Below are 70,227 nucleotides of genomic sequence, written 5' to 3' on the forward strand. Positions count from 1 at the left end.
GAGGACATCCAATGACAAAGTCCGGCATTTCAATATTTAGACGTTGTGGAGTGGCAACAAAACAAAACAAAAATACCCCCAAATGCTGAGACATCAGGGCCAGAAAGATTGGGGGATGGAGTGGGTGGGGGCTCTTGGCTTCATCATTTTTCTTCATTCCCAGCCATCCTTGTGGGCAGCCCCTCCCTGGCCTGTATCTGCATTGTCCCAGATCACTTACTGGGCCTTGACCTCCTTCCCCTCCAAACTCCCCACTCCACCTGGACTGACCACCTCATGCCACACCTACCCGAGGACTGACCGGGGCTCCAGAAGCTCAGCATTCTGGTCTCAGGGCCAGAGAGAGAGAACTGGAGTGAGAAAGGACTTGATCTTGGTTTGCCTTTCCTACTTGGCCAGTAGGGAAGCCGAGGCCCTGAGAGACTCTCTTGTCTAAGGTCCCCGTGTTGGTAGGTGACCAGGGCCCCCAAGACATAGTTGAGTGCTCTTGATACTACTCCATGCTGCCCTTTGGACCACTTATCAGCAAGCACCAGATGTTTACCGAGTCCCTGGTTTTACCTGCTCCGTGCAGGATACCAGTGCAGGACTCTGAAGGCCCCAGTAGAAATAGCTGATGCAGTTCGTGCCCTCAAGAAGCTTGAACTCAGGACCCCTGAATGATTTTCCCATTCTTTGCCCCTCTCTTCACTTTCCTTCCTTACGACCCTCTGATGTGGACTCTCTCCTTCCCCACTTTTATGCCCTAGGTCTTTCCTTCCCTCCGAACCTGCTCCAACACTTTCTTCCAGAAGCGTCCCCAGGTCACACTGGATTCCCCTACCCCCAGGGAGCTCAGGCCTCACACCTAAGGGTCAGTCATCATCAACTCTTTCCCTCATGCCTCCTACTCAGTCTGTATGCAAGTTCTGTTGGGATTATCACCAAAGGGATGCCAAATCTGACCACATCTCCCAACCTCCACTTGAACGGTCCTAGCTGGATACTCTGTCCCAACTGCATTGCTGACCGCCACAGCCCCCTGACAGGCCTCTCCTGCACGACCCGCTGCACATTCTCCACATGGCTGTCTCTTTTACCGGAAGCCCCCGCAGTCCTGAGTCTGCATACTGCTTATTAGTCCCGTGTCCTTGGAACCTATACCCCTGCCTGGTGTGACCTGTCTTCTCCCCTCTCAGCTTCTGGGGTGGAGGCTGCTCGAGGGGCTAGAGCTGTCCTCCATCTGTGACAGCCCGGAGGACCACTGATGCCTGAGGCCATCTGCCTGCTGTGGGAATGAGGGATCTTGTACTGTCCTGGGGCGGGGGGGCACTACACGTGGGAGGTCAAGAGCATTGAGTGTGTCTCTGAAGTGGCCGGGAGCCTTCAGGGAGTTTGTCTTAGACCCACTTTTCCTCATTTCCATCTTTTCTGTTTCTTCCTCTTCAGCATTCTCCCTTGTTCCCATAGCTCTTTCCCTTCTGCCTCACCGGTTGACTCTTTCTTTGGATTGGGGGATGAGAAGGCTCCTTCACCGACCTCAGGCTTTTGAGAGAGTCTCCTGTTGAATGTACCCTTGTTCTTGACCTAAGCCTCCCTCCCACTATCTAGGGAGCTGGGCTGGAATAACCAGATGAGGAGCACTGATCTCATCCTCTCTAGCCTGGGCGCCTGGGTCTGAAGCACTCCCCGTTTTATCCCCAAGGCCTCACACAGCACTTTGTACCCAGTGGGTGCTTATTAAATATTTATCGAAAGGATAAAGGAATGAATGAATGAATGTCTTAAGCATTTAGTTTCCCTCTTGGGCCCCTGGCCTGGCCTTTCTGGTGTTTTAAACTAGGGCTTTCAAACTTTAATGTGTGCATGAACCATCTGGAGATGTTAACCTGGAGAATTGGATAGACCAGATCCCAGCTGGGGCCTGAAAGTTTGCATTTCTAGCACGTTTCCAGGAATGCTGATGCTGCTGGTTCCCCAGATCACATTTCGAGGAACAAGCCTCCGAGGGGAGGTGACTGTGAGACGGAAGGAACACCCCATCGAAAATTGGAAAAGAGAATGATGAAGATGGAGAAAGACTGGGAGAGAGTGAAAGAGGAGCCAAAGGACGAAAGGAAGCCCACCACCGGCTTAATGGCCCTCAAAGCCTCTCAGAAGCCCGCATCCCGATGGTCTCAGGAAGCCGTCTCCTCCAAGCAGCCTCTGTCTCCGGGAGGCCCCGGCCCTCACTCTAGAGGAAGCAGACTCTGGTGACACCTGCCACCCCCATGTCAGGGGGGGTCTCAGTGGGGTTCTCCCACTTTTGAGAGCCTTGTGAGTCACAGAAAAGAAAGCTGGGCAGAGAGCAGGTTTGGAATTTGTGTTCCACCAACATTACCCAGACTCCTTCACTGCACCAGACACACAGGTGCACAAGAGCTAGGAAACCCAGCTAGTGTGTGTGTGTGTGTGGGGGGGGAACAAGTTGCATGAGTAAAAGCAGCTAGATTGACTTTGACCTTAGAGGGAGGCAGGGAGAACTTTGATGAGCATCTGGGAGCCCCAGGGTCTGGTGGGCCAGAAGTAGGACGGTTCGGGGCACGTTCCTTGAGGAGAAGTTGTAGGCGCTCTTCTGGGTCTGCACTAAGGAGGGCTCTAAATGCCAGTTCGAGGCATCAGTACTTGGATGTGAATGCAGGTTTATTCTCTATGCATTAGGCATTCATGGAAGGGAGGTCCAAGAGGTGTGTGTATTGAAAGAGATGCTTCCAGGAAAGGCTTTGCCTTCTGTTGGTTTGGCCTGCCAGGGAGGGACCCTTCTCTGTGAGTCACCTTGTTAGTCTGTCTGCCTCACTGGAGACTTGGTCAGGCTTTGAAGCTGAGAGCGTGGTTCCCTACTTCCCCAGAAGAGCTAATTTTGTTATGTGGGAAGTTTTATGAACTTATGCCTTGACTCCAGGTTCTATTTATTTTAGAGAGAAAGTGAGAGAGAGTGAGCAAGAGAGCATGAGTAGGGGAGGGGCAGAAAGAGAGAGGGAGACACAGAATCTGAAGCAGGCTCCAGGCTCCAAGCTGTCAGCACAGAGCCTGATGCGGGGCTCGAATTCACCAACCATGACCTGAGCTCAGCTCAGTCGACTGAGCCACCCAGGCGCCCCCAGATACTTTTAAGCAGGAGCCTTTGATGAGGACACACTCTGCTTCAGGAAAGGGAGAGGGAGGGAAAGATACGGTCAGTTTCTCATGGTGGCAGCTGAGCAGATAACAGCAAGGCTGGTCCATGCTGGTGAGCACTTGGACCTGCCCACTCGCCCAGGAGTGTGCTGTAGTCTCTTGTGTCACCAACCACTCAGACCCCCCTCCGAATGTTTCAAGGCCTTGGAGTGGGTGCCCCTGGGCATGTCACCAGTGCCACATGCTTGATGGCTTTCCTAAGAAACAACTTTTTTCTTTTTTTAAATTTTTTAAATGTTTTTTATTTATTTTTGAGAGACAGAGACAGTGCAAGCAGGGGAGGGTCAGAGAGAGAGGGAGATACAGAATCTGAAGCAGGCTCTAGGCTCTGAGCTAGCTGTCAACACAGAGCCTGATGTGGGGCTCGAACCCATGAACTGTGAGATCATAACCTGAGCCGAAGCCGGACGCTCAACCAACTGAGCCACCTAGGTGCCCCAGAACCAACTTTTAAGTTTAACATGTCTGTATGTCACACAGAGACATAGATGGGTATTTCCCAGCCCCCCGCCCCCCCCCCTTTTTTTTTGCTGGCTGCTGGAGAAGGGGCAGCATTTTCATGCTTGTGGGAGGGAGCCCCAACCCTGCCAATCTGGCATTTTCCCTAACATCCTCTCCATATGTCCCTGTCCTCTGTCACTCTCTTCTTACTTGGGCTCATTCCTCCATCAGCTAGAAATTATACCAGCAGGGAGGGCAGATTTTGCTTCCCTGGGAGAGCACGGGACATTATTTTCATCTGCTGACCCCCATGCTGATGTGCTAATGAGCAGAAGCAGCCAGGAGCAACCATTTCCAGCATTGCATGGAAGGTGGGTAGACAGACGGGCAGGCAGGGACTTCGTCTCAAATAGGCCACTTAGGGGTGGGCTGTGGGGGGGGATGTCCAAGGACTGGGGGAGGGGGTAGGAAACCCGTTTGAGATCTGTCACAGACACACCTCAGCTGGTTCTCAGCTCCAGGACAACTTTGTGTGGGCCTTGCCTCTCCCTGGGTCCCCTGGCCTCTGACCTTTCTGTTCCTCTCTGCCCTCTGGCTCTTTCAGCGGAGTCCTGCTGGTTCTACAGCAGATGGGTCTAGAAAGGTCTGTGTCCTCGGTATGGATCACGTTGTTGACGTGTGGCACAATACATGATCAGTGAACACGTGAAGGGGCTTCTGGAGTAGGGGAGGAGGGTTCGAGGCCACTGTCTGGCTTCGTTTATTTTCAGCATTAGAACGCTGATGGCTAAGTTTTACATTCCTCCGTGGTAACTATCCATCCTTAGGTTTCCCTCCCGGGGAACATTGTCTCACCCCTATTTTGTTTCTCCCTTCTGACCATTCCCTGGGTGCTTTGATGGTTCCATTATAGCCGTGTCTTACATGGTAGATCATCTCAGATCTTTTGGGAAAGGAACGTGGGGGGGAAAACAGCATCTCTGAAGATATTGTCATATTTCTCTTCAGCCACCATGTGATTTCTTTTCGGTTGCTACGGTGGGTCCCCAAATGAAAGGGCTGCCCATCATATGCAGTCACACCAAGTCTCCTGTGAATCACGGGGCAGGGTGGAGGAGGGATGCCTAGAGAGTGTGCAAAAATCCAATTTAAACTTTGGTGAGGGAGCAGGATGGGAAGAGGGGAGGCCAGGAGGTCAAGGGGAGATGAGAAAACTAGTAAAAGAATCAAGCAAAACCAGGAGAGATCAGAGATGAGACAAAGGTGGAGGGGCATAGGATCTAGCCCTCAGCTTGTCATCTGTAGAATGGGGTTCACAGGGCTGTTGTCAGAAATAAGAGAGTTAACACAGGGGAAGTGCTTAGCGCGGGCAGTAAGCATTATATAATGGCTTGATGCTAACAATAGTAACAAATGAGGCAATACTGCCCACATCACAGCGGTTGTTGTGAGACTCAGGGCTTGTAAAACACTTGTAAGCTGTAAAAGTGCGATCGCTTTAGCTGCTATTATTATTATTCCACTCTCAAATTCTTTCCACCACTGATGAGGGTGAGCCACCAGGAGGAGGCGTGGACCCCTGGGTTCTGTTCTGCTTTGGGGACTGTTTCCCTCCTCACTCTCTCACCTCCTGGTGAGCAGAGTCCAAGCCCCTCACCCTCCCTGCTGCCTCATCTGCCCTGGGGCACAGTGCCGAGAAGGTAGAGGCTGGCAGGAGGGGTCCAGGAGGGGGAGGCAGGGGGAAGCCAAGCTGAAAATGAAAGCAGGGAAGGGGCAGCAGGGCCGCGTGGGATCATGTGGGCGTGACGGGCTGCACCAGCTCTGGCTCGCTGCTTTTCCACCCAGAGCTCCTTCTCCTTTGTCTCTCAGCCTGTGCCCTGGTCTCCTTCCTGCTCTCTCTTCTCCAAGTCACTGCTCCCTGTTTCCCTTGGCCCTCAGTTCTCCCTACAGCCCCTTGACCCCTGCCTCTTCCCAGGCTCCTGCTCCGAGGAGGCTCCATTTCTTGTCCCTCCTGATCTGATCCTGCACCCCACTATCTGCCATCCACTCCTCACCCTGTAGGGATCCCCGCCCCCCACCCCCTCACCCAGCTCACTCTTTCCTCTCATTCAGCCTCTAGGTCTCCAGGGCTTACCTGCCTACTTCTTTCTTCCTCTTCCGTATTCTGGCTCCCTTTCTCCTTAGTGACCCCTCTGCCCCCACCTCCAGCCTTCACCCCGTGCCCTCCCCCCTTTCCCTGTCAGCTTTACTGCTTGGACTTAGGGTTCACTCTGTGGCCCTCATTCACTTGCTGAAATGATAGTAACGGCAAGACTAAAATGGACTGGGCACTTACTATGAACAAGGTGATTTATGTATGAATTTTTGTTTCATATAATCCTCATAGTAACCCTGTGAGGTATTACAATCACCTCCATTTTAGAGATGAGGATAGTTAGGCCTAGAGAAGCTAAAGCACTTACTGAAATTCTTGCAGGTAATAAGTGGGGGAACTTGAATGCAAACCTGACTGACTAGGGAGCCTGTACTCTTTTTTATTTTAATTTTTAACATTTATTTATTTATTTATTTAAAAATTTTTAAATGTCTTTTTAAATTTATTTTTGAGAGACAGAGAGAGACAGCATGAACAGGGGAGGGTCAGAGAGAGAGAGAGAGAGAGATACAGAATCTGAAGCAGGCTTCAGGTTCTGAGCTAGCTGTCAGCACAGAGCCCGACGCAGGGCTCAAACCCACAAACTGAGATCATGACCTGAGCCTAAGCCGGACGCTTAACTGACTGAGCCACCCAGGTGCCCCATCATTTATTTATTTTTGAGAGACAGAGTGAAACAGAGCTCAAGCTAAGGAGGAGCAGAGAGAGAAGGAGACATAGACTCTAAAGCAGGCTCCAGACTCTGAGCAAACATTCAGCACAGAGCCTGATATGGGGCTCGAACCCACGAACCCCATGAGCTGTGAGATTATGGCCTGAGCTGAAGTCAGACCCCCAACTGACTGGGCCACCCAGGCGCCCTTAGGGAGCCTGTACTCTTACCTGCAGGAGTCCTGGTCCTGGGAAATACTGCTTTCACTTTCTCTCCAGTGAGTTTAAGAGACCCCTCTTTCTTGGGGCTCCTGGGTGACTTGGTTAAGTGTCTGACTTCAGTTTAGTTCATGATCTCATGGTTTGTGGGTTCTAGCCCTGCATCAGGCTCTGCCCTGACAGTGCAGAGTCTGCTTGGGATTCTCTCTCTTCCTCTCTCTCTCTCTGCCTTTCCTCCATGCACACATGCATGCGCTCTCACTCCCTCTCAAATTAAATACATAAACATAAAAAAAAAGAGAGAGCGAGAGTCCTCTTTCTCGAAGCATCATCTCGGCACCCCAGATTCCTCCAAAGGTCGTCTGGCCCCTTCTCCTCTCTCTGCACAAGACCAGATCTAACCTGGCCTTAAGAGCTTTTGCTGTGAGACAGTACTGTGAACAGTCCATGTCACCTCCCCATGTCACCTCACGTAGTCGCCATAACTGCAAGGTAGCTGCTCTCCCTATCCGCGTTTCACACTCAAGGAAACTGAGGCACAGGGATATATGTGACTTGCCCACAGTCACACGGTTAGTAAGTAGCGGAGCCAGGATTTGAGCTCAGGCATTCAGCTCCTGAGATCCTCCTGAGTCTCGACCCTGCTCCAACCAGCTCTGGAGAAGGCAGGCTTTGGTCTCCAGCCACTGCTGCTGGCCCAGCCATTTTGAGAGGCTCTCAAGTCCCTCCCATCCCGAGAGCCGCAGCCTGGCTCTGTGGGCACTGCCCAGGGTGGTGTGCTCTCTGCCAGCAGCACTGACAGCCCTCCAGATTTGGTCGGGGCCTCGCCAGCCCTAATCGGTGCCTAAGGGGATTTATTGGCTGCTGCCCCCGGGGAACGGGGACAAGTGTTTTCCTCTCCAGCCCTGCTGTGCCGCCTCCCAGCCTGACAGCTCCCTCGTTCCGGCCCATCGCGGCAGCTGATTTACCTCGGTGGCTGGGGGATTTAGCTGCTGTCCTGGCTCCTACTATAAATCCCCAGGCAAAAACCGAGCTCTGCATCAAAGCGGCCGACAGGGGAGCGAATGGGAGCAGATGGCCGTTTTGGCCGTGGGGTGTGGAGGGCAGGGCCAGGCCTGGAAGTCTCCAAGGCTCTCTGGTCCACCCCTGGCCACGAGGCCGGGTGGCACCTTGCTCAGGCCCAAGGGCCTCCCTCTCAACTGTCCAAGGATGTAACTGCCCTATGCCGGCATCTACCCACCCTCAGCACCAGTAGGTTCTGGTTACTGTTGAGTCTTAGGCCTGTTGCCCAATCTGAGGTCCATTTGCCTGACATCAATGGAAGCCGGTGAGGACGGACTCCCATCCCCAGGGCTGATGAGGCTTCAAAGAGTTGCACACTGTTCGGAGTTCTGGGGCCCCGTTTGGCACAGATTGGACGTAGGTTCTGTCCTCCTGAGAGAGAGAGGCTCAAACTGAAACAGGCAGTGGTAAGAACTTCCCAGAGGGAAGGGGGTAAAGGCCCCAGATTGTCGGTGACATGAGTGGCACTGAAAGAGGCCTCCAGAAAATAGGCTGAAGTAGATTTGGGTGAACCCCAAAGCGTAGGGGTGCTTTGTAAAAGTGAAGGAGGGAGGGTTGTGGTAGCCATGGGCAGGACCCCCAAACCTTCCACACTGTGGCCTGGACTCAAAAGCACAATATGGCTGCTCAGGGGTCCACACTGGAACTGGGGGTGGGTGGGACTGGGTAGGGTCGTCCCTCTATCAGTGTCCCCTTTTTCTCCTGGTTTCCTTCTGATTCCTCTTTCTCTGATTCTTCCAACATCATCTCCCTGCCACTCTGCTGGCTCCCCTCTGCTCCTTCCCATTTGCCTTATCTTTCCCATGGCATCGTCTCTGTACCCAGAACGTACTTCTTTCACTCGACTGACCAGCCAGCGCTGGAGGGGTTGGGCTGAACCCTGGAGCTCTGGTTCCACTCTCCAGAATCTGTCTCAGCCTGGAGCCTGTCCCCAGTGTCCATGCCATTTTGTTCTTCTACTCCTCATCCATCTTCGCCATCCCCTCCCTGCCCCCCTGCCACGGCCGCCTCCGCCTGGGAGATTACAGACACTGAATCAGCAGCCAGCTCCAGCGTTCTGCTGACAGGGGACTTTCTGCCTCAGAGGGCTCCTTGGTGGGACCAGGGCCCCTCCTGGAGCCTGGGGACTTGGGGTGAAGGGAGGAAGGGCTGGGGAGAACAGTGGGAGGGAAGGAAGAGGGGAAGGGAAAGGAAAGAGGAAGGAGAATGGAGAGATGGAGGGAAAGGTGGACAGTGGAGCAATTTGGAAGGAAAAAAATACAGGAAAGATGAAAACCCAGTAAGGGAAGTAGAAAGAGGAGCAGAGGGCGGCGAGGGGGGCAAGAGGGTGAAAGGGGGAGGGCTGAAGGGTTTGGCGGCTCAGTGGGGGTGAGCCCTGTTCACCAGCCTACAAGCCCAGGTCCAGCTCTGCTCTCTCCCCCTTTCTCCCCCACCCAGGCAGGGCCCATGGAGGCCCAAGTTCACTGGGACTGGGCTGCAAGGTGCAGGCTGGAGCCCACTGGCCCTGGGTCTGGGGCTCTGCCTTGCACCTCCCTCTCTCCCTCTCACGTGGTGGTTTGTACTTCATCTTGTTTGTGGGGCGGCTGGGCCTGCTCTCGGGGTTTAATGATCTGTGCCATTATTTATAGCTTTGCGCGTCGAGAAACACACTGAATTTATCGCTTGCTTCTATAAATAACCCTGGCAAACGGGTGCCCAGGGAGGAGGGCGGGAAAGGGAGGGAGAAGCAAAGCAAGGAGAGGTGGGGGGGGGTAGGGCAGGAGAGGTCTCTGTGGACTGTGTCCCCAAAATGGGGTGACGTGTGTGCTCAAGGACAGCAGAGCCTTGCAGGACTGTTTTAAGTGTGGGTGTGTGTCTAAGGGCAAGTTAATATAAACAGGACAGTGTGTGTCCCAGAGATGAGGAGAGCGATTGTTTGGATGTTTCTGAGGGTGTGTGTGAATGGACTGAGTGTGTGTTTGTGTTTGTTTCTGTGCCATGCTGGTGGCAATGAGGTTGAAAAAGCACAAGGCAGCCCCAAGGAATGGGTGCTCCATGAAAGGATATCCAATGGGCTGAGAGGCAGCAGCAACTAGAATCAGGCTCCTTTCTCTGTGGTTGAGGTGACAGAAAAAGACCACAATGAGACTGTTTTCCCCAGAGAGGTTGCAGAAGGGAGAATGTAGGGGCCAGGGTCACCTGCTCCAAGATTCAGAGGTCGCCAGGCTCTTGGGCTTGTGGGTGGAGGGGGGAGTTGGGGGGGCATACATCTCTCCCCAGCATTCCTCAAAGGACTGATGAGGCCTGATCCAAGGTAGGGGTGCGGGGATGCCATGCAGGCCTGCCTGCCCAGATGAAACCAAGTGCCAGAGCCTTGGTCTGCTGATTCTGCAGTGCCTGCCCATGGCCTTCACTCGTACCATGGGCTCACCCCGCCTCCCCACCCCACCTCTGCCCCTGCCCAGGACAACCCAGGACCAGCCTTGGGGAAGGAGGGCCCTGGCACTGCTCAGCCAGAGGGCAGCGGTCCTGCTCCCACCCCCTCCCCCAGCCCGCAGTCTCCTTCTGCTCGGCACTGCCAGCAGACAAGGCTGCCGCAGCTATTAGCTCCGGGAAGCGCTCTGCATCTCTGATGAGGGCATTTGCATATATAATGAAGAACCTTCACAGGTGTTGGAGAAGCTGCCCTTCCTCTTTTCCTTCTCTTCTCTCTGCCAGCTGCCACCCTGACCTGTGGTTCCAGGGGTGGGGGTGGGGGAGTTCCGGCCACTCAGCTGGGAGCTGGGCTGAGGGGGGTCTCAGGTTCAGGCTGGTTGCGGGGGTTCCCCTCTTGGGGTGGGAAACCGGCAAGGTGAAAGCCCATGGTGTCAGCGTGCTTGGTACCAACTACATGCGCACCCATGTGAACATGAGCCTCTGCACACACAGAAAGAAGGTCAAGGTCAACATGCCCATTTCTGCCCAAGTGTACTGCAGCATGTGGTAGTCTACCCAGGTCAAGTGCAAATATGCAAAACACGTCCCAGGCTGCACCCCCGCAGATGCGCCGTGCATGGGGCTGCCAGCACAGGCTCCTTCCCATTCAAACCCTGGCACCGAGGCAGGCGATTAGAGAACAACGCACCTGCCCCATGCTTCTTCCATCCAAACACAGCCCTCCCCCTCTCCGTTTCTCTCTCCTCACCCTAACCTTCCGCGGTGTTTCTCATGGACTCACCAGCCCTTATTCAGGCCAGCAATCTACTCCCTACCCCCAAATGCTTATTCGGCCTTATTAAGCACACTGGAGGCCATTTTCCTTTAAAAAAAAAATGAGTAAGAGGGGCCCTTGCACCCTAGAGAAGGGACATTGAAGGGAGAGAGAAAACGGCAAGGTGAGGGGCTACTGGTGGGCTGTGAGTTAGGAACTGCGGGAAGGTGGAAGGGTGTCTAGGGAGGAGCAAAGACTGGGGGCTAAAGTCCCCACAAGGTCATTCTTGGGTTATCCCCTACAGCCCTCCACTCCCGGCCGCAGACCAGCCAATCCCCAGCTCCACCGCCTCCCCCAGCCCTGCAGTTGGTCCTGCCTAGCCACGTGACCGTCCCCTCTTTGGCAGCTGCCCAGATGATGAATGCAGGTGCTCAGCTGTACCTGTTGGGGGACAGGGACCGAACAGCTCCTAATTACCTCCTTCTCTAGCCTGGGCTGGGGGCTGGGCTGTACTACAGCTCCCCCTTTGCTCCACTGGGGTCAGGACTGACAGCCTGAGCTGAGTCTGGCCTGGAGGCAGGCATTCCTGAACTGCTCTGGGGTAATGGGGGTGCTGGGGCCCTAGCCTGGGGTTTGGAGTCAGAGGAGTGCTTCTGGAAGGCTGATTGGAGGAAACGCAAGCACACTCTAGCTACATCAGCGACCCAGGAAACTGAGATAGGACTTTGAATAAATGACCTTTCTCCAAGTCCTTCTCACTGAAGGTGAGATTCAGGTTAAATATGGAGAACTTTCGGACAGTTTGGGACAAGATACACTTGAGCAAAAGTCAGAAACATGGAAGTAGAGGTCTGGAAGACTTCTTAGAAGGCAGGGAAATCAGAGCATCCTTTTCCTGTCAAGTGGGAGGCTTGCAGCAAATACCCGCTGAAGAAGTAGGCTGGAATTTGAATACCAGGGTTTGAGGGAGAACTTGGAATTGTTTCTTGGAGGGGTGTGGATGGGTGACCCTGAACCAGATGTTCGAGGAAGTTGTCACAGGTTAGCGTGGGAGGCTGGCTTGGGGAACGATGGAGAAGACCTTGGGATTGAAAAGATGGTAGAGCTCCTCCAGCCTTCCCCACAGGGGCACCCGAGGTCTTAAGGAGCAGATATGCATCTTCAACAATTTGCCAGGGCAGTGGGTGACTGGTGGGTTTGGGTGCCCAGGCTGGAGATGGGTAAACAGATGATTACAAATGGGTGGCACCTCTACAAGATTTGTTCTGCCTCTGGGATCCTAGAAATCCCCAAATTAGGATTCTCCATTTAAGAAAGGGCACCAAGGGGGCCCAGCCAATAGAGTATGCACCTCTTGATATTGAGGTTGGGAGTTTGAGCCTCACATTGGGTATAGCAATTACATAAAAACAAACAAATAAAGATGGCAGCAATGCCTTTAAGGAAAATTAAAAAAATAAAAAATAAAAGGAAGGGAAACGAGGGATGGTGAGCAGGGAGCTGGTGAAAACACCAGGAATCCTGGCTGCCAGGCCCCTCTGCTGGAGGTGGTGGGTATGATGGTGTGCCTGTTGTCATTGCTAATCACTGTTCTGTGGGTCACAGTAATGACAGCACCACCAGGAGTCATTAGTCAGAGTCCCTCTCCATCTTTGAGAGTCTTTTGGCTGAGGGAAGGGAGGTGGCCCAAACCCCTTTACACCCTGAGTCCCAAAGGAGGACAAAATAAAACAGCTATCTCAGTAATGCAGGTCTCTTCCTTATTTGAGAAAAGGTTAGTGAGCAGGAAGTAAGGGGCACATGGGCTCCTAATGTCCCCCCCGGACCCCTCTTCTGAATGGTTCCCCCATCTCTACTCTGTCTCTCCAGGGCATTCTCCCCTCCTCTCTGAGTTTACATGGGTCTTGGTTGGTTGAACTGTCCCAGCAGCAGCCCCCCACCTGACTCTCCCTGCCCTCTGACCTCACAGGCTGCTGGATGGTCAGCCCTGGGTATCCTTTCCTACCAGCATGAGATTTGGGGGAGACGTCAGGTGAGGAGATGCTCACTCTGTCCCGGGCGTGTGTCTCTGCTTCTAGGAGGGTTGTTTTCATGTGTGTGCGGGGCGGGGGTACAGCGCTCTTGCCAACTCAGGGTGGTTAAGAGAGCGAGACAGAAGGGGCGGGGAGCTGGTGATCCATCATCTCCCCCCTCAAGCAGACCAGGGTGGTTTGTGAAACCAGACTTTCCTGATCTTAGCATTGTGCTTATGTGCATACGTGCATGTAAGCCAGCCCACACATACAACACACACACACACACACACCACCCACAATAAACACATACCTAGAGACAGCACACCAGTATTCACACCCTTTCAGGCAGTCTGCCCTGGAAGCTGCTTCTAGGGTAAACTTCCAAATTAACCTCTTTGCCTGGGTTCCCCTCTTACCCTGGATGAAAGCTTTTCATGATTCCCTGGTCCCCATGGGATGAGGCTCAGCCTCTCTAGCCTAGCATTCGAGGGTTTCTCTGATCTGGTCCCAACCTGATCTCCCAGCCTGGTCTCCCATCATCCTTCACTAGGTTATAGACACTTACATATCTCTTCCTGCCTGGACTCCTGGGGGATGTGCCTTCTTCCCATTCACATCTCTGCTGGGTTAGGCTCTCCTCCTCCAGGAGGCCTTTACAACTGCCTCCACTGATAGCAGCTTCTTCCTTAGCTTGGTTTTTGACCTTTGGAGGAGAAGCCTTTCTATAGGTTGGGATGAGAGGGCCCTATGTCCCCACTTCTGAGCCTCTCAAGTCAAGGACTGTATTTATTCATCTTTATTTTCCCTGGGCCAACTTGGCCCCTAGTCTCTGTATATGTAAATAGCTGAGAACCAGTCTCCAGGGAAGAGGATTGTCTGAGTTGGATCAAGTCTCTACTCTGGCTCTTTCTGGCTCTTTGAGCCCAGGCAAGCAGCTTACCTTCTCTGGTCACCACTTTCCCAGTTGTACCACGAGGAACTTAGACCTCTGTACTCTAAGATTTCGTGGTGGCGAGGATGGGGACGATCATCCTCAGATAGATGCACAGATAGACAGCCCCCTTCAGTACGGAGGGTAAGGAGGCTGGGGGTGGTAACGAGCTCAATGACAATTACACTCAAGGGTCTGGGAGTTTCTCACTCTCCGGGAGAAAGCAGATTGGTGTCAGGTCTAGACAGGTGCGTGTGATCTTAGACCACTTCCTTTACCTCTTGTACCCACAGTTTATGTACGTGGAAAATAGACTTGATATTGTAGGCTGCTTTGGGGCATTAAAGAGCATGAAGTAGGTGGGAACTGAATTCCTGTACGGCACAGATAGGGACACAGTTATTTGTGGATCGGGGTCCCCTTCCCTTCTCATTTCTCCCGATGTGGGCTCAGGTCTGTTTCTTTTCTCCTTGATTATTGCCCGAGATAACCCATACTCACCTCTCCTCCGATCAGCCTGAGTGGCTTGGGATCAGGCCTTAGTGGTGTCCCTGGTCCACAGCCTGCCGGCAGGGTCTGGGATACAAAACACCCCAGTGAGCTTCCAGTTAACAGATCTGTGGCATCTCCGGTGCATACGCTGCTATGAGGGGATCACGGGACTTCTCATCACCCCAGATTCCCATAGTCCCAATTCCCTGCCTCCAGGACATCCTGCCTCCTGTCTCACCCTGACCTCTGGGATCTCTCCCAGCCTGGGACATGTCCTTTTGCCTCCTCACTCTTCCCTGGGAATACCGAGGCTGGGATTGTCCACAGAGACCAGAAAAATTCCTTAGAATGTGAGGAAGAGGGAGGGGTTTTCAGTGAGGGGAGACCCTTGTCCTGTACTTTGGCCTCTGTCTCCTCTTAGTTCCCCATATCATGTTGGGGGGGAGGGTAGAATAAAGCCCCAGTATGCACCCCCAAACCCCTATGCCCCAACTGCCAAAGAATCTTAAAGGTAAGAAACCTTTTTTTTTAGACAGCTGAAGGGTACCCCTGGAGTATATTTAGGGTCTGCCTTCCCAGGCCCTCCCCACTCTGATCTCTAAGGACCTTGATCACCTCCAGACTTGGGAGCAGCTACCTGTTTAGGGTGTGAGGGGTTTATTCCTACAGATGACTCTCAGCCCAAGGCTCTTGAGGGGAGAGAGGATGGGCTGTGTGAAAACAGAAGAACCAAGCCCAGCTTTGGAAAGAGGTGAGTTGGTGACTTTTCCCCTCCTTCCAACAGTTGGCAGGATCTAGTAAGACCTGGCACTTTCTCCTAGGAAAGAAGGACCCTAGCAAACTAGCAGGGGGATCAGAGGGGAAACTGAGGGGAGATGGGTCAGTCTTTAGGGGGGGTGGCTAGAGTTACAAGAAGTGCAAAGATGAGAGGCAGTAATGGAAAATGTCAGTCAGCGGGCACCTGGCTGGTTCGGTCAGAAGAGTATGAGACTCTTGATTTTGGGGCTGCAAGTTTGAGCCTCACATCGAGTGTAGAGATAACTAATAAATAAATAAATAAACTTAAAAAAAGAAGAAAATGCCAGTGAGGACTCAGCCAGACTTGATTGTGAATGCAAGTGTCCAAGTATTGGGGTCATTGTGAATAAAGGGTGTGAGGGCCCTTGAGGCTGGGCTGAGTCACAGTGTTTCATTTTTCTGCCTGGGCAGGCCCCTGCTGTGGGAGGTGGGAGTCTGCGGGAGGAGGGTTGGGCAGAGACACAGCACTTGCCTCTGACCAGGGGCTGTCCTGGTCAGGCTCTCTTTTGCTGTTAGTTTCCCAGCCGGTCTTGATTTTTAAAAAATATATGTGTGTGTGCGTGTGTGTGTGTGTGTGTGTGTGTGTGTGTGTGTGTTCTTCACTCTCCACAGTCTCCCATGCTCCCTCCAACCCCTCTTTCCCCTAAATAGTTATGTGTGAACTTTGACCCCGGGAATCCGCTTGGGGGGTAGCATTTTGGGAAAACATGATAGAGCCTCATAAAGAACTCTGACAGCTTGCAAACAGCCTTCGCTAAATTGCCCCTTCAAGTCAAAATTAAAGCAAATGTCTGTTTTATGGCCATGTTTTCTTGGGCTGCAGCTATGACGGGAGCGTGGGCCGCTTGGGAGTGTGCGGAGGGTGGTGGGACCCAGGGTGGCGGGACCTAGGGTGGCTTCGACTGGGCTGTGGACTGTTCAAGCAACCTTCTGGTTCACTCCTTGCCTCCCTCCCTCCTCCACCCTTTTCTGTGCAGTGAGGGTATGAGGACCATTCTGTCCACAAGAAGTCTTTCATTGGGTTCTTCCTCCTCTCCCAGCGTGGTTTGGAGAGTTCTTGCTCTTTCTTTTGCTTCCTAGAGCACCATTGGAAGCCCTGAGATCATTCTGGCCAGGGGCTTGACCTGAGGTCTGGACACCCCTAGTTTCTCTGGTGGGACTCAGGGGTTGCTGCTCAGGCTCCAGACTGCCCCCTGCCCTCGCACTATTTTCTCCCCACCTGGTCCACTTTGGTGTATTGGGATTCTGAGTTAGGTTGCTTTGAAAAGAAATTCTAAGGCGATGATGATGATGATGATGATGATGATGATGATGATGGAGGAGGAGGAGGAAGAGGAAGAGGAGGAGAAGGAAGAAACCACTGGTCTACTCTATTCCCTTCATTAGACAAATGAAGAAATTGAGGCTTGAGGTGATGTGTTGGAGAAGATCCGTGAATTAGGTCAAAGGAACTCTGGAATCTGATCCTGACCCAAATCAGTTCCTCTCTCTGGGTTTTGGTTTCCTCACCTAGACACATAAGTACCTAATGAAGACAACAACAGCCCATGTTTATTGACCCCGAGGATGTGAGGTCTTAAGTGTTATGTGTTTTCCATGGATCATCCCATTTAAGATTCAATAACTTTATGAGGTCTAATTTGTCCCATGAAAACGCGAAGGCAAGAGAGGTTAAATAAGTTGGCTGAGGTCCTTCAGTGGCAGAGGCAGAATTTGAACGTTGGCAGCCCCTCTCCAGGGCCTGGGCACTCAGTCGTCATTCGCATGAGGATTGGGTCCAGATCAGTCAGCTGGGAAGTGGGAGCTCACTCCCACTGACCCCTAGGCCAGTGCTCATGCCACTGGGTCAGGCTGTGAGCTCAGCCAGGGCTGTGGGGGTCTCAGGTCGGTTGGAGGCTGCTGGGGTCCCCTGTACTCAGGGCTGTGAGCATGGCGCTCGGCTCTGACCCTGGAGAAGGGAGCTTTGGACCAGAGCAGGACTTCCTGAAGGAGGCTTGGAAAGGCCGAGGGGAGGTTTTAGGTTTGTTATGAAGGACCCCAGGAGGTATAAGCATTCTTGATCAGGGCAGTGACCATACAGTATTATAGAAAAGCCTCTCCCTGCCCCTCCCCCAGTGGCATGCCCACTTAAGAGGTCCTATAGAAGGCAGCCGTCCTGGCTCGGCCAGCAAAGCCATGCAGTGACACCCCCTCCCCCATACAGTGTGTCCCTTCCACCCTGGTTATTCCAGCTTCTTCTCAGAGGCTTTACTGCTAGAACTAGATGTTGGATCTGGCTTCCTCCTCGGAAGACAATTTATGGCGACATGTCGGAGACTCTGTTTTAATGAAGTTGCAAAAGTAGGTTAATGGGCTGTGGGTGTTTTTCATTCCCTTCCCCCTGCCCCATCTCCACCCCTGGGCAGATGAATGATGCCTCTCCCAGCATGATGCAGACTCAGGCGGAGGATCTCAGGCCTGGACTCATGGGCTCACACGCCTCTTCCTTGGCCCCCACTGGTGTCCTCCGTGCCTTCCCCGCTGCTGCTGGCAAGGTGCTCAGCACATCTAGCCCCAATCCCTCCTGTTGTAGCTGTGGCCTGAAGATGCTCCAAAGTCTGCCCAGAGGGAAAGAGCATAGCATATTTGAGAGGCAGGAACAAGGGCAAGGGCTGGGGCAGGGCTTGGGACCCTGGGGAAGAAGGCAGCTAGAATTATGGCTAATGAATTTCTTTTGGATTAGAGAGGCCTGTAGATGGGAGCTCAGCTAGCATGGACCTGGAGAACTCTGCAAGCTAATGCTGGTATTTTGGGGGAGAAACTGGGTTTCTTTCTTTCTTTTTTTTTTTCATGTTTATTATTTATTTTTGAGAGAGACAGAGCGTGAGCGGGGGAGGGACACAGAGAGAGGGAGGCGCAGAATCAGAAGCAGGCTCCAGGCTCTGAGCTGTCAGTGCAGAGCCTGACGTGGGGCTTGAACTCAGGGACTGTGAGACCATGACCTGAGTGGATGTCAGACCGTTAGCCAGCTGGGTTTCTGAGGGCCTCCCCACTTGTTGTTCCTCCTTCTCTAATTCATCCCTGTGTCTCCTACATGGCTGCCCTTGCAAATGGTCGCCAAGTGAATGATGGACACAAGAATGAGTGAGCCTTCTTTCCCTATGCCCAGTCTCTGGGGCTGGAACTCACCCTCATTCTTGCTCCCCGAACCCCTCCCATCCCACCTGTCTTCCCAGTGCTTGCCCCACACTGCCACCTCTGAGAACATTTTTCATGATTAAACTGCAAGAATAATTCTCCGTTTATTTGTCTGGGTCCAAGATGAGGGTCTGTCATTCTGGAAGACTGGGGTCTCCAGGGAGAAGGAGACCTATATCTTGTCCTCCAGATTCTCCCCTAAGTGATCCCCAGGCAGGGCTCTAAGATTGGGGTCGGAGTCCAGAGCCTGGCTGTTCTTAAAAACACATACTCAGAAGGACCATCCTAGGCCCCTCTCTTTGGTCCTCCCTCCCTATAGAAAGCCGAGAGCCTGCAGAGTCTGGTCTGCAGTCACTTCCAGGGAAGAAAGACCCTTCTCCACTCCCAGCCCCTTCCTGTCAACAAATGAGGTTGTTGGTCAGGGTCTGGGAATACCAGGATGGGGTGGAGCAGGCCTCCCTTCCTTGCAATGCCAGACTGTCCCCCTCTTCTGGGAGCCTGGATTTCCTTTGTCTTCACCCTTTGGCTTTCTTTTTTAAATTATATTTTTAAAAAATTTTATGTTTATTTATTATTGAGACAGAAAGAAACAGAGCATGAGTGGGGGAGGGGCAGAGAGAGAGGGAGACAGAATCTGAAGCAGGCTCCAGGCTCTGAGCTGTCAGCACAGAGCCCGACACGGGGCTTGAACCCACAAACCAAGAGATCATGACCTGAGCTGAAATCGATGCTTACCCAACTGAAACACCCAGGTGCCCCTGGCTTTCTTTCATAGAATTAGCTCTCTCCCCTCCCTGGGTCCAGGCAGAAGCACAGGCTTGTGGCCCTTTAGACGCTGTAAACATCCCAGAGAAACTCTACCATGACGCCCAGAAAAACCCACCATAACCCCCAGGACAACTCTACAGTCACCCCAAAAACCCTACACCAGCTTCCAAAATCTGCAACACCTAGCACTGTCAACAATAGCCAAAACATGGAAGGAGCCTAAATGTCCATCACCTGATGAGGGGATCAAGAAGATGTGGTATATATTCACGATGGAGTACTACATGGCAATGAGAAAGAATGAAACCTGGCCATTTGTAGGAAAGTGGATGGACCTCGAGGGTGTCATGTTAAGCGAAATAGGTCAGGCAGAGGACAGATACCATGTTTGCACTCATAGGTCTAACAGGAGAACAGGAGAAACCTAATGGAGGACCAGGGGGAGGGGAAGAGGGAAAGAGAGTTGGGGAGAGAGAGAGATGTAAAACTTGAGAGACTATTGAATACTGAATATGAACTGAGGGTTGAAGGAGGTGGGGGGAAAAGAGGTGGTGGTGATGGAGGAGGGCACTTGTGGGGAAGAGCACTGGGTGTTGTATGGAAACTAATTTGACAATAAACTACTTAAAAAAAAATCAACAAAATCCGCAACACCTAAAAGCCCTATAGTAACAGCCAGAACTACCCAGGCTGTGCTACAGTGCTCCCTGCAGGAGCACCTAAGCCTCCCAAGCTGGCCCCACTGCTCTCCACCCTGCTGCCCTCCCATCACTTGTTTTTTCTTTTTTTTTTTTTTTTTTTGTCCTGATCAGACAGGACATTCTTCTTGAAGACTCCAAAGATCTCACTGGGCCTTGCTCCATATTTAGTTTTGCTGTGGCAGAGGGAAGGGCAGGTGCACAGGGCTGGATGTGGGCTGGGGGGAGCTTGGGGGATATCCATCAGGGTCCGGTAGAGGGACCCAGTTGTCTGCCACCTTGTCACAATCTCCGAGGAGCTCAAGCAGGAGACCTAGAGGTTAGACCTTGGGAGGCCTGACTTGCTGGGGCCCAGTTTTACTCAGGGATGGGAAAGCAGACTGAGGGTGTGACTTCTCTTTCACTCAGTTGCAGCTGAAGGCCTCCCCTCTCCCGAATTTCTGGGGAAAGGGCCTGGGGGGCCAGGGAAACCCAGAAGGCATGACAGTTTATGCCTGATGTGGGAATCCTAGGGCTGCTGCACAAGTTTTCACTGAACAAGAGGTGACGGGACTGCTGGGTCCCCAAGACCATGGGAGCCATATGCTGTATACAGTAAACACATCCACCAGGCAGATCTGGCTGGGTCTGAGAAGGGAGGAGGGTTGGAGAGTTGGGCAATGGCAGCTCAGAGCGAAGGCACCCAGGCCCATTCCCCTAGTGCACGAGAGGGGAGTAACACCCTGAGCGGACCAAGCAGTAGCTGGAGGAGGTTGTTCAGAGCAGGGAGAAACAGGAAAGAAGAACCCAGGGCTTCCCACCAGGAGGGCCTCATGGAGTGGGGGGAGCAGGTACGGGATTGGCAAAAAAGGGAGGGGTGGAGTGGTGGGCTCTCACAGGAGGCCAGGGTTACTTTGAAGGCCGGTGGGCAGGTGTCCTGGCCAGGCTGAGTTCAACCCCCAGAGTGGCTGGAGGTTGGGATCTCTGTGTGTCAGATCTTGCGGAGAACCCAAGAGTCTAACTGTGGACTTGGGAGGTTTGGTGACTCCAGGCTCTGCCCTGAGCCCTCAATCTTGAGCAATTCCACTCACTTCTAGTGTCTTCTCCCTCTAAGCTTGGCCAGAGGCCAGGACAGCACTCGGGCCCAGCTCTGTCCCTAGCCAGCCCTTCTACAGCCCAGCTTCCCTACCTGCTGGAGGAGGAAAGTTGCTGCGGTTGACCTCTAAGGGCTCCTCCCTCCATCTGATACCTTTAATAATCTTCAAAGTCCTTGTGAGAATCATTTGAGATCACGGATGCTGAAGAGCTTTGCTAAAATATAAAGCATGCTCTTGATGTGAAGGTTTGAGGGGCTGCTAGGGGTGGCCATGGGCCGACGTCCATATGGGGCTGGGACCCCTGGAAGGGAAATAGGGGAGCCTGGCGTAGGTTGTGCCCACACCATTCTCTTCCGGCTTCCCAACCAGGCTTCAGGCTCTGGGACCAAGCGCTGCTCAGGGTGGGGGTGGGGCTCCCTGGGGCAGGGGCAGAGGGGGTGTGAGCCTCCCTTCCAAGTGGCTCTGAGCTGGAGCACAGCAATTACGCAGGAGGATTTATGTCCCTTTGCCTTTAATCGGAAACTCCGTGTCAAGAAGAAAAATTTGCACTGTCCTCCGGCCCGGCTTCCTGCTTTATCATTATTATTGGAGGAAGGTTGATTTGGAAACTTAAAGAAAAGTAGGGTTGGGGGTGGGAGCCACCAGGGAAGGGGAGTTGTGGGGCAGAAGGGTGGCCTTACTACTGTTGTCCTGGTTTGTCACTGGAGGGGACCAAAGGGCAGGACGGGGGCTGAGGGTCCTGGAGCACAGGTGGGAAGAGACCAGAGGGATGCTAGGGGAAGGGTAGGGGTTGGGGGTCATGGAAGGAAGGGACATCCAGGGACACCACAAGGGATGGAAGGGCCGAGTGACCACAAGGGACAAGCAGGGGTTGAAGGGACTTGGAGCGAGGGGAAGAGAACCAGGGCTTCTCTGGGTGGTGGGGTGTAGTGAGTGGTTCTATGCTGAGGGAACCCCTTGGCTCCCGGGCCCTGCAAATATTGCAACAGAAGTGTCTGAGGGAGATGCCTGCACTCTGGGCAAGAGTGGGGAGCAGGAGAGAAGCCATACGAGCCAGTGTCCCCTGCCTCTTTGAAGGAAATCCCTCTAGTATCTTACTAGTTACCCCTCTTGTGGCCAGGATGTCGTGCTGATGTGTGGAAAGGGCACCGGCTCTGGAATTGGTCCCCGGCACTGACGACCCCCTCTGCGAACCTCAGGTTTCATGTCTGCAACACGGTGACAGTAGTCTTTCCATGGCAGCGTGTTGGCAGCATGAGAGATAATCAGGTAAGGAATCCAGCGCGTAGTAGGCCTTCAAAAGACACCATGCCCATCGTGTCCAATGTACGCAGCCTCTTTTGTTTACAAAGCACTGATTAATGCGCTATGCCTTTCCTCCTCTGATCCTCGTGACCACTTACCGAGGAAGCTGGGTAGGTGTCATTACCCTGGCTGATGATGGGAACCATGGTGCAGGGGGCCCCCCGAGTGACTTACCTAAAGCCACACACACCTCACTGGGGCAGCCAGGTGAGGAAGCCCCCTAATACCTGCTAAGGGCTTCCAGAGCTCCCCCTGGGCCTCCTTCCTCCATTTATTCCCCAGAGGGCCCCACATGCAGCCCCTCACCCCGGGGGTCTGGGGGGCCTTTGGGGTGCTCAGTGGAATCGCTAGGCTTCCGATCCTCCTACGGCCTGGGCCATGCCCGCACTCATGCACCTCCTCCCGAGCTCAACTAAGAGGTTTTATAGCCGTTTACGAGCAATTTCTGTCCATATATCACCGGAGATATATAGCCAGGCAAATATTAGGGACCCAAGTGGAGGTTTTAAGAGGCAGGTCTTACTGCTGCTGAAAGGAGGCGTGATAGACAGCCCGCAGACACCCACCGCCCTCTTGCTTGTGGCCGGGCGGTGGCAGCATGGACTGGGCTTCTGCCTGGAGAACCGTGCAGAGCCGGAGTGTCACGCGGGTGCCCGGGGGGTGTCTGGTGGCAATCCAAGGCTGGGCTCTGTTCTTCAGAGAGCCCGGCAAGGGGGTGTGGGGGAGGGCGGTGGTGCGAAGGAGACTAAAGATCACAACACAGACTGGCTTGAACAGGACCCCCTCTCCACACCCCATCAGGAAGACGCTGAGTTCCAGCGGGTTCGAGGCGCAGAAACAGACTGAAGTGAGACACCGGGAAGGCACTGCCCCCATGAGAAGGGCAGTGGGAAGAGAGAGCCATACTGCTTTTTTGATGGAAGTCCTTACAAACTGTCTGAAGGAGGAAACACCTGGCCAGAGGCAGAGGGCTGGACCGCGTTCTCTTACCTTCTCGGGCCCTAGCCCTGGGGATGCTGGAGGAAGCTCTGTAGAGGAGATCAGCCTTGACCTTCTCCACTGCTCTGGCCCCAGCCTGGCTGGCTGTCCCCGGTCCTGTGTGGACTGCTCAGCCCGCCTGGGGTGAGCGCATAGGGGTGAGGAGAGCTTTCTTGGCTTGCAGCATGTGGTGAGAAGATGTCCCAGGGAATCCTCGCTCCTGATTTAAGTGGCTCCGACAGCTTTATGGCGCCTCCTCGAGTGAGCCCCCAACGTTGGCCGTTTAACTTTTTAGTGTCGTTTAACGCTTAGGCTCCGGCGGACAGGCAGGCCCCTCGGCCCCAGAGGCAGCCATACTAAATCAGGACACTCTGAGGCCCCGATAAATAATTTTTACAGGGCACGCAGCCCATAGATCACCAGTGGGGGTGGGGGGAGAGTGGCTGTGATATTTCAAACGATTGTCATATATGACTACCCCGTGCTCTGATCCAGGTCGTCCACATGGCAGCCGGCTTCATAACCACAGTCAGCTCCAGGGCTCTCTGCATGGGGCATGGGAGGAGCAGTGGGGACATTGTGCCTCTGGTGGCCCCACAGCCAGCAGATGACCCATCGCTTTCCATGGCCTGGGAATGCATGGTCTGCTCAGCTTGCCCTTTTGTCTGCTGAGCGTGGGTGCCCCAGTCCAAGCTTCCTCTGGCCCTGGGAGAACGGGGAGAGCTGAGAGCAGGGTGGGCAGAGAGGAAGAGAAAGAACTTTCTGTAGTCGAAAAGTCACTTTCAGATCACCTTCCTGGTTCCCAGACAACTCTGAGCCTGAGTGCTCCGAGGGACCCAGTGCCAGGCCTGTGGCTGGAGGGAGGACAGACGAGAGGGCTGGAGTGCATAGGACCTGCTGTTTAGCTCTCTGCCAGTCGCACCTTTGGGGGAAGGGGCAGGGCAGCAGAGGGACAGAGGAGAGGGGAGTGTGGAAGGACAGAGACCGGAACAGTGCAGGGAGAAGGGAGGGAGAGGGACAGCAGAGCAAAGATGGAAAGGCACAAGAGAGAAACAGGGAGACAGAGGCAAGGGGAGATGGGCAAGGACTCACCCACAGAGAACATTGCAATAGATGGGTCTTTTCCTAAAGCCTGGTGCCAAGCCGGAGAGACATGGTATGGAAAGACCCCGGGGGTGCAGCATCTGTGCCCTCGGAGGGCACCTTCCAAATGGCTCCAGACCCATGTTTCTCTGCACCAGCTTTGCCCTGCCCCCACCCCTGCCCCTCCCCTCAGTGCCCTTGCCCTGTCCCCTCATCTGTAAGATCCTGGGATTTGCGGGGACACTTAATCCATATGGAGCTGATTCATTCCCATCTAAATCATCTCCATGAGCTTCCTTAAGAGCCCTCTGATGTGCCAGCCGCCATTCCTCTCCCCCGGCGATGGCGGGCTGGGGGCTGCCAGTAAACAAACCTCAACGGCCATCCATCAGTCCAGCACAGACCATTCGTCTCTCCAACCCTGCTCCCCCTCCCCGCTCCTCCAAGCCCTCCATCCATCTGTCTGTCCCTCTGTGTCCCCTTCGCAACATCCCTCTCTTAGAGCCTCCACACCTCTGCCATGTCCTGGGTAGGATCTTGAGGGGTCATGTCAGCTGCCCCCCTGTCTTCATGAAGACAGGAGACTTACCTCGCCCCTGCCTACATAATCTGGAGACTTTCCTGGTTCGTGGCCTTCCAAGAAGAGAGCTCTCCTCCAAGTCTGATGATACTGCTATCCAGCATGGACAAGCCACACTCGGGAAAGTGCTTTTTTCTGTCTAGCTTGTGTGTCTGCAATCCATGTAGGATCATGCATCTGAACAGGAGTGAAGGCAAGATGATGGGGCTTTGCACAAGCACGGGAATATCCAGTATCTGTCACAGGTACCTCCATGGGCTACTGAGGTATATGGAACACTAGACTAGCAAAGTGGCCCTCCTTTGCCCCATCTCCCCCTGCAGAGTCCAACCAAGCACATAGTGGGTGCTCCATGCTGATTGCCTGCTGGCCATGATCTTGTTTATCAGCTCTGGTGAGTCCAGTGGCCTTCCGTACATCCCGGAAAGGTTTTCAGTGGAATGACCCAGTGGGTCTGATCATGGCCCTCTAGCCTAGCGAGGTTTGCAGGAAACACTAAGGAAGCGTCTCTCACTTCTGCCCTCCTACCCAAACTTCTTAGCCCAGTCCTGGGGGGCAAGCTTGCCTGAATGACTCTGTATTGGCAACAATGAGGCTGGGGAGGAGCAGGACGTGCAGAGGTGTGGGGGCACCTTCCACAGCACCAAGGTGGACCCCTCGTGTTTGGGGAAAGCCCTCATGTTTACATGCATGAACAAGAGAACCGGAGTCATTCCTTCCCATGCTGGCCCTTCCCCTGTCAGGTTCTTCATGTCATTCTGGGAGAGGTGATTCTGGGAAAGGGTCAGGCGTCCGCTAGCCCCTCAGGAGAAAAGACGGGGTATGGTTCTTCTGGTCCCGCTTCAGTTTCTCCATCCACAGCCCCAGTGGGGGTTGGGGACAGGTCTATCTCTGGAGTAGAGCATTTGGGTCAGACTCTAGTAAGCCTGCAGGGGGCTGATTTGGGCACGAGTGGAAGGCTTTGGGGAGGGAGGAGTCACAGGGGAGGAGATGAGCTTCACGTAGATTCCACAGTAATAAGGAAGAGGAGAGGCAGGGGAGAGGAGGTGGGAAAGAAGTCTTCAGGGTGTCCTGAGCAGAACTGGTGGCCCACACTGGCATTCCTTCTGAGAGACCCAGGAACTTGGTTGAGCGTCTTACCCTCCCCCCATCTTAGGTCAGACGAGATCAGACCAGACCAAGTAGAGAATCTCACTGCATGAGCTCCCCTAGCCTGTGATTTCTCAGCACCTCTCCCCCTTGTCACCGGTCCCCTCAGGAAGCCCCTCTGAGTGCACAGAACGTGTGGAGCCCTTCAGCTGCTATCCAGCCCTGAGGACCCCTGACCATGCCCCTGCCACCCCCCAGCAGGAGGGAAGGCTCTAATTCTAGTCCAAAAGCTGAGAAGGGTAGTGGGGGAGAAGGGCTGGAGGAGGCCATAGGGAAGCTAACCATTTACACCAGTTTTGTGAACATATGTGTGGGAGGGGAGGGGCTTGCAGGTGGCAAGGCCCAGCTTAAGAAGGATGGAGTGTTTTTTAGTTCTCTTGGCTAGAGGCATATGGGGTATGTAAGACCAAGAAAAATGACAATTATTGCCAAAGAGAGAGAGCATGTGGGGGAGCAAGAAAAAAATCCAAGCCAGGGAGACCTAATGCCATCCACCCCCATCACTGTCATGACCTGACTATCTGTGCTTGACAGCGTCAAAACCTGAGAGAAGGGGAGCTTGAGGACTGACCCTCAGGGCCTCCAGGGGGGCTGAAGCTGATGCCTCAAACGTGCCCTTCCCTGGTGCTACACAGAGCACGGGGAGCTGGGAACAGCGCTCAAGTTCTCCGGGTGGGACAGCTGCTGGAGCTTTTCCCATCTTCCGCCTTCCTTCCCTGTGCCCCCCTTTTCTCTGGGCTGTTGGGTGAACCAGTGATCTCTTCTCCCACTGGCCTGTCTCCCTCGGGTCTCCCCAGCACTGGGCCCTTCTTGTCCTCTCAGTGGGTCCCACCCTGTCTCCCCCAGATCTTCTCTTCGTGCAGCAAGCTTCCCATGTGTTGTCGCTCCCCACCCAGTCCCCTCCTTTGAAAATAGTCCACTTACCCAAACGTGTGGCTGACGGGGGTCCTGTAGGATCCACGTGTAGGCTGGTGCCTTCATCCAGCAGGGCTTGGAGTTTCGTTTGTCGGTCGGGCCTCCATCACACAACATCCATGTGCCCAATGTGGGCCATGCCCTCTATGATGCAGGCAAGGATTCTAGAAGTTTCTGTGCTCATTGGCACAGCTCCAGGAGCACAACCTGACTTTTGATGGCATTGGCAGCCCCTGTTCTGATTCCAGGAGACAGAAGTGTCTAGAAGGATGCCAAGGGGCTTGGGTGTGACTGATGTCCCTTCCTTAGAGGAGGCCACTCCTGTGATCATGAGCGGTGACTGAGGCGGGGCTGCTGGAGGAACTTCTAAAGGTTCAAAGTTGAAGGAAAGATTTCCAGGTTTCAGGGAAGCTTTTGGGGGAGGGACGGTCTTAACCTTTTCAGGCTCTGTAGGAGCAGAGAGCTCTGTGTGTCTGGAAAAGTTTACTACGACACTGATAGGCCTGACCCCAAAGAGGGATGGCCACTTCCTCTTTCCAGAACCCTGACTCATCCACACTCAGGGCAAGCCCACTCAATTTCTTAGATGATTGTTTGTTCCTTGGCCAGAAATCTGGTTCTTAAACTCCCTCTCCTATTCCTTTCGTGATCTGGGAACAAACCATCTTTGAGAACCAAATCCAGCTTCATCTTTTGGAGCTCAAAGAACAGAGAGGCAGAGCCCTTTCTGGACAGTGACACTGCAAACCCGCCAGGAGCTAGGAATGTCCCCTTATGGGAATGCCCTCTTCTCTTCTTAGCATGCCAAGGGAAAGGATGTGATTCTGGCGGGGAGGAAAGGGCATGGTTGGTGGGAGCAGAGGGTAATATCAGCTAAAGAGCACCCCTCCCGCACCCCCCGCCCAGCCGGCCCGGATCCAAATGTGCACATGATGGAAATGTCTTCACAGCCAAGGGCCCCTCCCTCCCAAGGAGAAAATCCACAAGTGGGGAACATCTGGATCAAACCACAGCCATGAAAGCACAACATCAAACGAGGGTTTCCCAGCGACCCTCCCCACAGGCCCTGCTCCAAGAGAAATTGCAGATCTTCCTGCTTGAAGCTTTTAAGTGTCACAGAGCCCCTCAAGTTTGGGATCACTCCTTATTCACTGGAGACAGATGTCCCTGAGTGAGCATGGTTGGGTTTGATTACCCCCAGCGGGAGAGGGTGTGTGTGACCTGATCCTGGCCGTGTTGGGGGATAGCCTGGAATTTAAAGCCGTGATGAGGGGCTCTAGCAGTTCAGGCTGGGGGCTGGAGAGAGACAGGGGACAGGTGGACCTTTTAAAACGTGCCTACATCAAAGGTTCCAGTAGGCTCCCTTCCCAGCCTCGGCGCCTGCGGGGTAAGAAAGCACTGATTTCACCACATAACTGCACGTAGGATGGATCTCAGTCTGAGAACTTCTGGGGAATGTGGAGAGGGGAGGGCCGGTGCTCCTGAGAGGGAGGAAAGGCCAAAGGGGGTTTCTTATTTCCAAAATAGCCTGCGTAGGCCAAGGAAAATGGGACCAGAATCTGCTTCCCTCCTACTCAGCCTCTTTGGAGGGAAATCAGGAGGGAGGGGTGCATTCCTCCAAGGTGAGGAGGCTGGAGCAGCCGCAGCAGTGGGAGGTGGGCCCTGGATCACAGATGGAGGACCAGGGGGAAGCAGGGAGCCATCTTCCCCAAAGGCGTGAAGGAGGAAGGCCATAGACCATGTAATTCAGGAGATGGTACGCTCTTCTCTCTCTACTGCCCAGGGTCCTTCCAGGCCCAGGAATCAGAGGGCACCTGGCCATCATGCTGGCAGTGTGGGACGGACTGTCGGGCAGACGGGTTGGGGGAGGCACCCCAGGGCCGGACTCCCAGTTCAGATTTGAGTCACCTGCCCAGAGGATGCGGGGGATTGTGTGCTGGGATGTGACCTTGGTTTAAAAAGCCAATGGTTTATTCTCAGGGTGGAAGGTGACCTTCAGTTGGGAGGTGTGCAAGGAGTAGGCAGTGTACCCTTTGCTTTCTTTATATTAGCCTCCCTTTCAGGATGCTGTCCGCTCCCCTTTCCTCTCAGAGGTTTAGGAGTGTGTGTGATGCTCTGGTGACGCCTCGGTGTACCTGGAGTGTTGGTCCTTCCCACACTAGTTCATAAAGGTCTATTTATAGTTTCCTTCCCTGTCTAGGCTGACAGCACCTTGAAGGCACAGACTCCTTACTCCTGTGTTCCTCACGCTTGGCACAGTGCCTGGCAGAGAGCGGGTGCTCAGGGATGTTCCCTGTCTTCCCACAGCCAGTGTTGTGAGAAACAAAGGGCACCCATGTGATGATTCTTCCGCATCCTGGAAGCTTCTGAGGGGATCCTAGCTCCTAGCCCACCTCCTCTGGGAGTCTTTTGGGAGGATTCTAGCTGATAGCTCTTTCTTCCACCTCTGAAATGTATTATCCATTAAGATGACCTTCATGGTCAGGTTTATTTTATTTTATTTATTTTTATTTTTTAAGTTTATTTATTTCTTTATTTTTGAGAGAGAGAGACAGACAGACAGACAGACAGACACAGAGAGAGACAGAGAATCTCAAGCAGGCTCCACACTGTTGGCACGGAGCCCGACCTGAGGGTCGAGCTCATGAACCATGAGATCATGACCTGAGCTGAAATCAAGACTCTGACGTTTCACCTACTGGGCCACCCAGGCGCCCTATTTTATTTTTTAAAAACCCAGGATGGATATGTCTCTTTTTTTTGTCACACACAACCCAGTGCTCTTTGGGATTGGGCTCTTTGCCCCTATACTTTCTGTGGCCCTCTGTGCCAGTATGAAGAAGGAGTTCAGTCAAGGTTGATTGGCTATTGACTGTCCCTCTCCTCTGAATGCTGGTGTCTCAGTCTTTGATGTTGTAGCTCATCTGGGGCTCTGATGGCTGAGCGGCCGTGAGCTGCTGAGTTGGGGATGTCTTGGCATGACGGGGTGAATAGGACACACGAAAGAGCTCCTGTTCCCATGAGGGAGGGACACAGGGGCCTGAATGACAGCAGGCTGAGAGAATGCTTGAGGGGGATGTCTCGGTAATGATAGAGGTCAACCGGTTTTATTCAGAAAGACTCTTCGGGACTGGAGAGAATGAAAGAGGCTGAGAAGAGAGAAGGGAGGGTGAGGCAGAGAGTGAAGGAGGGCACTCAGGTGGGTTAGGCTGGCAGAGGGTGAGGAGAGGAGGGAAAAGCAGCTTTGCCTGCTGGTGAGGGCCCACATGTGAGGCTGGCACTCTCATGTCTGGGAGGGGCTGGGCGGTGGTCCACATGCCTCTGCACTGTGGCGACTGCATCCACCCCATCCATCACCTGCTCACACCCTGCCCCAGACTGCAGGCCAGACGGGGTCTATGTCTCCCTGTGATTTCTAGACCCAGCTTCACCTGGACTCAGGCAACATCGCCAAGTTTGGGTCAGGTCAGCTTTGCTCCATACCCTCGAGCTCCTCCCAGGGGACGGAGCTGCCTTTGAAGTCAACGGAGAGAAGATTGGTGAGCTGTGCTCTGAGCCTAGATCTCTCAGCATCCGGGAGGCAGGGAGGGTCTCCCCTTTGAGCCCTTTCTCAGGGGTTGAGGTGTTGACACATTAGCTGTCAAAAGGTAGGTGTTTCACCCTTGAATGCTGTGGGAGGCTGCCTGGGTGCCATGCATCTCTGGGCTGTGGGGCGGCTGCCGTGCTCAGCTCCGGGGACCCGCATTCTCCGCTCTCCTGGAACACAACTCTAGGTGCTGCCATTCACATAGAATCGGTACGCACGGTGCCCTCCCCTCCATGCCCCAACTGTGCAATGGAGGGCCACGCTCTTGCCCTTCAGGGGTCAAGGTTCAAGCTGGTCAGTCTGAGGACTAGGGATATTTGAGTGAGGCTTTGGCCAAAGAACCTGTGTCTGGAATGATCTCCGAAGTGAAGTCCTCATGGGAAGTGGGCGCCAGGAAACCGGCACTTCTGAACAAGAGGGCTCCGGAGGAGTGTGCATGCAGTCTTAGACTAGGCAGCGGGGAGAAGTGACACATTCCATCCACCAGGGAAGACAATTGCCTCATATGACCAGATTGGAAAGGAGAGCCCATTTGCAAGCTGCTCCCGTTCCCCCCCCCCCGCCCCCGCCCGTGTGGCCCAGCACTCGGCAGGTGTGGGGCGAAGCAGCACCAGGGCCTGTGCTCCAGTCTCTGGGTCTGGGGCCGTGGGAGGCAGGGAGACCTCGCCATCACCGTGACGCTCCTGCGTGGGAACCTGCTGAATCTGAAATGGGATCCTGACCCAGATGGGGCTCAGGAATTTGTTTCCTTTTCTTTTTCTCCTTCTTACGGAAAGCTTAGCTCACTGCTGAGGATGAAAAATAACAACCAGATGAATGAAGTAAGGATCATCAGGAATGATAAATAATACACTCCAGATGTGGCCCCAGACAACAGCCTCGGAAAGAGCACACGACCCTAGTAGTCACCTTGTGGGAGAGCCCCTTAGTGCAACAAGGGCCAATGACACCAGTGTTTGTCACTCCTCTTTGGGATTTGTCTTCAGAGTAGGTGAATGTCCTTATTGGTGATACACCTTAGCTTTTGTTTTTTGGGAACAAAGACTAATTTATAGTTAATAATGGTTGTCTTGAATGTTTTGTAGAATGGCTATAAAGTCCATCTTAAAATTTTTTTTAATGTTTATTTATTTTTGAGAGAGAGAGAGAGAGACAGAATGCAAGTGGGGGAGAGCAGAGAGAGGGAGACACAGAATCCGAAGCAGGCTCCAGGCTCTGAGCTGTCAGCACAGAGCCCATGCGGGGTGCAAGCTAGTGAGCTGGAGTTCAGCCTCACGTACCGTGGGATCATGACCTGAGCTGAAGACGGACTTTCAACTGGCCGAGCCACCCAGGCACCCCTATAAGGTCCATCTTAAAAAGAGACTTTGCAAGGGCAGCTGGGTGACTCAGTCAGGTGAGTGTCCAACTTCAGCCCAGGTCATAATCTCACAGACCATGGGTTCAAGCCCTGTGTCTGGCTCTGTGCCGACAGCTCAGAGCCTGGAGCCTGCTTCGGATTCTGTATCTCCCCCTCTCTCTGCCCCTCCCTCCTCATGCTCTGTCTCTCTCTGTCTCTCTCAAAAATAAATAAACTTAAAAAATTAAAAAAAACACTTCTGCAAAGACTCATTTTTTATGTTTATTTATTTTTGAGAGAGACAGAGACATAACGTGAGCAAGGGAGGGAGAGCAGAGAGAGAGAGGGAGACACAGAATCTGAAAAAGGCTCTAGGCTCTGTGCTGTCCACGCAGAGCCCAACATGGGACTTGAACTCACAAATTACGAGATCATGACCTGAGCCGAAGTTAGAGGCTTAACCAGCTGAGCTACTCAGGTGCCCCGGAAGTGTTTTAATCAATAGAGGTACATGTGGAACAAGTATATTTCCTTCTGAGAACTTTTGTATCCCTGTGTTTGTTTAAAAAGCTAATCACAGATATATATCCCATATTGTATTCTATGTATATATATATTCTATATAATAAAACAATATAGTACGATGTTGAAGGCTGTATGTTAACCACTTCCTTCTCCTCCTCCTGCTATTACAGGATGATGTATAACACATTTACTTTTGCCAAGGAAAGGAGGGAATAGAGGCATCAGGCAGACCCAAGGGAAGATTTGGTACAGTTATTGAAGGAGTAGATTTGGATATCTGTCTACATCCGAGGGTCGCCTAGCTCTGCACTCCTCTCTGGACCAACTCTGTTGATTTTGCCTGAAGATTTGGTCCACTGGGCAGAGGGTACCCAGCCCTCGCGTGTGGGGAAGATTCAATTTCTTAGCTTGGTTGCTGGTCATTCACCTGCAAGAAGTTAGCCCTAAAGTCTAAGGGAGGAGGGGACCTGCTGGTTTGTGAATTATGTAAAAATGTATTTTTCCCAAAAATTGAGGGCACGAGGGCACAATGAATCTACACAGCCAGCCCCTTTATAACAATTATTAGTTAACTTAAATGAAGACCTCTCTAGTTGGGGAAGTTTCCAGAAAGTTTCCATTCCTGGAGAAAGACCAGGTAGAAGTGGGTGGCACCAGATCAGGGGACCTGTGCGACCGTTTCAGGAACACTTGGCCTCCCTGAGCGGTGGTTCTCTGTCCATTCAGAAGGACTATTGTCCCTGGGCTTGAGTTGGGTGAGTGGAGATGGCGGTGGGTGTGACCACCTGGGCTGGGGACAGAGGGAGGATGGAATGACCTCCAGGAGGCCTAGCCAGCCAGAACGCTCAGTGCTCCTTCGCTGATAGACCAAGCTGCAAATCAGGAATTTATTAGGAGCTGAGACTCATTTTCCCACCCTTTATAGCCCTGACGACTCAGAGCCAAACTCTGGCAAGGGGCTTCCTCATGGTTTTAATTAGACAATTAATTTTTTATTGGGTCGTTTGATTTCCGGAGCCGATTCCACGCTCCCTCTTATCTCCCACCTGCCTCCCAGCTGTGAACAGCCAAGGGGAGACGGGGGATTCAGGGAGGGGTGCACAGAAAAAAGCCTTGGTCTCCGTTTGAGCTGATTTAGGAGTCAGTGGCAGGGTGGGGGGCGGGAGCCCCTCTGCCACCCTCTGCGGGGCGAGCTCCAGAGACACTATCCAGAGCTCAGACCTGGGCTTGCAGGGTCCGCACAAAGGCATTCTTAGCTGCTCCTCCCAGGCTTCTCCCAAGCTGTGGGGCTAATTAGTAACACAGGGTGGGAGTGGGGGCAGGGAATGGTACCAGAGGTACATTAGCGGCATTTCTGTGCTTAATCCCAGGGGGTGCTTGGAGGCTGTTTACCCTCTACCCAGGGATTAGGAACCTGTTTGAGTTAGAAGGGCAGACAGAGGCCAGGGCTTGGCTCTGTCCCCCACCTGCTTGTGGAGCTGGGGCGGGGGCGCTGAGCCAGCAGAAAAAAAAAAGAAATGGGAGAAACCTGTCTCCAATCTATCTGCCTTATTGATCTCCCTGGCGTCCAGCTGCTGGCCTGCTTTTGAATCTTGATCCCCTCCATTCCTGCTTCACCCCTCGCCAACTGCCCTTGTGGTCAAATACCAATCTGGCTCGGAAAGGTGGGGGGAAAGGAAAGACAGAAGGGAGGCACGTTTTAGCGATGGATGAGCCAGGGTGGGGGATGGGTGGGAGGGCCCCCGATTCACCATAGATGTTCTCTTGGAGGAGGGGGGAGTCGCTTCCAAGATTCCTAACCCTCCTCATACACCACCCAAACAGGAAAAAGAGGCTAGACTCAAGGAAGAACTTACGCACTTCCAGTAGCAGAAGTGAGTAGCTCCCCCTTTAGAGTTTTGGGATTTGGCAAGGCCAGTGTCTTATTGAGAGCAACGTTGCTCAGAGGCCTTAACATGGAATCGTGGGGAGAGAACTATTTCCTCAGGTGTCCTGTTGGTGGGGACATTGTCACTTGTTGTTCCCGCATAAGGACTCCTGCAAGTGTGCAGTCAGACACACACACTGACAGAGCCACTCAGAAGCAAACTGACAAGTGTCTGCAGACACAGAAGTGGGCTGTGGAGAGGGTCTGGGGTCAAGGCTCTAGGGCCCTCACAGAAAGGACAAACGTCCCAACAGAAAAAGTCAGGATGCCATTCAAAGAGAGGGCCGTGGCGACCCTGCTCACCGCCCACGTCTTTCTCTAGGGTGATCACAACATCAGCGGGGGGAGTGTGCAGACACCCCCCGAATCACCCCCACTGGGGGGCGGGGTGGGGAGAGCACCCGCTTCCCTCTGGTCCTGGAGCAGACTGGAAGAAATAATAGCGTATATTTACACTGGATTGTGAGGACACAAAGATAAAAGGACTCAGAAATCAAAGGGACCCCAGAAGCTCAGTGTGAACACCCCTGGGTGTAGAATTTGTTCTGCAAACAGATTCTCTTTTTCGGAGGAAGCCCACACGGAGCCATTCCTCTGCTAGGGTTTGAGGTGGTTCCGCGGTGGGAGCAAGGGGACAGCCCCAAGGTAGGCTTTTGGAGCACAGTCCTGCGTCTGGGGCGCACCTGCGAGAGCGTGTCTGCTACCCCCACCCCCCCAGCTGTGCAGAATGGTGTTCAGAAACCCACAGAAGAAAGGTTGTGTGTATGGGCGTGGGGGCGAAAGGCAGAGCAGGCCTGCGGTGACCTGTGACACGCGTACTTCCATGTGGCTCCCAGGGGGAAAGAATTCAGACCTTCCAGGGCTTGAGCGCTGGGTGAAGGGTGGTGCAGTGTGTGTCCATGGGGATCCTGAGTGGGCACCTGAGACATTGGAATCAAAGGGGTTAAGGAGCGCAGGCAAAATCCATAAGAGAAGTTATGTGTGTGGGCGGGGGGAGGTCAGCATCCATTTGCAGGGAGAAAGGAGAGAGAGATTGTGAAAATAATGTGGAAAGGAGAAGAAATAAAAATGAAGGCATTGTGGTGTGCCTGGATGGCTCAGTCGATTAAGCGTCTGGCTTCGGCTCAGGTCATGATCTCACAGTTCATGGGTTCGAGCCCCTCATCGGGCTCTGTGGTGACCGCTCAGCCTGGAGCCTGCTTCAGATTCTGCCTCCCCTGTCCTCTCTGCCCGTCCCCTGCTTGCACTTTGTCTCTCTCAAAAATAAATAAACATTAAAAATTAAGACAAAAATGAAGGCACTGAAAGAGCAAGCAAGCTAACAGACCCACACAAAGAGAAGCAAGGAAACGTCCATGTGTGAGCAAGGGGAACTCGTGGTAGGCGGCTGGAGGCGGGGAACGGAGAGCCTTGGGAGGGACGGCAGCCAAAACAATCAACTGGGCTTCTGCCGGGGACAGGGGCAGGCAGGCTGGGCGGGCAAGAGCTGCAGAGAAAACTGGCTTGCAGGGCAGAGGAGGGGGTGGCCGTGGGCCCTGTGTCTCCCAGCCCCCACGCTTCCAGAGCTGTCCTCTTGCCCTCTCCCTGAGCCCAGGGATGACGGGACTGCAGCCTCTCTGGGTCCTGGGTGGATTTGAATAATTAAGTCATCTGGATTCTTATGATTTACCATTTTCAATGATAAATAGACAGAGCCCAAGCCAGCCAGTTGGCAAAACTCTGGCTGCTAGTTATAATTTGTCAAGCTGCCAGCAGATTCATGTTTTATGCTAATGGGAGAGACTCATTGACTGGGGGAGGCAGTGACCGGGTCAGCTCTTTCCTCAGGCACCCCAGAGGTCGAGGGGTCGGGGGAGAAAGGCCGAGGCTGGTATGGATTTTCTGTAAGGGTCAGGGTAATTTTATAATAATTCAGCGGGCACACGCACTCTTGTGTACACAGAGGGTCATGTATGCAGAGATATGTTCAGATCTGTGTGCAGCCTGTTCCCCCCACCTCACCAAACATACATGCACCTGCTCCTATTCAGGCATCTAGGCCCAGGGCACACAAGCCTGTGCAGGAACCCTTGTCCATCCCCCTTCAGCTCACTCGCATATGCACACCCTTGCCGTCACCTTCAGGCACGTGATTGCGCCCAGGCAGACCCTAAGTCAGCTAAGCAGCCCAGAGAAACACGTCACCCTGCACAGCGACAATGCACGCCTCAAGGGTGGGAAGGTACCTCTGGAGGGCCCCTTTGCTGCCTACCCCAAACGCTTTACTTCAGGACCTTCCTGTCTGCCGATCCCCGTGCATGTTTCTTGCTTGCCATTCTGGTATTTTTCCAGTGGGGGAAACGGAGGAGGTCCAGGTCGTCCTGTCTTTCAACCGCCTGGGTCTGGGCGGCTGGAGATGGGAAGACAGGGGCTCGGAGACCCGGCGCATGGAAGGCTGTGGTCAAAATCAGCTGAATCCAGACTTTCTTTCCCATTGATTCGTTTATTTTTGTATCTGTCCCCACACACACCACACTGACACCTCACAGGGGGCAAGAACTGCTTTTGACAGTCATGACAAACTGAGGTAGGGGTGATGCTTTACACACTTACGTACTAAATAAGTATTAGTAGAATGAACAGCTGAGGCAACTGACTTTTAGATGGAGGAAACTGCATGATTCCCTTCTGTTTCTTTTCCACAAGGCTTTATATCATCAACTGGTTGGAAAGGCCAGAGAAGAGGTGTGGGTCTGGGTAAAGACCTTCTGTTCTCTCTCTTTTTTTTAATTTCTATGCCCAATGTGGACTTGAACTCATGACCCTGAGAGCAAGACTCACATGCTCCACTGACTGAGCAAGCCAGGAACTCCAAGCCTTCTATTCTGGGATGCTAGAAACCTGGGCCTTTGGGGTGATTTTTTAAAAGGCTAATTTTATACCAATTGAAGCAATCTGGTCTCGACTTTGAGACCTTTCGAATGGATCAATGAGCAAGGGAGGACTGAGGAAGGAGCATCTGTCCTCCCTCCTGCCCTGAAGAGGATTTGAATTCGCTGTGAGTAGCTTATGAGTAAGGCTGGAAGCTGAAGTTCATTACCATCAGGAGCTAGAAGGTTTGGTGGGGGTAGGGTATGGGAAAGGAGGGGAGTGGAGAGTAACATTTTACTTCCCTGCCCACACCCCTCCCCAGTGAAGGAGAAAACAACAGCACACATGGGCAGAGGCCGAGGCAGCAAGGAGAGCCCAACGGCAGAAACTTCTTCTGGCGTCCGGCTCCAGAGTGCAGCTGTCCGCTCTGCCAGCCGAGTTCCGATCCTGAGACGTGAAGGTTTCCACCTTCCCTGAGGGGCCAGTTGAGGCAAGGAAGCTGTGTTGTGCAGACAGTCGGCATCCCTTCCACCAAGACCTGGAATGAGTAGCCTCCCTTCTTTGCTGAGCAGATGTGGATGGCTGTGGGCCTGGCTAATCAGGGGTGTTCCTTGGACAGAGAGCCAACAGCCAAGAGACGAGCAGCCTCTGCATCCAAGGGGAAGAGGACCCTTAAATGCATCAGGAATAGGGAAACAGGCTTCTTTAATAGTCTGAGGCTTTGACCTGGCATCACTGACCTCTCCTCCCCACCCCAGCACCCCCATCTGCTGAGGCAAGGGGAGTTCCTGGAGGCCCTTACTCACCCTGAGAGAGAATAATGGCCTTGAGGACACCAGCAACCCCACCCCCGTGGGTGGGCAGGCAGCAGATGGATGAGGTGGGGGAAGATTTTTGCAGATGAGCCACTGATGTGGTGGCGATAATCGCTACTGATAGAGAAAACCAGTGGATTCATCCTGCACTTGATTAGCAAAGATTACTCCCCGTTTTGCCCCTCATCTTCCAATCCCAATATCTGCATCCACATAATGACCTCTCAAGGCAGGCCTCATGTTATTAGCCCACCTAAAGTTCCCACAGCAAAGCCTCGGGGGCACAAAGACAGTGCAAGAGCCCCAGCTTGGGCTGGATGATAAAGAGAGAACAGAAAGGACAGGAAGAAGGAAGGAAGGGAGCAAGAGACAGAGGGGGAGAAAGAAATGAAGGAAAGAAGTAGCTGGAGAGAAGGGGAGGAAGTCTACAAGCACAGTACTGGGAAGCGCTGGACCCAGGGCCCCTCAGAGGGGCTGCAAGGCTTACTGGACACCAGTTGGCTGTGGGAAGGTCCTCAAGCCCGTCCCTAAAGCTTGTGCAGCCCTTGGAAGACCTGGCTGACCTCAGCTGCTTTCCCCTTTGCACTACTGGGAAACAAAGGAGTTACCTAATTGGCTTTAAGAGACCTGCTGAATCAGACTCGGAGCACATGAACGGGGGTGTGAGAGTGTAGGCCCAACGCGCCACAGACACACAACAACCCCAAGTCCGTTCCTCTGCACCACGATTGGAAGCCCCTTTGCCAATTACGTCTTTGTGTGTGTGAGTTCAGTGCAGTGTCCTGCAAACCTCCAGTCCACTTGCCCTAGTAGGAAATGTCCTCATTCTCTTTCAAAACTGAGGCTCCTTCTCTGACTCCTTCAGCACTGGACAACCTCACGCCAAGCTCCTTACAAGTTAATACAATCCTTTCTGGTGTAGAGAAGCCCCTCACCCTGGAAGGAAGTTTCCTGGGGGCATGGAGAGAGATAAGGATGGTAAAGGAGGATTTTTCTTCTCACCAATGAAGATGCCCTTCGTGGGGCAGACCAGGCCTTATCCTCACCCGTCTCGAACCTGTACAAATAGAGGCAGGCTAACCAAAATACCAGAAGAACCCTCCAGCACAAAGGACTTATTTGACCTGAGATCAAACTGAGACCCAAGGTCACCGCCAGAGCACTGCGGAACAAAGCGGTCAGTCTGCAGACAGCCTCTGCCAGCAAGGTCAGGGTGGAGGCGCTCGGGGCTCAGAGACTGAGCCAGGGCAGTGTGGTCACCGGTCCCCTCTCTAAACCGCCTCTTTGCCTCCAGAGTTCTGGTTTTGGAACCAGACCTTGACCTGCTGAGCCTCCAGGCGCTTAGGGCTGGGTTGGAGGCCGGCAAGGCTGCAGAGCGAAGTCCTTCTCCAATTCATTCGGCTCCTTCCCCTGGGAGAAGCTGGGCACAGCGGGTGGCAGCCCAGGGTGGGAGGCCAAGGCCAAGGTAGCCAGAGGGGAAGCCAGTGGGGTGCCTGGGTGCCTGGGAATCCCTGGCTGGGCCACTGCAGGCTCTCTCCCTCCTCCTTCCCTCCCTGTGCACCTCCAAATCAGACTCCCCTTTCTGTTAACCCGGTTTCCGGCTCTCCTTTCTTTTTCTCTATTTGTTTCTCATTCCCTGTCCTTTTGTTTTCTTTCCGTCCCACCTTCACTATATCCTTCCCTTCCTTCACCTTCCTTCTTTCCTTTCCGCCTTTCTTCTTTCTCCTTTCTGTTTCTTTTACTTTTTTCTTTCTTGTTTCCTTCCCTTTTCTTTTACTTTCTAGCTCCCTCCTTTCATCCCTTGGTGTTCTCTTCCCTTCCCGTCTTTTTCCCCTCTCACAAAACAAGTGAATCTTGCATCTTTGTTCGGTCCCTTATCAGATTTTCTTCCTCTTCACCCTCTCCCACTCATCCTCCGGGAGGCCCTTCCTCTGTCCCCAGTGCTTTCTTGGGGCTTTTTCATACCTTCTCTTCCCTCACCAGTCTTTTCTCTTTGTGGTTCTCAAATCTGTGAGTCCTTTGTGCTGCTTTCCTCAACCTTCTTTCCTTTGTTTCTAAATCCTCTCTGCAACAGGCATTTAGCATAAAATTGCCCCCTCCCCAAGCTGGGGCTCTGTCCTGTGTCAGGCCAGCCATCCTTCATGCCATTCTTTGTCAACTTCCCCCAGTGTGGGGGCCAACTGCAAGGGCCCAGGGACGGACTGTCCCCCCTAGTTGAGAAGTCAGGGCTGAGTCCACAGCTCCCCACTACAGGCTTAGAGGAGCCTTGCCAAATTGCTGTCTCTCCATCAATCCTAATAAAAAAGAAAGAGGAGAAAGGACAGAGTAAAAGAGAGAGCCCCACCGATTGTGGGAGGAGGCATATTGGGAAGGTAGGGGCAAAAAAGGACTGGATTCATCAAGAGGGGGCAGAGCCCGGAGCCAGGCACATTTTAGTGCACCCAGAGCCTGGGCAGCTCCCCAGTTCTGGGATTGGGGCAGCCTGAGGCCTTCCACTCAAGTCCTCTCGGCTGGAGAGGTGGTAGGGCCACAGGATGGGAGGAGAGAAAAGGGCTTAGTGTTGCTATGGATCACTTTCATCTCTGCCCCGACAGTCCTTCTCAAGGCCCAGGCTCTAGAGATCACGTCTCTAGGCCATGAGGGGCTGTGACCCTCCTAAGCCTCTTAGCAAGGAAAGCCCAATTCTGGGGGCTCCGGTAGGAGCAGGTGCCGACAACCAACCGGCCGCTGCATCCCCAGCAGAAACACCTCTGGTGCATCGAAAACAAAGGCCCGGGTGATTCTGCAGCTCCGAACAGGGCAGGGCCAAGCGGCCTCTGGAAGTTCGGGCTGGGCTGGGGTCAGGGACACCACGTTCTGGTGGGGGAATTTTCCCTCCTGGGAGGCACAACCCCTCCCGGCCCTTTCCAAGAACTGGTTCAAATGTGCCCTCGGCAGTCTGCCCAGCTCTTTGGGGCTGGACAAACCTCAGGTGCAACGGAGACCATCCAATTCCGCCAAAGCCGGGCCTCCCCTTTCAAGAACGCGGGGCTGGAGGGTGCCCCTGGCCCTGCCAGTGAGCCTGCAGGGCCTCCGCCCTCACCTGCTTTCCCAGCTCACCCCGCAAGCCGCCCCCCACCCCGCCCCAGCCCTGGCCTGCTACTCCTCCCACTCTGGACCCAGGGACTCTCAAGTTATGTCGCGCCTTCCGAACCCACACTCTGCCCTTGACTCCCTTTAGAAGAGCCATCTCTTCCTCCCAGGACTTCTCTTGTGTGTGGATGAGAGGCAATCTCAGCCCCGGATCCGGAGTCAGGGGCTCTTTTCTTTGCCCTCCTTGAGCGCTGGAGAAAGAAGGAAGATTGTGGGGGGCGGCGGGGAGGAGCACTCCTCTGACTTCATCTTAGGGAGATGAGTCTCCGGATCAAAAAGGATTAACAAGAAAAGAAATCGGGGAGTTGTTCACTCTCCTGTGTCATGTGTCATTCTTAACTTAAAATCCCGGAAAGGTGCCAGGACAGCAGGGGCTGAGGGATTCCTGAGCTGAGGCTCTGGACTGATAACCCCGCCCCCAGCCCAGAAGAGTGGGAAAACTATTTTCGGCTAGTACTTCTCTCTGTTTTCTGACGGCAGACCCCTGTGGGGATCTCCAAGCGTCTCTAAGAGTTTGCCCGGTGGGCAGGTTCGGGACACTGATCTACTCAGGGAAATAAGCAAACAGATCCTTCCTTCGTTATAGGGATCACCGTAGCCCTCCTTCTCACATTAAGCCTGAAAACCCCCAACTCTGCTCCCTTCTCCGTCTTCCTTCAAAAAACTTTTCTGAAGTTTCTGCAAGCTGGGGCTGGGGAAAGACGCAATCAGACTCTTTGGGTCTCTAACCCCCCCCCATTTCTCCCGTCCTCCCCAGTTTCACAAGCAATCATTCTACCTCTGCAAACTCGGGGGAGGTAAGTCGCTCTGGATCCATTTATTTGACACGCCCTACCCCAGCCCAAATGCCTTCAAGGGTGGGCAGATTCGTAGTATCTGCCTTGTAGGGGACGCGGAATAGGGTAAGGAGGAGAGACGGAGAGAGGAGAGACAGTCCTCAGGCTGAAAGGCACGCACCCCTCCAGAGCCCAGCTCACCTGCTCCAGACGGACTCCTCTTGATTTTTATCCATTCAAAAGTTTGTCCTTTTCTCAAGCGGTCCCAGGAGGGGCGCAAACTTGGCAGTCGGGGTGTCCCTGAGGGCGCAGACGCCTGATCCGGAGCGAACACCGGGGAAACACCTTCCCCAAAGTATGGGCTGAAGCAGTGATCCAGGGAGGATATTCAAGTGTCCGGGACAAGGGGCCAGCTGGTTGTCCTGGGACCGCTGGGCCAAGTGGGCGCTGTTAAGACAGAGCGGCCAGCCGGGCCGACGCGGCCCGGGCAAGTGGGAGGAGAGGACCCTGGGTCCCTGGCGACGTCTCTACGCTTCCTCCAGTGTGTGCCCTCCCCGGGTGTGTCCCAGCCAACAACATTCTTTCAACCCCTTCTGGGGCGGCCACTCAGGGCCGGGACAAGGCAAAGAGGGAGAGTGAGGGGGCGAAGAGACTCCCCCTCTTTAGCCCCTCCCCAAACCCCGCGCCACCAGTCCCCCCCTTTCCTGCCCAGAGCCAAGGGACAGACAGAGAATTGCAACTAGAAATTCGATCGATTGGTACAACGGACCACGTGGTCCAGGGTTGGCCAATGACCAGGACGCCCGGGATGAGCTAATAATGGAAGCAATTTGTAACTTTCAGTAGCTCTCTAGGCCAGAGTACTCGAGGGAGGGAGACGCGCCGAGGTGGGGAGGTGGGAACCCCCAGTCCTTCTACTCCCGTCTCTCGTGCAGGGGCACCCGGATCCCCATTCCTCTTTATCCCCAACACGCCGACACTCGCAGGGTCCCGCGCCCACTTCTGAACGGCGGTCGCCGCTCCAGAGCAAGGTAAGCGGGTCTTCCGCCCCTGAAACACCCCCCCCCCCCTCCTCTCTGGCACCTGCAAACAACGCCCCCCCTTCCTGCCCCATTACGCAATTTAAATTCGATTTTATTTTTCTCTCAGTTAAAAGGAAGCAATCCTTTTATTTATTGTTTGTATAATCTGTTTCAGATCTGGGCAAAGATTAAATTCGGATTAATATACTTTTCTTAGAGGAGGGTGAGTGGTACTTTTTAGATCAATTTTCTATTTTCTTCTTTTGGGGAGGAGCATTCTACTTACAGAGAGTTTACTTTTCTTTGGGGGATGAGTTACACCTTCTGTTTTTCCAAGTTTCACTTCTCTGCTGATGTCAATTTCCCCGCCTTTCTCCATCCCATCTTTCAATTTCAATATTTACCAACAATCATTTAATGGAGCTCAAGTTTCTCTCTTTTTCTCCTTCCTCACTGGTTTTTTAGCTGTTGCTGAATCTCCATGATTTTTTTTTTCTCCGTGTGAAACTGTTAGTCTTGTGTTGATTTCTCTTTGTGTTTGGTAAATGAATTTATTGTTTGGGAAGTTCTAGGGGGGTGTGAACAAGGCCTCTTTTGATTAATTCCAACCCCCTCCTCTTTTGAAGAATAATGTACTTGAAGTATTTTATGCCTTATCTTCATTTTTGTTTATTTTAATCTCTCAATTTTGATGTATTTTACCTCCTTCTAAAACCTGACTTGTTCTTCAAATTTCATCTTTACATGTTAAACCATTTTTAAAGTTTTTATTTTATAAACTTCACCATTTTATACATTTTCTTACCCTTCCCCCAGCCTCCTTTGCACTCCTTTCTCTTCATCTCAGGACCCTCACCCCCAACCTTCACAATTCCCGGACTTCAAATTTGACTCACCCTGCCAGCTAAAGAGGGACACCCAGGGAGAAGAAATGTCCTGCTTGGGTCGAAGCCTACATTCAGGGTTCTAGTTCTGCCCCCCACCAACCACCCCCCTCCAGCAAAATCAGGGAAAGAAGAATTTCTGTTTGACTTTTTAGTCTAGGACTGAGCTCTTTCTCCGTGGCTTTATTCTGGGCAACTTTTTGGTATACAAAGTTGAAATTTTAATTCTCATCTTTCCCCTAAATTCAAAGAAAAGTACAAGCAGGTCTTTTTTTTTTTTCTCCCCTAAATGTAGGCAGCTAGCTCAAGGTAAACGTTGTTGGGTTTCTTACCTTCTGGAAGAGGAATCCCAGAAGAAACACAATGTTTAGTCCTCCCTTTCACTTTTGATTAAGGTGGAGGTGGCAGGGATTAGGGCACCCCCATTTTGATCTCTGGCTCTGGCTTTGAGGATGGACACAAAGAAGGAAGGGCGAGCTGGCCTGGGGACTCACTTCTGGTCAGTGAGGTCTGGCTTAGGATAGTTTGGGGTAGATCTCTCTTCTGAGGAAATTCTTTTTTAGCATTACTGTGAAGCACACCATCTAAAGGCTGTGATGAGGTTTTCATTCCTCTTTAGACCCAGCGCAAATACAAAAATCAAATTACTAGAGTAATCTGTTTCCCAAAGATCCACCTCCTGCGACTCTGTTTCTCAGAGGGAAACAGAACCCAACTGGGCAGAAGTAAAACTGCCACTGCCCCTCCCCTCTGGGTTCTCCAGCTCCGTCATCACATTGACATTCTGGGCACATTTGGCCCAGCCCCCGGCCCTGCTTCTCCCAAGTATGAATCTAAATTACTATTAATAAGGGGCCGCTCCAAGTTAATTGGCATTAAAAGAATTCATTTCAATTTGTTAATATTAAATGAACGCTCTGCACTTTAGCTCCCTTCTTCGCGCTGGATTCCCAGATGAGTGATGGCAAGTGGGGGTGGGGGAATAGAATGAAGATTTTATTTCTGACTCTCCAGCGGGATTGTCTCTGCGGTGCTTCCCCTGGGGGCTGGAGCTCAAGGCTCAGTGGGGGGCCTGATTGGGGAATGTCCGAAGCTCTTTTTTTTGGTAAAATTCATCTGCTTGGGTGGGAGCTGTGAATGTGGGAGAGGGTAGAGAGGAGCTGAGGGAGAGGGACAGAAAGGTTTGGGCATAGTTTTGGCGGAGAGGTGGGGGCCTGCGGAGGGCTGGGAGTGGGGAAGTGGGGAGAAAAAGAGACAGAAGTGCATGGGAGGGGTAGGAAGCTAAAGGTTGTGGGCTGTTGGGGGTAAAGCAGATTTGTGAAGGAAGGTGCTAAAACCCACCTAGAGAAGGAGGAGCTGGGGGTGAGGGTGGGGTAAAGCAGCTAGGGGTTCTGAAGCTATGTGACTTCAGGCAAGTTGCTTCACTTTCCTCTCTTAAGTTTCTTGATCTGTAAAACTGGAATAATACTCACCGTAGCTATCTCTGGGCGCTGCTATGGAGTGGGAAGCACTGTATAAGCATGTGTTATTATTGATGTTGCTTTTCTGATCTGAGAAGGATGGGAATAGAGATGTGGAACCCCTTCGAGGTTAAGAGATCAATGGATTCCTTAAGACTGATCAGATCAGCCCGCCGATCTACTAACTGGGGTGTATGCTGTGGGGGCAGGAGAGAATGAAGCCCCGAGACCCTGAAGGCTGGGACACCTGAGTTCTTCCTCAGCTTCTGCTGTGGCTCTTGGGTTGGCAGTCCCTCTCAGTGCCCAGAGACTTCAAGGGGAGGTCACTTCTCTTTCCCCTGCGAGGGCTATGGTGGGGGAAATACTTCCTTGGTCTAGTACCCCACTGTGGTCAAGAGGCAGTCTCTGGAGTGTGGGCTGGCAGAGGTGGGGAGAGCAGAGGAGATGGATATTTACTAAATCCCTTCAAGCTCTGGACCAGTCTGCACATACCCGGCCCCTCCAAAGGATGGGAACTAAAGGGTCCAAAGGCAAGTGACTTGCCAAAGTCATAAAACTAGAAAGTGGCTGAGTTGGAATCTGAACTCTGATCTGCCTGATGACAAGTCTTAACCTCCTTCCCCTGCTGCACACTTTCTGAAGCGGGAGGTGGGGCTTTCTGAAGGGAGAGGAGGGACAGGACTCAAAGTTGTGAAAAGGTCGAGTCCAGGATCCTGGGGAAGATGGAAGATGGGGGTGGGGAGAGGGAGCTGGGGGGCTGGGGGTGGGAAATGATTAAGTGGGAATGTTCTAGAATGCTTAATCAGGGAAGACTTGCTGGAGATGGGAAGTGTAGATCGGGGCTCAGGTGGGAAGACAGTGAGGATGGGAGTAAAGAAGAGGGTGGTAGTGGGACACTGGCCAGGAAGGGGAGGGGGGAAAGGCCACACAAAGGCTGGATGAGGCCAGGGGGTATGAATCAAGTTGGCTTTGTTGACTCCAAGAAAAATCCAAGTTGAGGGCCTATTCTGTGCTGGGCAACGTTATAGACTTGGTATATCCTGTTTGGTGCTCACAACAAGCCTGACAAGTAAGCTTCTTATTCCTATTTCCAGAAGAAATAGGAAGTCCGGGGGCACCTGGGTGGCTCAGTCAGTTAAGCATCCGACTTCGGCTCCAGGTCATGATCTCACGGTTCGTGGGTTCGAGCCCCAGGTCGAGTTCCGTGCTGACAGCTCAGAGCCTGGAGCCTGCTCAGATTCTGTGTTTCCCTCTCTCTCTGCCCCACCCCGCCTCAAGCTCTGGCTCTCTCTGTCTCAAAAGGAAAAAAAAAAAAAAAAAAGAAAGAAATAGGAAGTCCATTGAAGCTCAGAGAGCTGCCCCATTTCGGGTCGCATATTTGGTAGCTGGATTTGCCCAGCACTAAAACCCATGGCTGCATGGACCTCCTCCCTGCCCAGGCCTTGCCTTCCATTCCTACTATGCCCCCACGTTTGTAGGCACACGGAGTGACTGGGAACAGAGGGTAGAGAATGGGACGGGACGATGAGAAAGTGGCAGATGGACAGTGGGGCAGAAGCGTGTCTCACGTGTTTGTGAAGAAGATGGATGGAGAGGCGTTCTCCCTGGAGCAGGGCCTCCATGGCACTGTCCTGCTACTGCTGTTCTTGGCATGACATCGGGGAGCACCGTGACCTCCTGGGGATCACAGTGTTTTCTGGGCAGTGGTCTCTAGTTCAAGGGGAAGAGGGTGGCTCAGGTGTGGGTCTGAGCCCTGGATTAAGGTTGCTGGTCGTTCAATAAAATCCCTTGTCTCCTGGTTGCAGGAGAGCAGACGGCCTCCCGGCTGGACACTCATTTTGCAGCTGCCCTTGCTGCCAGGTGTGGCCAGAGGGGAATGAATGGGAGCCACATAATGTCATCAGAGCCTTAAGCCATCGGGTAAGTTCTTCTTTCACGAGCTGGACCAGATGCCCCTGGGACTGAGCTTTGGCCGTGCAGTTGAGGAGACATCCCTAAGAGAGGCCAAAGCCACCACATGGAAGGAAGCCACGTCTCTGATGGACCGGGTGGAACAGAGTTGCCTGCCGGCTGGAACTGCTCTGTCGAGACTGTTACACGAGGAATAAACTTGTTTTCTAGCAGTTACTATGTTTGGAGGCCTTTCTGTTATGGCAGTTTTGCCTTCGTTCTTCCTGACGTACCTTCTTACACCAGAATTGTGGTTCAGACTCACGGGCAGGGTCACTTCAGGTCAGGGAATAGTTATAACAATGACATTCACTGAGTGCCAGATACTATGCACGTGAGTTAATATAATCCTCATGACAGTCCTCTGAGATAGGGATCACTAGTGTTCTGATTTACAAGGGAGGAAACTGAGGCCCAGAGGAGATAAGTGATGTGCCAGGGGACACACAGTAAGTGGAAGAACTGGGGTCCCAACCCTGCGGTGTGCGGAGCCTGAACTCTATACAGGGCAAGTCCCCTCCTGCGGACAGGGAAGGAGGGGACCTTGGAGATCATGTAATGCTTGGCCAAACCCCTTTGCAGTCATAACAGGGGTCTGGGTGTTTCTCATCCCGCCCTCATTTCAACCCAAGAAGCTCAGCTGGACACCCCTGTTAACTGTTGTGTTGCTACCTAAGGTTTTATTTGAGGGGCACCTGGGTAGCTCAGTCAGTTGAGTGTCTGATTTCAGCTCACGTCATGATCTCATGGTTCATGAGTTCAAGCCCTGCATCAGGCTCTGCGCTGATAGTGGGAAGCCTGCTTGGGATTCTCTCTCTCCCTCTCTCTCTGCCCTGTCCACGCCCATGTGTGCTCTTTCTCTCAAAATAAATAAACCTTGAAAAAAAGATTTTATTGGGCGGTTAAGTCGGCTCAGGTCATGATCTCTTGGTCTGGGAGTTCGAGCCCAGTGTCGGGCTCTGTGCTGATAGCAAGGCCTGAAGCCTGCTTCAGATTCTGTGTCTCCTTCTCTCTCTGCCCTTCCCCTGCTCACACTCTGTCTCTCAAAAATAAACATTAAAAAATCAAAAGATTTTATTTTAAGAAATGACCCTAGAGCTAAAGCCAGTTTTAACCCCCTGAACGGTTTAATCTCCGCCCCCCTCCCCGTCCTTATATTATAGATGAGGCCCAGAGAAGGCAAGTGACTCATTTAAGATCACACTTAGATTTTCTGTCCATTTCCTGAATCCAAGGTGAATTCTCTTCCCATCATATCAGCTGCCTCAACCAGCAGCAAAGACAGAAATAACCGAAACCAGACAGGGGGGCCGAATCTCATCTGCCGGGCTTCGTGACTGCCATGCCATGCTTCCCTCATTTACCCTGTGCCCCTCCTATTGCATCAGCCTCAGACACCCCGCTTCTCTGGGCCTGCACCTCTTCTCCAGCCGCCTCCTCACCCAGATGGTCAAACATGTTAAGGGAAAGGAACAGGGCCCAGAGCCAAGCTCCCTGACTCCTTCAAGTCTTTCCACATTTATATCTCCCTCCTCTCTCCCCACCCCACCCCAGGCCCCTTCTGAGTAGCCCACCAGGAGGAGAAGGGGGAAAACTATCATAAATTTCCCCTATTTATACAAGAAGACAGAATGTTTCTTGTGCCAGAAAAAACACAGAGAGGGAGCTGTCAGGGGAGAAGAGACCCAGCCCCATACCTTCTGGGGCCAATTTATCTTCCTGCGTCCTGGCTTGAGGGCTGCCATAACACGGCCTGTGTGACGTGCAGGCTCTGGCTTGGGGGCGCAGCCAGGACCGACAGGCCTCCAGCTTTATTTCTGACCACAGCCCTCCTGCTCCATCTCAAAGCCCCTTCCCCTCTTGCCTGCTCACTCTTGAGAATGAAATCACCTACCGTATAGCTCGCCATTGAGGTGTATAATTTGGTGGTTTGGGTGTATTCACAGATATATTGGCACAACCAATCTGAGAACACTTTCATTGCTCCCCAAAGAAATCGCATTGCCTTTACTTAGCACCCCCATCCCCCCTCCCAAGCCCTAAGCAACCACCAATTTTCTTTCTGTCCCTGTCGATTTCTCTGTCCTGGACTTTCCTATAAAGGGAATCATGATGTGTGTCTTTGTGACTGGCTGATCTCACTTAGCATAATGTTTGCAAGGGCCATCCATGCTGCAGGTGAATCAGTACTTCAGAACAGCTCAGTCCTTTTCATGGCCGAATAATATTCCATCACGTGGATACTTCAGTTGAGGGATACTTGGGTTGTTTCCACCTTTTGGATATTACGATTCTCCCTTTACTCTTACATCTCTAGACAGCCTGGATCACACACATTGAGGTCTGTGGTCTTACGTGTGGGAGCAGCCAATATCCACAAAAACGAGGCCTTAGGTCATGTCTTCTTTTGGATGAATTATATACTACTAGCTGGAGTTTCCCTCCCTCTGTTGAGTTACTAAGAGGCAGCTACTCCTTCCATTGGTTACCAATTCTTTTCTATGCTTCTTATTTTGGTCACTTGCTGTAGTCCTCAGACTGGGGGACTCAAACTGTTCTCCAGGTCTTTTAGGGACACTGAAGTTAGATGCATGGCTATCTTCCCAATGGGTAGAAGTTCCTGGAATCTGGCCTGCAGTGATCCTCCAGTATCTCACAGTGGAAGGAAGGTCTGTGGAGGGTCCAGGTCAAGGGAAAGTTTGGTTCCTGGAGGCGTGACTGAGCCCAGAACGCAGGCCTCCTGCCCCTACCTCCTTGCCTGGTCCGTTTCAGTCTTTTTTTTTTTTTAATTTTTAATGTTTATTTATTTTTGAGAGACAGAAACAGAGTGTGAAAGGGGGGAGGAGCAGAGAGAGAGGGAGACACAGAATCTGAAGGAGGCTCCAGGCTCCAAGCTGTCAGCACAGAGCCTGACACGGGGCTTGAACTCACAGGCCGTGAGATCATGAGCTGAGCCGAAGTTGGACGTGTAACCAACTGAGCCAGGCGCCCCCCCATGTTGGTCTTGCAGACGTGCTTTGCACTCCATCCATTTGCTCACCTAGCAAGTATTCACTAAGCATCCCATAAATTCCACAGACACAGACCCTGACCTCATGAGCCTTGCAGTTCCAGTGGTGAGAGTCAGACAAATATGAGTGAGCAAAATAATGGCAAGTTGTACAAATTCTGCAACATTTATTTGCTGAGTGAATGAATGAATGAACACTTAGTATGTTCTCTGGAAAGAAACTATAAACATCAGAATTATAAACACTTGTGCCACCACCATTTTCCCCAGGGTAGATGTCAGCTATTTTCATCCTTTGGAGGCAATGGTGTACAGATAATGCAAAATGTTAGCTCAAATGGCTGCCATTGATTGGATTACCCATATACCAAGGGGTTTATGTGTGTCACTTATTTTCACCCTTTTAATTAGATACAATTATCCCCATTTTGAGGATGAGAAAAACTGAGACTCCAAGAGTCTTTGAAATCCTATAGGTAGCAGTAAGTGGCAGAACATTTGTGTTCTGGGGTGTGTATTCATTTTCATTCCCAGCTCTCCACGCTCAAAACAAACCCGTCTCTTTCTGAGGCCCTGGTTCAGAGGAGCTGGCCGCCTCCCCCGTCCCGCCCCTGCTTGGGCCCATCCCCTCCTGCCCAAAGGAAATCGGGCTGAGATGGAGGTGTGCACCCCCTCTCATAGCTTGCGTCCGCTGGCTATTCCTGCCTTGTGGGTGGGACAGAAGGGCCAGCCTTTCCCTTCCAGCTCTTTCTCTGTGGGAGGGACCTGTGAGACGCCTGGATGTTGTCACCCAGAGACCTGACCAGGCAAAGAGCTGACGACGTTGGCAAGAAGAGGACCTCCACAAGGCAGACAGATCATCAGAAGTTGATGATGGACAGCCCTTGAACATCCCTCCCTGTGTCCTGTTAAGTCAGGCCGCCTCCATGGTCTTGACAGCAAATAACCAGCTTTCACACGTTCTGATTTAGCTCCCCCCTCACAACAAACGTGGGGGTAGCCAAGGCTGGCCTCGTCCAGAAAAAGAAAGCTTGTGGGGCTAGAAACCAAGCATCCCGCTCAACTTTATGTAATGCAATGTATGTATGTAATGAATTACGCATATAATGTATGTATGCAATGAAATTATTTGTGTCGGGACCACGGACTCTGAAATGTTTCATGACTGTTAACCCATCTACTCTTCTCTACCACCATATGAGGTGGGTAGGAGCATTAGCCACCGTTTTTTAAGGTGAGGAAACTGAGGCGCAGTAATGGAGCGTCTTGCCCACGCCACACAGCCGGCGAGTGGCAGAGCAGGGATGCTGAAGCCAGCTGCCTGGCCCCATGGTCTGTGAGTAATCGCTGCACCAGGTGGGCTCTGCACAGCGACTGCACTTGGGAACTCTAGTTTGTTTATCTGGTGACCCCCCTCCCCTTCCCCCTGCCTCCCTCAGTCTTTATGGCCCATTGGAAAAAAGCAAGCCAGCGCTGTGGCTCCCAGGGTGACGATCCTTCAGCTGCCTCCTTGGCACTGTCATTCTCGCCTCCTTTCTCTTGCCAAAGGCTCCAGCTGGGAATACCACAGACAGTGTGCCACGGGTCAAGGTTTCTCTGGAGAAAGAGCTCAAGGGAAGGCTGCCATGCGAAATGGAGTCACTTGCTGCTTCCCCGACCCCCTCATCGAGGGCGGCCAAAGAAGTCACCCGGCACGTGTGAATAGGTGCTATCTAAGCGCAGCCCCTGGCCAGTTGGGAGACCTACTCTGAGGCGGTAGATGACGGGAATGAAACTTGGCTAGGAGCCTTGTGTGTGACTCATTCAACAGTGCTCCCTGATGAGGGCCCAGGGGTGTGCACAAGAGCTGTGGATAGGCTTGTTCATTCATTTACTTGTTATCCACTTATTTATCCAGTACATTCTAATGATGCACCTAAGAGGCACGGAGCTAGGTGTGGGGGACAGACAAGACAAAATTCCTGCCCTCCAGGGGCTCACAGTCTAGAGACGGGAGGCAGGAGCAAGATCCAGTGGTTTGTACTAAATCCTGAAGCTGTCCGGTGATGTCGCCTCACCCACTTGACATCCTCTCCTGCCCAGCTCTGGCCTCTTAGCCTCTCCCCACACTCAGGCGCAGGTCATGCCTGGCCCTCCTTCCTTCTACCTCCCTTCTGCCTGGATCCGCACCATCCTTGGAAGCCCAACCATTTCTGTCAAATAAGGAGTCTTGGCTCTCCTTCTCTATCAGTTACTGTTTGCGGAGGGATAGAATTGGCGATAAAGCAGCAGAGATAGGCTTTGCTGTCATCTGTATTGGGATCCTAGATGGGGCGGGTGGGTTCTTCTGTTTGCCCCCTGGGTTTTCTGGGTTGGGGCCGGGAGTGGCCCTTAGCAGACTGCCTCACTTCCTGGTCCCCCCCCCCCGCTGGGTTTGGCCAGCAGGGGTCCTGACAGGGAAGGAGAGAGAAGCCATTGTATATATTTCCCATCCCCTGCTCCCTGCTCTCTCTCCTGCCTGAGTCCCAGCAAAGGTTTGGGTTCCTCTGTGGCCACAGCTTTGCTGGGCGGGACGCTTCGTTCATGACCCCAGCTTGAATCAGGCTTTGCTGCACATTTCCATTTCCTGCCTCTTTGGGGGTTTCCTGGTGCCTCATCGGGCCCTTATTAGTTCCCCCAATTCTGTCTATACCTTGCAAACTGTCATATCATTAAACTCGCTTCTGGGAAGCCCTTTTGAATATGTCATTTGTTTCCCATCGGAACTCTGGCTGGCCTCACCTGGGGGCCAGAGGACCGGTCCCGGGTGGCTTCGAGACCTAGGTCAGCTTTATGACCCCTCTTCTCCAGGGGCTCCTCCAAGGAACACAGAGGATTGGGAGCAAGGAACGAAGGATGGCTCTATGAAGGGTTTTCACTGAGGGATGAGGAATCACTGCCTCTACCTTCCTGGAAAGCAGAATCAAGGGGCAGTGCAGGACAGGTGGCCGGAAGCCGTGGGCAGGCCAATGGGAATGAAACAGACTGCTGCGGGGGGGCCCCCCGCCTCTGCTGGCTGCTCTGCGCAGCTAATCCCTTAAGGCTTCCGAGCCCTGGAATCCCCGCACATACCTCACTGATGAGAAATCTGTGGCTCAGAGAGGGAAGAGGGAGGATACAGGAATCTCATTCTGTCTCCATCGCATTGGCAATCGAAGAGAAGCCCCACGGTGTGATCAGGTTGGAGGGTAACAGACAAACCTTGGCCTCAGTGGCAGCCCAGCCCCCAAAATCTGGTGCCAGACCGCATAGATGCCAATTCTGGATCCTCCTTTTCCTAGTGGTGTGATTCTGGACAGGATACTTGACTCCTCTGGGCCTCAGTTTCCCCATCTATAAAACTGGGGCTGATCATAATAGCAACTCCCCACCTGATAGGGTTGTGGAGACAGTTCAGGGAGTTTGTGGCCGTGTGGCCCCCAGGAACAACGCTGGGACACAGGGAACACTGTGTAAGTGCTAAAAATTGGAGCCTCTCCGATTCTGCCCCCTGCCCTCTTCTGATTGCGCACCTCCCGTGCCTCCTTTCCAATGCCCTGAAAAAGGGTGAACAACCGCCAAGGGAGCCCCTTGTCAAGTCTGCCATCACCAAGCCCCTCAGGAGCACGACCTGCCCTGCTCTGGGGCATTACCATTGTGGGGAGAGCATTGAGGACCTGACCCACCCAGTTGGCTCACCCACTCCAGGTGCCTATCCCAGGGGGCTCAGCCTTGATGCGTGTAGAACAGCCTCTTCCCCCAGCCCCCTTCAACTTCCCGGAGCCACAGGGGGCCCCGGAGCTCTTGGTAACAGCACATTAAGCCCCTGTTTGTGGGAACTTTAATTTAAACACAAATTAGAGACGGCAAATGACTCTGGCAGCCAGATAAGCCATCCCGGGAGAGCAAGGAATAAGCCAAGAGAAGCAGCCGAGGTAAGGCCTGAATTTAAACTACTGTAGATTCCCAGAAGCCAGGAACAGGGGAAGGCTGGAGGGACTCCGTGGGGACCCCCAGAAGCCCCACGCCACACAGGCTCTGCTCAGGCTCCTTGCCAATCCCCTTCTCCTCTATTTCCTGTTTGCCAAATTCTATCCCTCCCGGCTCCCACCTCCTTTTGGACAACTCTCTTCACTTTGTCTTAACCTCTTCTGTAATCCACTATTCTGAGAAAGTCCTACTTGCCATCTAACCTCCATCTTCTCTATCCCAGCTAGAGCATAGCACATCCCGCTTAGCGGTGGCTCAGGGAGTTTCTATTCAGGAAGCAACTGTGGTGGAGTGGAAACAACCTGCATGCTGGGAGACCTGAGCTTCCTCCTCTGGGTCTCAGTTTCCTCATCTATACAGTGGGTTCGTGAGAGAGGACTTCTAAGGTCCTGGGGGCTCTGACTTTTCGCCAGAGAATTGGAGGGCAAGAACATCCCAGGAAATCTCGAGTGTTCTATAACCCAGGAGATTTCCACTGTTCTAGATACATTGTTGGTTATTTGGGGGCTGGGGGTGGGGGGAGAGGAGAGAGCAGCCAAGCCTGTCTATTCCTTTGTGGGAAGGGTCTCCAGGCTTTGCCTCCACCCCTCCGCACACAACGCAGGCCCAGGCCCGGGCGAGTTCCAGTTCTGTCGAGGCCTGCTGAGCTCAGCCTTGTGCGGCTGTGGCTGCTGAGATGTTGTTACTGCCCTCCAGGGTGGGAGCAACATATGTTCCCTCTGTCACAGCACCTGTGAGGGTGGCTGAGGGATGCCAACCCCCAGGAGGGCAGAGTTCCACCCCTCTGTGGCTGACCTTGAGAAACCTTATCCCTGGGAAGCTGAAAGTGAGGGCAGAGGAGGGGACACATCCCGGACCCCCACCGAACGGGAAGCTGCTGTCCTTCAGAGGGCTAGAGAGTACAACTTGGCCACAGCAAGAGGGAAGAGGGTCAAACCACAGGCAGAGCTTTGAGGTTGAATGCTAGAGCAGACTAGGACTCCGAGAGGTCCTCCAAAAGGAGATACCCGTTGCCTTTGGCCTCAGAGGATGTCTGTGAGGCCTGGATCACAGCAAGGGGTGACGGCTGTGACCCCAAAGGTCAATGCCAGCTCGTGACTCAGGAGTCAGAAGGTCCCTGTGACTGGCATAGAAGGACCTTGGCATTTTTTCTGGCCCAAGGCCCTTAGACAGAGGTGGACAGCTGTCATTGGGGCCCGGGGCCCAGCTGTGTTCCCACTTTGCCTGCTTCCCCCCTTTTATGAGCCTGGCTGCCCCTGGAGCCACAGGCCTGCCCGCCATCTGGGCAACTCAGAGGAGAGCCCACTGCCAAGGGAGTGCCAGCATTGATTTATAACTCACAACCTTGGCAGGCTCGGCTGTGTGCCCGGAACCTCCTTTGCTCAGAAAAGAGGCGCGCCTCTTAAAGGGGCAGGACAGAGGAATGCAGGAAAGTCCAGGATGTAATCCAAGGGGTCAGGGGGCTGGTGAAGAAGAGCCCCACCCCTCAGGACTCTGGGTGACTGTCCTGTCTTAGGGAAGCATCTCCACTATTCATCACACCCCTCATCACGCACCTCTCCTTCGTAGGCTTAGCCCAACTGGGACAATTCCATTCAATTGGTGTAGTGTCAGTCCCTCATGATAGACTGCATACTCCATGAGGGCAGGAATCGGAGCCATTGTGTTCAGCCCTGTGAATGCAACACCCAGCACAGTGCCTGGCACGTAATAGAGGCTCAGTAAGCAACTGTCAAGCAGAGGAAAGAATAAATAAGTGAAGAGCTTTGCCCATGAGGTCCGGGGAAGACCATGTGCCTTCCTACTGCCTGTCATGGCTTTCAAGATCCCACAGCACCTGCCCCTGCCCACAGGGCCTCTCCCTCCAGGCCCCTTCCCCACCTCTGTCATGCCACCTGGGACCAATGGGGCCAATCTGTCACCCAGATGCACTTGCTACCGCCTTCCCTTGGGTCATCTCTCCGAAGTCCTTCACACAATGTTCACTTCCTCCCATTTTCCTTCAGCCAAGGAGATTTTATTAAGTGCCTTTGGCCTCCGCTCCCCATTCAGATATTCTTTCTCCCATTACTTCTTAGCATGGAAACTGCTTCACTCATTCATTCATTCATTCAGCAATATTCACTGAGTATATGCTGCATGCTAGGCACTGGGTACTGAGAATTCATGAATGAACAGGATGGGCATGATCCCTGACCCCAGGGCCTATATTTCAGGCAGACCAAAGAAAAAAAAGGAAGCAAATGTATAAGTGCAAGTTGTGGCACCTATTGTGAGGAGGGCTGAGGTGATCGCAGACTGGGTGCAGGGGGGACCCCTTAAATTGGGTATCCACTCTGAGGAAGTGACGTGTGGCTCCGTCCGATTTGAAGGGAGAGAAGGAACTGTGTGAAGAAAAGAGGAACAGCGTTCCAGAAGTGGCTCAGGTGCCTGGGTGTGAGCAGGGGAGTTCCTCTGGCAGGGGGGAAAGTTTTCCAAATATACTCCCCCTTCCCCCATCTCTTCCAAATTCTGAACCCTCTTCATTATGCTGGCACATTGATTAAAATCCTTGGAGATACAGCATCGGCTTGATCTGGGAGTGAATCAGAAAAACAACGCCAGGTTCCGCTCCAGATCAACTGTGTCAGAATCTGCATTATAACAAACCCCTCAGTGGTCTGGATGCACAGTGAGGTTGGAGTGGCACTGAGCTAGAGAACATCTCAGAGGTGGAGCAGGGTGAGGACATCTCTGAGGTGAGGGTTGTAGGAGGTGGTGGTGGTTGGTGAGTACTTTAGATCTGAACCTGAGATGGAGTGTGATAGTGTGCATGGGTTTACATATGTGCCTGTGCCTGTGCCTGTGCCTGTGCGTGTGTGTGTGTGTGTGTGTGTGTCCAGCCCTGAGGAGTGTGGGCTATCTGAGGCTTGACATCTCCTGGCCTTTTGCCACACCTGGGGACACATCTCTCCCTCACTGTGACGACATCCCCTCTACTATGTGCAGCGGCAAGTGAGATGGAATCTGCCAGCCTCCGGGTGGTGGGGGACACCTCTGAAGCAAGGCGAGGTGAGGAGATCCCTTGTTCCTGACCTCCGGCAATCCATTTATCTGACCTGAGTCTCATAAATGCGTCCTGATGAGCCCAATCGCTTGCTAATGGTTATGAGCTGAGACCTGGGGATTTATGGCTGAGGCCTCAGCGGCCACGGACAGGAGCCGGGCTGTGTGCAGGAGACCAGGCTCTGCGTGGCTTCAGTTCGAGATGGTCTGTGCCCAGAACCGTACTGGGGACACCCTCCTGCCTTCATTTGGGAAAAAGAGCACTGCCCTGGGTAGGAACAGGTGGGCAGAGGAGAGAAAGGACCTCTGAGTGCAGGTGTTCCAGGGATGAAGAGTGAATGTCTGGGAGTCTGGCCTGGCTTGGCCGTGTGTGTGTGTGTGTGTGTGTGTGTGTGTGTGTGTGTGTGCTGCAAGCAGGGGACAGGATACTGAAGTGAGCACTGGAATCGGAGCCAATCAAACTGGGGTTCAAATCCTGGATCTGTTGTTTACCAGTGTGTGACTTTGGACAAATCACTTAACTCCCTGGGGCGCCTGGGTGGCTCAGTCGTTTAAGTGTCTGGCTTCAGCTCTGGTCATGATCTCACGGTTCATGGGTTTGAGCCCCGCGTCGGGCTCTGTGCTGATGACTCAGAACCCGGAGCCTGCTTTGGAATCTGTGTTTCCCTTGCTCTCTGCCCCTCTCCCACTTGTGCTCTGCCTCTCTCTGCCTCTCTCTGTCTCTCAAAAATAAATAAATGTAAAAAAAAATTAAAAAAAATCACTCCACTTCCTGAGCCTCATAGATGGGAAGATGGGAACTGTAACACAACCCCAGAGGCAATGCCTGCAGAAGGCACTTCTACTACTAATTGTGTGTATTTAAGTAGGGCAAGAGATTGGGATTCTAATTCCAATGGTGCCGCTAACTTGTTGGAATTCTCGCATTGGCTCTGTCCCCAACAGCCTCATATACAAACAAATTCTGGGCCTCACTTGCCCCGTAGATGTTAAGAGGGGACTAGACCTGATGTTCTGTCGGCCACTTCCAGCTCCCATGTTTTGTGATTCCGATGACGGGTCCTTCAGTTGGACATGGAGAGTTGGAAGGGCATGGGCCTCATCCTGGCCACACAGAGGGCGTCTCTGCCGCTGTGGCCTCAGGGACCAATGGGGGTGGAGCTGGAAGCTGAACCAGAATAGCCCCTCCCTCAGTGGTGCCTTCTTGTGAGTTCCACTCCTGGCAGGGTGCTGGGCGCTGTGTTTGGGAAGTCTGGGGCAAGAGAGGAGATCAGAAGGGCCCTGCCCGAGGGGTAGGGGGCCAGCTGGTTATCGATGGAAATGCCTGAATCTCTTATGCTTTTTGCATGGGTAGATCTTCAGATAATCTGTTCCCCTTCCTTCTGCTTCCCTCCCCCACCCAAATTGCACTATGGGCACAGGTGTGGGTATACACACACACACACACACACACACACACACACTCACGCAGCAGAGGAGTTTTGAGACCCCACCCTGAGAGCCCAGGTAGAGACCTGAGGATTCCTACACCACAGAACAGGGGTCTCAGCCATTCCCCCACCCCCTTGCCCCAGTCTGGAAACATCCTGGAGCCGGTCACTGTGGGAAACGGACATGACCCTCCAACCCAGCCTCACAGATCTTGTCCCCCTTCCATGATCTCTCCCACCCTCCCCCCATGTGGTGGCATGGAAACCTGGCGACCTCTAGGGATGCAGACAGCATCCAAGTCAATGACATTTACTGAGCACATGTTATGTGCCTGGCACTGAGCCAGGAGTAAGGGCTATGTAGGGAAATTAGAGCTGGTTCCTATTTTCCAGATACCATAGCCTAGTAGGGGGACAGATGTTAAGCAATTTCATGACAACACAATGCACTAAGGGACAGTAATACAGGACAACAGGTAGTTCATCTTTATGGGACAGGGAGGCATAAAAGGACGCGATTCGAGCCAATTTCTCAATACTTTTTTGAGGAAAATTGAGAATATATACATAGGATAAATCCTTGTGTCCTCATCACCAGCCTTGACAATGATCACCTTGTGGTCAGACGCGGTGTGATGCCCTCCCACCCATTTCTTTTGATGGTTTGGATGGAGGGGCAGCAACTCCCCGTGTGGACAAGCACTGGAGGGGCATTGCAGGCAGAGAAGAATGCGGCAGCCACAGTCACCAAGCAGGGCTTCGTGCTGGTGCATCAAATTCGAGCTGAACCAGTGGGGGCAAGATGCTGTGTCCACCGCGCACGTGGCTCCTGAGCCCTACTGCGCCCATGTGATTTGTCCCTCTTTATGATATTAGAAGTCTCTCGAGGCAAACCTTCCGCAGAGCCCAGGACGCAGAGCCCAGGACGCAGGGACGGCCAGGAGGCCCCGAAGGACACGGTGGGGAGAAAGGCGCGCACCGCACTGACGGGCCCGGCGGGCGTAGCCGGGCCCTCCACCCCGCGTCGGCGCGCGGCCTTAAATATTACCCCGGAGTTTTCAATTATCTCTTCTTAATGGATTTGCAGGGGCTCTTTCATCAAGCGCGAGGTGGCTGGGTGTGGGGGTGTGGGGAGCGCGCGGCGAGGGCTGGAGCTGGGAAAATGGCCCATATTTCAATATTAAAGCCCTTTACGATCGTCAGCAGCATGAAAGATGCTGCAAATAAAACGGAGCCGGCCGCGCCAGCCTCTCCATCTCGCAAGTTTTAATTAACGCTGAGGGGGAGGCGGCTGCCGGGCGGGGTCGGAGCCGGGCCTGGGGCGGGTGGCGGAGCCGGGTGGAGCCCGGTCCCTGGCGCGAGCCACCGGGCTGTCGCCGCCGGCCTGCGGACGCGGAGCGCGGACGGCCGGGGCGGCTGCGGAACGCGCCCGCAGAGGTGGCGGAGCCAGAGGGGAGGGAAGAGCTTGGAAGGTTTCGGAGCGTCTGCCCGGGAAACGAACGTCGCGTAACTGAAGGCAAATGGGTCTTGTTCGCGAAGGGGAGGGGGCATTGGGCTGGAGGACTGAGCTCTTCACCCCGATCCTCGCTGGGCGTCCTTCCTTCTGCCCCTTCTTCCGGCCCACGGCTCCCCGCCCCCACCCCCAGAGCTGGATCCACCCTCCCCCGCGTCCCCACTCCCCGCGCTCCGTGCCTCTCCACCAGCCCCCCTCTGCTGACATCCCGTGGCCCTCGCTTCCCGTGACCCAGCGGCTGCGGGTCCCCTCCCCTCACGGCTCCTGCTCCGGGACGTCTGCTTTCTCCATCACTCCCGCGGCCTTCAGGGCGGCTCCACTCTCCAGGCGCCGAGCCCCGCGCACAGAAGCGCCACTGTTCTGCCTTGGCAGCGGCCTGGCCTGACAGCTTGTGCCTGAGCAGCAGACCCATCCGTCAGGCGGGAAGGATGGAGCAACGTCCCGCTGCCCGCTCTGAGGACTCCCCTGGGAGCCACCTCTGGCCTTGGCCCAGACTCCTCTTTTCCCCTCTCTCCACTCCCCAACCCTGCCCCAACTGCCAGCTCAGTATGTTTGTCTGTCTCTAGTCTCCCTCTTCCCACTGCCTACCGCCCCCCCCCCCAAGCCTGGAGCCTGCCGCCTGGGAGAACCTCCTGCTCTCTCATGAGTCACACTTACCCCTACCTACATCCAAATGGCAGGGCATAAACTCTTTAGCTTAAAAGGATCTGGCGATCTTAGTGGACCACAATCCAAAACTAAGTCAACCAATTAATACTCAGGGTTTAAGCCAAGGACTTTGGACAAACCCCATGAAGAAGTGGGGGAATAGAAAAATAATAAGTGTAAAAGACATGGCCTTTATTCCTGTGTGCTTACAGATACTTAATGTGTCCTGAAGTGTTTTTGCAAACGTCAAATTCTCTTCTCATTGTGCTAAGGAGTTTGCAAGAGCCAAGATGACCAATTCTACATTAAAGCAACAAAAGAAAAATCCTTCTCTACTCCCTTTTGGTATGTATTTTTTTCCCTTCTTGTCAATGTATGATAATCATCTATCAATCCTGGGTTTTTTTTAAATTTTTTTATGTTTTTTATTTATTTTTGAGAGACAGAGAGACAGCCTGAGCAGGGGAGGGTCAGAGAGAGAGGGAGATACAAAATCTGAAGCAGGCTCCAGGCTCTGAGCTAGCTGTCAGCACAGAGCCTGATGAGAGGCTCGAACCCATGAATCGTGAGATCATGACCTGAGCCGAAGCTGGACACTGAACTGACTGAGCCACCCAGGCGCCCCTCAATCCTGCTTTTAAAATAGTGCATGCTTGGGGTACCTGGCTAGCTCAGGGGGTAGAGCAGGCGACTCTTGATCTCAATGTGGTAAGTTCTGGCTCCCCATTGGACGTAGAGTTTACTTAAAAAAAAAAAACCAGTGCATGCTTATGCAGTCTGGTTAGGAAGACAGAATTCACATTTGAACAGTATAGGGAACAAACTACAAATGCTGTTAGGATATAGAGGAATGGGAGAAGGGGGTGAAAATTAAAACGTGCTTAGTTTAAGGGAGACTTGCTGGAGGAGACCGGATTTGGAAATAGAATGGTGATATGAATTTGAAAAGAAAGTTCCAGATGGGGAAGCACTGGTCCTGAAGCAGGACAGATCCTGTGTTTTATTTTGGGTTGAGGAACAGGTGCACCTGGCCAAAACACATCTTCTCTGAAAATAGGTTAAGATGAAACAAGACTTGTGTGGTAGCAGGAAGAATTCAGGGAAGACAATGGGACCTCGATAATGCTGGAGACTGAAGTGAGTGGGGAGGGGCCCTGGAGCACCCCTTCTCCCAAGGAGTCCTCCTGGACTTGGGATTGGCTAGGGGTGAGATGCCTGGCCCCGGGGACTCGGCCATCACCTCTTGCTCTACCTTTAGAAGGTTCAGGTATATGGCTATTGGAGGCAGGGCTCCACGCTTTCAGCCACCAACCCTGATACAGTCAGGGAGGAGGGAGAGAGAAGCAAAGGTCCTCTCCCTCCATCCAAAGGGTAAGGGGAGAGACAGAGGTCCAGCTGCTCAAATCAACAAGAACTTATTGAGCACCAGATATATGTGCCAAACACTACACAAGGCACAGAGGACCCAGAGGTGACCAGGGCCCAGTCCTTGTCAACGAGGTGCTCACAGTTTGGTGGGGAGGACAATCCACTCATTCAGAGAAAGTGCTGAGCTCTTATCGGGCAGCGCCACAGGCACTAGAGATGCAAGTGCAAACCAGACAGACTCTGTCTCTGCTTCTCAGAGATCACTGTCTGCTGCAGAAGATAGGACCAGAACCGGCAGTTAGAGTTCAGGGTGATGGGTGCTCTGCAGGGGAGTGGACTGTTGCCATGTGCAGGGAGGAGGGTGGTGGGACATGTGACAGGCAGCGACCCTAGACTGTGAAAGGGGAAGCAAGAATGATGTTTACCTCAAAGGATGCACAAAAATCAAGGACAGAACGGGGCACCTGGGTGGCTCAGTCGGTTAAGTGTCCAGCCCTTGACCTGGGCTCGGGTCATGATCTCACGGTTCGTGGGATTGAGCCCTGTGTCAGGCTCTGCTGTGACAGTAGGGCGCCTGTTTAGGATTCTCTCTCTCTCCCTCTCTCTCTCTCTGCCCCTCGCCCCTCAAAAGAAATAAACTTTACAAAGTTTTTAAAAGGAAGCAGTTAAGGGCAGAATGGCAGGGGGAGGATGTTGAAGGCCCAGAGTTCGTGGACCTGTTGGGCATCCCGGCAGGAGCTGTGGTCACAGCAGACCCAGGCCGTGTTTCCTTCCTCTAGGCACAGGGTGGCACTGGCCTGCACAACCGCAGCTCTTCCAACGGTGGCAGGAAGAGCCACACGATAATCCCAACAGAGCCAGACCAGGGAATGAGGTTATCAGTTTTCCTTATTCTCCTGGGAAGCTTCTGCCTCAGGGCTAGGCTATTCGGGAAGACTGGAGGGCAGGAGGGCTCTGTGGAGGGTCTTACTCTTTCCACATCCCCCTTACTGATAACGGTTTTGAAACAAACCAGATTGTAAATAACAAGAAACAAGTGATCTGTCTCTCTGGCTGCAGCTGAATACAAACCAGGACAAGAAAGAACTGGCCTCTCTAGAATGTCCTAACCAGCTCCCGACACAAGCCATGCTCACTGCCTTACCGGAGCAGAGTCTGGAAGGGCAGGGGTGAAGCAGCAAAGCAGGAAAGGGCATTCGGGAGAAGGGCCTGGGCAAAGGTCAGAGGCAAGAGCGCCTGTGGTCTCTTTGGGGAAACGCAGGTCCTCCAGCATAGAGAGGAGAGGTCAGCACAGGCTGGAGGAAAGTCACTTTGTCAGGCTAAGGGAGTGGGGACAGTGAGGGACCCCTGAGGTATTTATGATTTAAATGCTGACAAGTTTTCCTATAATCCGGAAAGTAGACTAATACGTTCCCCCTATCCAGACTTAAGGTTTTATTAAACTATTATTAAACTTTTGTCAACTCTACTCTGAAGTTTTAAAAATAAACAGGTCATTACAGATGAAACTGAAACTCCCTTCCCCCTTCCCCAGTAACACTCTCCTCCCTCCCAGAGGCACCACCAGATAAATTGTGGGTGTTCATCCAGTCTATGTTTTCATATTTTTACCACACACATGTGTCCATGGCTTCAGTGCTTTTTTTATTTTTAGAGAGAGAGAAAGGCAGAGAGAGAGAAAGAAAGAATCGTAAGCAGGCTCCACATTCAGCATGGAGTCTGACGAGGTGTTCAATCCAACGACCCTGGGATCATGATCTAAGGTGAAATCAAGAGTTGGACGCTCGGAGCACCTAGGTGGCTCAGTCAGTTAAGTGTCCAACTTCAGCTCAGGTTAGGATCTCATGGTTCATGAGTTTGAGCCCCGCTCTGTGCTGACAGCTCAGAACCTGAGGCCTGATTTGGATTCTGTACCTCCCTCTTTCTCTCGGCCCCTCCCCCATACACATTCTCTCTCTCTCTCTTTCTCTCTCTCTCTCAAAACTAAATAAACATAAAAAAAAGAGGGTCGGACGCTCAACTGACTGAGTCACCTAGGCAACCTGCTTCGGTACTTTTTAAAAAACTGTTCAACCATTATGATATAATTTGCAACTTGAATTTTTTCATTCCACATTTTTTAAAAAAAGTCTTCATTTGAGGTTTTTGGCAAAGCATCGACCAGATCTGGGTCTGTAAGGTCACTCTGGCTACCAAGTGGAGGATTCCAGGTGACAGGGAGTACTGAGGATGGGAAGAGTGGAAAAGGAGGTAACATGTTCAAAAGGTAGTGACACCAGAGGTCACTGATGGCAAGCCTAAGAGGCAAGAGTTTGTTTTGTACGTGCTGCTCTTCAGCACCACGAACAGGGCCTGGTTTATTGAAGATGCTCAATAAAGACTTGTTGACTCAGAGAGATTGACAGGGGCGGAGGAATCCAGACTGACGTCCAGATTCTCACCCCAGTGGGACTGACAGGTACGAAGGTGCTAGTATCCAGGATGAGGGTCCTGGGAAAAGGAGCTGTGTTGCAGGGAAAGATGAATCCAGAAGCTGTCTTACTTAGGGGCCAGAGGAAATGGGGCTGCATTGCCCAGTAGGGGTTGATGGCAGGAAGCAGACCAGACTCCCAGTTCTCAGAATTGAGGGCAATGAAGGATTTGCAGTGACCCAGAGACTGGAGAGAGGAAATGTTTCAGTCCTGCCGGGGGCAAGGGGAGAGTTCAAAACCACACCAAATTCAAACATCAGTTTCCTCAGAAGGCCGGAGGGCACGGCCCCGCTTCTGCATTACCCACAATGACTGCCTTGCTGCCCTTTGTGTGGTGAGTACCCGCAGCCCATTAGCCAAGGCAGAGGAGGAGGAAGAAAGTGTAATAAGTGATTCTAGAATCATAAAGACCTTGTCAGATGCCCACACTCCCAACTTTGCTCCCACTCCATATTCATCAACAAGATAGACGGGCAAGGTGCTCACAATTGCTTCCTAGGGACTTACTCTTGACCAAATTCAATCTCTCTATTCAGGGAAGGATGTGAAAAATAACCTGTTTTCCTGCTTTTAAAACCCAGAGTTCTGGTCATCACCTCGCAAGGCTGCCCTCTGCCCAGAGCTCCCTCAAAGCCACTGTCCCTCCTCCTTCCCTTACCCCACCCACCCCTGCCCAGGCCCAGCCACCTTCCACCCTCTGCTGCCAATTCACCTTTAAGCAGTCTCTCGTTTGTCTTCTCCTTCTCTTTTTCTGACACATTCCCCTCCCCTGGAAGCCTTCCCCACCCCACTCTCCCCTGTACCCTAGCACTGATTTCCTGAACTGAACCCTACAGCTCAGGGCTCCAATCTCATCCATCTTTGTCCCTCTTTCCAGCCCTCACCTGAGCCTTCCATGGCTTGGCCTCAGAGTTCTTTGGGTCCTGGGTATGATTAATGGCATTTCCCTGTGTCATCCCTGGGTTCTAGGGCAGGAATGCCTTTACCATCCCTGGTGCTCCTCTTTTTCGGGGGACCAGAGCGTCACTAAGTTTGGTTTGTCTGGCAGATTAAGGCATTTCCTTCTCTCAGAAATAGAGCCGTTATAGATCTAAGCCACTGGAAGCCCTTTCCTAGGAGTACTTGTAATTTAGATGTGTTCTTTATTCAAGGAATTTTAAATATCACCAAGAAATGGAGTAGGTGGAGGGGAAAATCTGGGAAGAGGTGGCCACGGCCCAGTCAGCCCACTTCTCCATGACCCTGCCATATGAAGGGGCACTGGGATCCACTGGGAAGGCCTTTTGTCCTCTGGATCCAACCCTTAGAGTCACCGAAGGACCAACCTAATGATCCCCAAACAGTGCTGTGACCAGTCTCCTCCCACCTTGAACTTGGGCAGGCTTTTGACTTGCATCAGAGCAATACACCCTGCAAAATACCACCTCCCTGAACCCCTACACGGACCAGAGCTCTAAACCATCAGAGAGTCACACTGTGTGACTTAAACAGGGAGACACTCCACATGGTTACCCCAAGTCACATGACCTGCCCAGCTAACCAACGTTCTTCCTTGGTGGGGAAACTACTGGGACATTTTTTTCCTACTTTTCACTATCTGCACTATTAAATTTCTCTGCAACCAACGTATATTACTTGCGCCAGTAAGAAGAAAGTAAAACATGGGTGGCTCAGTCGGGTTAACGTCTGACTTTGGCTCAGGTCATGATCTCACAGTGTGTGGGTTCAAGCCCCACATTGGGCTCTGTGCTGACAGCTTAGAGCCTGGAGCCTGCCTCGGATTCCAGGTCTTATTCTCTCTCTGCTCCTCCCCCACTTGTGCTCTGCCTCTCTCTATCTCTCAAATATAAATAAATGTAAAAAATTAAAAAAAAAAAGAAGAAAGTAAAACTTTAGAAAGACCAGGAGTTAGGAAGCATAGCTACAGAGGACCATGGAAGTGGCTTCTGAGTTGGTAATACAGCCCCGGTTAGGTATGTGTCCTGCGGATGTGGCAATGGGCAAAGGGCCACTCCAGGGCAGCCTTGAGCCTTGGGCGGCTCCAGACCCGGCCAACAGGGGCACCTGCCAGGGGTGAGAACGCAGGTAAAGAGAGGAAGGGTCAACAAGACCTGGATGGTCAAATTCCTTCCACGGCCATAAAGCTCAAAAGATATAAGTGACAGGAAGTGTTGGGCTCTTCCATAAGAGTCCAACCGATTTTAAGTGTTATGCTTTGCAGCCTTCTATAAGGTCTACTGTTCACCCGGTTGATGATTAGTGGTTCAGCTAGTAAGTATTAAACAGGAAGGGATCAGGAATAAGTTGTTGTAAATTTAAGCTGAATGCTTCATGTTCTGAATGCTAAACTTGAAGGCCAAACATGGGGCAAGTGGGAACAGTAGGGTGGTTTGCATGTTTGGCTCTTTTAAAGAATAACAAAATTAGAAACCCTGGCTCTTGTCCAGGCTCTGTCCCTAACATAAAGATTCTCAAACTTTTCTGCCAAAGTCCCTTTGATATTAGAGAGAGGTGAGTGAATGGACCCCAGCCATCTGGGAGATCAGTTTGAAGGGCTCTGACCAAGGACCAGGACTCCTTTGAGGCCTTAGGTTTTATTTTGCTTTTTATTAAAAAAAATTTATGGGGCGCCTGGGTGGCTCAGTCACTTGAGTGACTGAGTTCGGCTCAGGTCATGATCTCATGGTTCATGGGTTTGAGCCCCACATCGGGCTGTGTGCTGACAGCTCAGAACCAGCTTCAGATTCTGTGTTTCCCTCTCTCTCTCTGCCTTTCCCCTGCTCATGCTCTCTCTTTCAAAACTAAATAAACATTAAAAAAATTTAGTTAAAAATTTTTTTATAAAATAAAAAACCATAAAAAACATTTTAAGTAACTAAATAGATTTTTTAATGTATTTTTTATTTTATACTTGAGAGAGAGAGAGAGAGACAGTATAAGCAGAGGAGGGGCAGAGAGACAGAGACAGAATCTGAAGCAGGCTCCAGGCCCTGAGCTCTCAGTACAGAGTTCGATGCGGGGCTTGAACTCATGAGCAGTAAGATCATGACCTGAGCAGAAGTTGGACACTTAACCAACTGAGCCACCCAGGTGCCCCCCCCAAAATTTTAAAAAGCTTTTATTTATTTTTGAGAAAGACAGAGCACAAGTGGGGGAAGGGCAGAGAGAGACGGAGACAGTGAATCCGAAGCAGGCTCCAGGCTCTGAGCTGTCAGCACAGAGCCCTATGCAAGGCTCAAACTCACAATCCAGACCGTGAGACCATGACCTGAGCTGAAGCCAGATGCTTAACCCACTGAGACACCCACGTGCCCCAGGCCTTCGGTTTTAGCTTTAAAACTATGCAAACTTGGCATTTTGTTACATAGCATATTTTGTGTGTGTTAATATAAAAATGATGTTTTAAACATTTTGCCATCAAAACGTCTGTGGTACTCAGAGAGGATTCTTGCGTGTCCTGTGACACTTCTACCATGTGGCCACTGCAGTGTGGCCCCGGGGGCACCGGTGCCCCTGGTGAGCGGCACTTCTGTGTGTGACCCCCCAAGTTCCTTCTCTGATTTTTTTGATTTGTCAAACTTCTCTGCCACTGTCTAAAGTTACATCTCTGATGACCATTTAGGGAGCACTTCCTATGCGCCCAACTCCATGCCAAATGCTTTATATGCATTGTCATTTAAATTGTCACAGCTGCATGAAACTCAGAGAGGTGAAGTGGCTTGCATCAAGAGACCGGAGGCAGTTAAGTATTCCTACAGCAGTCTGCCTGACTCCATGCTGCTCCCGCTGCCTCAGGGGGGCCGGAGCCCCTGGCTAAGTGAGTGAGTAGCAGCCTCCTCTGGAAGGAGATCACTGTAGTACATCTAGAAAGAGCGTGTAATACAGGAAGCATCGGGCTTAGGTGTAGCTCTGTCCCTGACTAGCTGGAGGTTCTTGAGGGAGCTCCTTGGCCTCTGGGTTCTCATCTATAAAAGAGGGTGAAAAGGTCTGTGAAGGGGACTGGACTAAAGAGGAGCCTAAGGGCTCCCGTCCCTCTCCAGCTCTGCTGTTTCCTGGCTGTGTCGCCCCAGGCGGCTCGCCAAATCTCTAAACCTCTGTTTCCTCCCTTCTAGAATGTGGAAAAGAATTGTCACCTCACAGGGCTGCTATGGAAATCTATCTGGAACAGAGTTCAGCATGTAGTAGCTACTCAGGAAATGCTTCCCGCTGGCAGTGACCCTTGTAATGGTTGTAGCAGCAGCGGTACCCACGCTGTGATTATCCAGATGAGGGCAACGTGTGAGCACAAGACTGTAAAGTAAGGCCAGAGCTTAGAACTGCGAACCTGGACAAGGGTCTGCCTTGAAGCGCCCCCAAACTAGTGCAGCTGGTTGAAGGCCTGGAGCTCCCTTTCACTGAGAAACCTCTACCAGACGTCAAAACCAGAGAAGGAGCCACAGCTCGTGTTCTTTTTCGTTTTTCACGTTCTTTTTTCTGTCTCTTCTCCATGATCCCCTAATGAACACTCCTCCAACCCATTCCTGCCTGCACTGGTGCCCAGCACCCAAAACACTTCATCCGTGGGAAGTCCTTCCTGGAGGAAAGATACCAAGCGTCTCCTGGAAAGGGATGGGCAGATGGCCCGCAAAGAACTCTGGCAAGTGGAGAGGGGGGCAGCTGGTTTGGCGGACAGAGCCAGTCAGTCCTCCAAGAGAGACTTTCATGGTCTCTCCTGGCTTTAATGTTGGCTAAGTTCGACTCTGTGGTTCTGCCGGTGAGCCCTAGTTCCTCAGTTTGGGCAGCATCCCGGAAGACTACCCACCGGCGTCTTGGTGAACTTGTGTAGCCCCTGCCTTGGCAACTAGATGCAGGGGCTTCCCCAGGTCTCAGCGGTAGGAACTTTCTCTGAAGGGAGGCCAGGTCTTGACCAAAGACCGCCTCTCCATTTCCCTGCTGGGCCCTTGCAGCCCAGCCTGGAGGGAGTTGCCCCAAGCAGGTGGCGCTTGCCCAATGGCCATGATGCTGTGGGCGGATAGGCCCTCTCCTCCTGGGCCTGTGCCCCCTAAACCAGCATCCCAGGCACCTCTCCCAGTTTGGAAAGCAGATTATTTATGGTTTATTTTTGACACCAGATCATCGCTGCCCAAGTTTCATCAATTTGTCACTGTTTTTATTGTCAGCAATTGCCCATAACTGGAGCACATTTAAAATGTCATTGATCTTGGTATTACAGTGTCATAATCTGACAGTAATAGGTGTAGCCAGCACAGGAAGCCCAGGCCCTGAGATTGATGGCGTTCAGCACACCAATTATATTCTGTCCATCTAAGTGATAAAAGAGTACGTAGGAGGCATTCAATAGATAAATTAGATATCGCTCCCAATTATGTCCCTTTATTTTATGGAGTCATATGTTCCCCTTAGAACTTTTTTTGTTCATTTGGCTTGTATAGGGAGCATTACCTGACCCCCAAAGACGAGGGCGTCTCCCTTGACTGTCCCACCTTAGGTTTCCCCTGTCCCTCTCTACCTTCTAGAAGTTTCTCTCTGAGGCTCTTCCTGAATTCACCTAGGAAATGCCTGGCAGGCAGTGAGGGGGCCCAGGAAGGAGGTGGAAGTGCCCCATTGTCTGGGGAGGGTTAGATCAGACCTT

General features: G+C 52.6%; 3 long non-coding RNA genes across 3 annotated transcripts; 1 reads left to right on the forward strand and 2 right to left on the reverse strand.

Annotated features, from left to right (window-relative positions):
• Positions 1-23,507: 23,507 nt before the first annotated feature.
• On the reverse strand, positions 23,508-26,995 carry LOC115305512. The gene is made up of 2 exons (XR_003914822.1): positions 26,867-26,995; positions 23,508-23,853 (listed from the first exon to the last, which is right to left on the reverse strand). It is a non-coding gene; the product is annotated as an uncharacterized LOC115305512 (long non-coding RNA).
• Positions 26,996-36,696: 9,701 nt separating this feature from the next.
• On the reverse strand, positions 36,697-42,472 carry LOC115304334. The gene is made up of 2 exons (XR_003914389.1): positions 42,009-42,472; positions 36,697-37,755 (listed from the first exon to the last, which is right to left on the reverse strand). It is a non-coding gene; the product is annotated as an uncharacterized LOC115304334 (long non-coding RNA).
• Positions 42,473-42,622: 150 nt separating this feature from the next.
• Positions 42,623-47,300, forward strand: LOC115304333. The gene is made up of 2 exons (XR_003914388.1): positions 42,623-42,838; positions 46,979-47,300. It is a non-coding gene; the product is annotated as an uncharacterized LOC115304333 (long non-coding RNA).
• Positions 47,301-70,227: the final 22,927 nt, after the last annotated feature.

This window comes from Suricata suricatta, chromosome 10 (assembly GCF_006229205.1).
Source record: "Suricata suricatta isolate VVHF042 chromosome 10, meerkat_22Aug2017_6uvM2_HiC, whole genome shotgun sequence".
Taxonomy (NCBI): domain Eukaryota; kingdom Metazoa; phylum Chordata; class Mammalia; order Carnivora; family Herpestidae; genus Suricata; species Suricata suricatta.